Source organism: Prunus avium, chromosome 7 (genome assembly GCF_965620075.1).
Source record: "Prunus avium chromosome 7, drPruAviu1.hap1.1, whole genome shotgun sequence".
In the NCBI taxonomy this organism is placed as follows: domain Eukaryota; kingdom Viridiplantae; phylum Streptophyta; class Magnoliopsida; order Rosales; family Rosaceae; genus Prunus; species Prunus avium.
In genome coordinates, this window is record NC_142290.1 from 29,405,180 (window position 1) to 29,466,127 (window position 60,948).

A 60,948-nucleotide genomic window follows, 5' to 3' on the forward strand; every position below is an offset into this window, starting at 1 on the left:
TGAAAAGAAGACTTCTGAATTGAGGGCGATGATATCTGAGTTAAAGAGTTCTCTTGCTGAGAAAGATAGTAAACTTAGCTCTTCTGCTGCTGACTTGGTTAGTCGAAAAGATGCTTACTTTTGTCTTGAGTGCAAGAATGCTAACATCTCCCATAGTTATGACAAGCTTCTGGTAGATTTGGTGCTTATCACAAGACTGTTGAAAAATCCAAACTTGAAGCTATCACAGATGCGTACAAGCTGGGGTACTTGGATTACATAAATGGGACTGCTCCCTTTTACGTCATTGGATATGAAGACATCGAGGTGCTCTGCCCTGACTTGCTCCCTTTTCAAAGTGAGTAGATTAATGCTGTGGATGTGGAGGGAGCTGAAGAGTAGGTGGTCGAAGAGACCGTAGCTGAAGAGGATGGGGCAGAGGTGGACTAGCATGTTGTCCCTATCTTCTTCTCCTCCCTTTGCCTTTTTTTTTTTCTTGTATTTCCTTAGCTTTATATTGTTTTTCTATTTAATAAACAAACACCTTGTAATTTTCTGTTATTGTTATGAACATGATGATTTTAAGTTTTTGAAGTTTGATTGGTTTCCAAGTATCAATTTTTGTTTTTGTTCTTATTCATTATGCTTATCAGTTCATATGCTTGTTTGAATGTTTGATCACCATTTAAACTTGTATGTTAGCTATCATGGTTGGAATTAAGAGTAGACACCATATGCTTTAATTCAAATTCAACTATGAATAAGAAGAGTATGTATGGACATTCGACAACAGGGATTAGATACATGCTTGGTTGTTTAAAATGTTCTCCTATGCTTAATGGATTTCTAATGCTTAATTTAGGTTCGACAACAAGGATCTAATTAGGGAATTATAAATACAAGGTTTAGACCAGACACCATGGCTAAATTATACATTAGAGAGAATCAATCTTTTAACTTGAATTGAACTTGTTAACTTGATTGATTGAGACTTAGAATTGGATTGTTCCCTAGTGTCCTATAACTGTTTTTAAACCCAAAACCAGTTTTAGTGTTCTTTTTTATTTGTTTGTAACTTTCTCTTTTCATTTCATGTACTCTTGTCAATCGCTTTTAAATCTTGTTTCTATTTCTGTTTTGTGCAGGGAATCAAATTGAATTAATCTGTCATCAATCCTTGTGGGATTAACCTCTCACTTACACATGCTATACTACCCAACAACTCATGCACTTACGAGTATCACAAGTTGAAGATGCAGCTGAATAAATTTTGGTGCAGCCAAATCCGACACCAACATTGGCCGGTGTTGAAACCTCGATGTCCATAGTCATTGAAACTCTTTCTCTCATCTCTCCCTCTCTTTCTCTCTCTTCACACCGAAAATAATGGTGGTCGGTGACCCTGGGACATCCAGATCTGAGGAGGTTGAGGGAAGATGAGTGATGGATGTTCCTACGCCGACGAATATGTCGGTGTTGGAGTATGTGATGGTAGAGGCCTTTGGTGTTTTTTGGGTTTTGAGGGAGAATGAGATGGGTTTGAAGGTGATCGGAGGATGGGAAGGGAGGAGGATGAGGTGTGTGTTAAAGTTAGCTTACCATGGATGAGGAAGGAGGATGAAGAAACAGCATAAAAAGAGGCTGCATATGAGTTTTTTCTAGGCTCTGGCGCTCGAGCTGAAGTGCAGGCATTTGAGTGGCAGAGCGGGGATTTTTTGCTCCGTCCCAGGCGCTCAAGCAGATGTTGCAAATCCAGCGCGGATCCTTGGCATTTTAGGATAGTTTTTCATATTATTTTGGGGTTTTCTAGCCTAATTTAATAGGGTCGTAGTTTCCTATTCCTAGTCAACTTGTAGCAAAAGTCCTATGCATTATAAATAGGACTTTCATGGCTAGGTTAAAAATAGAGAGGAAAATTCAAGCGAGAATTTTCAAGAAAGAGACACATGAGAATTCAAAGGGGAATTCTAGGGTGTTTTTCAAGTGCATCAAGGTTTGAGCAAGCGTGAGAGAAAAAGAGAGCTAGATTCTTGTGAGAGCTAATGGCGTTCTTGATTGTAACCAAAGTTGTTCTTACATACTAGTGAATTTCTTAAGTGGATCACTAAGAGGCCGAACCTCTATAAATCTTTGTGTTCTTCTGTGTGTTTGCTTTCTCTCTTTGGTGTGTGTGTTTTATTCTTAAGGGGTTTGTGTGTGTGCCGTCGCATAGTCCATCAACTACAAGGTCCTGGAGTGTTTTTGCACAACAGTGCGGCGTTGGTTCCTGGTTGTTTGATTTTAAGAGTTTTTTGTTTTTCTTATTTTAATATGGTGAACGAAAATATTAGTTGTCTTCTTTTTATTGGCTAGGATTGGGTGAAAGACTATTTATTAATAGGTGCAAAAATATGAACAAAATTTGCAGTGTAGTTTTCATTTATGTAGAATTGTTTATGCATGTGTTATCATTTGGGTTTTAGTATTAATTCTTAAAATTTTCCTTTTAATTGGTACATCTCTGTAAATTTGTTGGTTCTGCATTGCACTTTTTGGTTTTTTTTTTTTTTTTTTGGGTGGGGTTATAACATTCATGTTGCACAAGAACTAGACATAGTCCGAGTACTTTGCATTGCGGACTCATATGTGCTCTTTACATTGCTTGCTAGCTTTTTATGTAACTTTCATTTGTGTTGGCTTTTGAATTTTTTATTTTATTTTATTTTTTGTTACTGACATTTCTTTGGGGTCATTTTTATCTCAAGAGGGAAAGAAAACAAGGTTATCACTAATGCACTGTGTCGATGTAGAAACAATATATGCAATGCAGTGTATAATGTGCATGTCAGATAGACTGGCAAGATTATAAATGACAATGTTGTGTGTATGTTGGATTATTGTTAATTTATAGTTTGTGCAATGTAGTGTGTATCGCGAAATATGATTTGGCAAAATCATTAACCTGCAATGCAGTTTCTAGTGTGTAATTGACATATAGTGTGATTCAGTGAATGTGAAATCCATGTATTTTTGTTGAAAGGCACAAAACCAAAAAGAATAAATGTTAGTCGATCCTTTTTTCTTTTTTTTTTTCTTTTTTTTTGCATTTTATGTTTTTGTTGTGTTTTTCTTATAGTTATAAATTATTGAAGTTTTTGTTTTACTTCATTGATATCTACATTGTTTTGTTTTAGAGTAGTAGTTAATTGTTGGTTATGTATAACTCTAGAGTATAATGGATTCAGTACAAATTCTGCGCAAATAGATGTTGAAATGAAATTTTTTAAATAAAAAAAAAACCTTTGATTGTTACTATAAACATTGTGTTACATAATAAATATTGCAAAAACAAGGTTTGTGTAGTGGTTTATGATTGAGGTTTCTTCTTTTTTGGGTCAAGATTCGAGTCCCTTCAAGTGCACAATTTTTTTTCCAGAGTGTATAAAGGGCAGAGGAGGTGGTTCACTTCAAATAAATTTGTTAAAATATAAAGGGAGTGACATTGTATGTAATCTTGAAGTTTTTTAATTACATTATTGTAAAATTACACCATACTTTTTGGTCATTGTCCTCATCCAGATTAGATGAAATTGGTTTACTATCTATCACAATATTAAATTCTATAATGACTATAAACCAAAGCTCTTTAATTTTTATGTAAAAATTAAAAAAGAAAATTAGAAAAAGGCCCACAACCTATCCTTTATTTTATTTTATCGAACCATAGTCTATCTTCCTCCTTTCCTCCTTACCCCCTTTCTTTTTCTTTTTCTTTTTCTTTTTTCTTTTTTCTTTTTCTTTTTCTTTTTCTTTTTCTTTTTCTTTTTCTTTTTCTTTTTTCTTTTTCTTTTCTCCTTTTCTTTTCTTTTTTTTGGTGAAAACCAAGGTATCCCCCGTGCGATTGCGGGGACTAACCCTCGAGGTACTGTCGGGCGCAAAGCGGGGACCTCTCCCAACAAAGTCTGCTCTATTCGCAAGCGCCTGGGATCGAACCCAGAACCTCTTGTTTAAAGGATCCAAACCCCTTCCACTTGGACCAACTCCTGTTGGTAAAAGAATTGAAATGAAAAAAGGAAACCGGGTATAAAAAAGAAGCCATGAAATGTCCCAAAACAATCACTCTTCCTCCTAAAACCTAACAATTTGGAATTCAAAATGTCCCAAAACATAATTGGCTTAAAGTAGAAGTTTAATTGCTTGGGGTGTGTCTTTCCCTTTTTTTCTCTCTTTGGGGTATGATTTCCTTGAATAATGTTTTTGGTTAGATGCTCTGGATTAAGTAATACAAAAAATTGGGTTTCCTTTTTTTTTTTTTTTTTTTTGAGATAATTATTTGACTATAGCTGTTGTTCTTTTGTTTTTCATCTCTTAGTTGTTGCTACAAAGAGTGTGAGAGGGGGAGAGATACGGATCCTGAGTCTCTACATTTAGTGTCGGTGTATTTTTTAGCATTTAAGACAATTTTAACCCTTATTCATGAAATTTTGGCAAAAAAAAACTACCCTTATTAATCTAATGAGTTTTAATTGTATTAGACTAAAGATTGTGGGGAAGAGCGCGAGATTGCGGGGAAGGGGGACAGGCCATAAGAGAGAGAAGAAGAGATGGGTAAGTGAAACGGTGAAAAGTAGAGTTTTAATCTAATAAAATTATGACGAGGTTGAATAATTAATTTTCATTAGATCAATAAAATGGTTAAGATTGTCTTAATGTGTGTAAATGCGTTGATGTTAAATATAGAGACTCCAGATATATGCATTGTTCAATTTTTTTTTAAAAAAAAAAATTCTCACATAAAAGTTAATTAAGATTAACAATACAACAGGTGTATTGATGTGGTATATTGGTGAGCAAAAATGCTCCCAGCTTTTTAAGGAGGAGTATTTTTGTTCACCACATTAACTAAAGATGTATGCTCATCACCACTATTTTTAGAGAGTGACATATGTCCCATAACTAATCTTAGTTAAATTTTACATGAGAATTAAAAAATATATATTAACAAATGGCTCACAACCGAGCACTTCTCTGTCCTCAACATAGTGACCCACAACAGTAAAAGCTACAAGTTAATAATATATTAAAATAAAAATAAAAATAATATATTAAACCTGTTGTACCGGTGGATGCATCAACATGGTCTATTTATATGAAGCGCATTTTGATAATATCATTTGACCTCAATTTATTCCTGATTAACATTTCTTCCCGATTTATTTTTAATTTTTTTTTTTGCCACTTTCCGATTTTATTTTTAATCGAAAGTTTGTTATAGGGGTTCTATTTGGTATATTTCCCAATTATTTATATAAAATTTAGGTACGTATCTAAACTGTAGTGAGATAACAGTGCATATACTTTCAACTCGTTAAGGTTCTCCACACTTTTTTTTTTTTGAAGTAAAAGCGATTTGGGGGAGGGGAGTTTATACAAATATTTATTGGGTGTCGGGGGTTTCGAACCTCAACTCACATAGATGGAAGTGGAAGAGCTCAACTAGCTGAGCTATACCCCACTAACACGAGTGATCTACATTTTAAATCAAAATACTGTATAATTATATTAGTATATATTGACTTGGCATAGGTTAATTTTTTCTGAGTGCTGCTAAACGAATTCTAAAATTAACTAAGTACACCCTATGACTTTTTTTTTGGGTGAGAAATTCTATGATTGCATTCATAATTCAGCCAAAAAAGCCACTAGCCACTAAAGGTGGGCGCGGTCCGATTTGGTCCGATTTCCACCACAAATTGGAAATTGAATTGGTACTATTTAACTGGTTCGATTCAGTATGATTTTAGTAAAAAAAATTATGAAACTCGCCGGTCTGGTTTGAATCGATTTCGGTCTGATTTTTGGTTTTTTCAGTTTTGGACCGAATTATTATTATTATTTTCAAATTATTTTTTTATACAAATTCCAACTAAAATTTTATTTTTTGGGCTTGAAAATTAACAAATGATCCAATTTCATACAAAGAGAGATATTGGGCCTAGAAAATAAAGATGTTTTGAAGTTGGGCTTGGGGAAATATTAGTTATAAGATTAAAAATGTAGCATTGGATTTAAATAATTTTGTAAAATAAAATGAAATACCGGAATCAGAACCGGTTGGAACTGGTCCTATATGATTCAGTGCTGGTTTGTTGACTTCTTTAGTCAACCAATTTTTTTTCTAGTTTTTTCCATCTGGTCCGACTCGGTGTTTCGATTTTCCAATCCCGATGCCCATCCGTACTAGGCACAAATGGCCAATACAAACTAGCCATAAAATAACCATTACAATAACGGAGCGATCTAACATCAAAATTAAGACAATTTAGTGCAATAAAAAGGACGCCAAATTCACAGTTTGAGGACCGACAATCTTTTCAACACAAATACACGACCCTAAACCTTTTCTCAATGTATTCAAGTTTTGCAAAGGACTCAAGTGCTCGCTGTGTTGAGTCAGGTCAAGAGCCCTATTGAGATGCCTTTCCTTGCACCTCCGTCAGTGCTCGCTGTGTTGTTCGTCTTGGGCACCTGGCAATACGAAAACTTCTCTACGCTTGATTAGGGTTGAATATGTTGAGCTAGTAGCGTGTACTTATTAAAATTATATTTGTTTCACAATTTCATATGTCCTTTTTAGTAATTTTATATTAAAGTAAATTAGTAATTCAATAAATACTTTGATAATAAGGTGTACTCAATTAATTTTAGGGTTCGTTTAACAGCACTCTTTTTTCCACATAACACACACATATATGCTTAAAAAACAAACAAAACAAACAAAACAAAAAAACACACACATATATGTGTATATATTTGAAATTAAGATAATCAACTGATATACTTCACCTCTCCACTCCAAACTTGCCCTTCTGCCAATCTCCCTTCCAGTGCTTCCATGGCCGTAGAGAACATGGCAACAATACTGATTCCAATCAAGCTCACAAGTGATATATATAACTATCGAGAGTGGAAGTTTTTCTCTCTTTCATTTTTTCACCACCACCATCTTTCTGGAATCATTGACGGAACAGAGCCTCCTCCTGATCTGCAATACCAATATCCTGACTTTATTAAATGGAGGAGAAGAGATCAAGAGGCTTTAAACTGGCTGAAAGCCACTCTATCTGACGGTCTCCAACAACGTGTCATGGCCAGAACAGACTCTGCACGAAAGGTCTGGCTCAATCTCGAGGCACACTTTGCTGGTCTCGTTCACACTGACATCTATACGCTCAAATATCATCTGCACAAAGCGAGGAAACATGCCACTATGTCAATGGCTGACTATCTCAAACAAATCAAAGAGCTGGCGGAGAAGCTTGCGGATGCTGGTGCTCCTGTGGAAGATCGCGACCTTCTTCATCTACACATCCTGCCGGGATTGCCAGAGGAGTATAATCCCTTTCGTGCATGGATAAACAACAATCCTCTTATAAGTTCTTGGGATGAGTTTCAAGACTTACTGTTGAAGGAGGAAGTACATCTGGATGAACAGCGCAGAAGTGCTGCCATAAATCATTATCAGGATGGCCGAGAAGAAGACCACGCCATCGGGATCGATCTGGGAACAACGTATTCCCGAGTAGCAGTGTGGCAGAAGGATCATGTGGAAATCATTCTGAATGATCACGGGAACAGGAAGACTGCATCTTATGTTGCCTCCGCAGAAACTGATGAGACTATTTTGGTAGGCGATGCAGCATTTAACCAAGTCGTCAGAAACACCGCCAACTCAATTTTTGGTATGTAGGATTAAAACGATCAATTACTATTATAATTGTTGTCTAGTGTTTTCTTTTTATTCTCTTCTCTTGACTTGTCAATCTAAATAATCAACATGGAATTTGTCAATTTACAGATACAAAGAGGTTAATCGGTAGGAGATTCAATGACACCTCTGTTCAAAGTGATGTGAAGCTCTGGCCATTCAAGGTCATTGAAGGCCCAGGTGACAAGCCCATGATTTTGGTTACCCACAATGGCCAAGAGAAACAATGTTATGCTGAAGATATCACAGCCATGGTTCTTGAAAAGATGCGGAAGATTGCCGAGAACTACCTGGGCTCAACCGTGAAAAATGCAGTTATCACCGTCCCTGCTTACTTCAGTGACTCACAGCGTCAGGAAACAAAAGCTGCTGGTCTTTCTGCAGGCCTAAATGTGATGCGTATTATGAACGAACCGAGCGCTGCCGCCATTGCTTATGGCCTTTACAAGAAGGCCGGGTGGAGTAGCCCGCGAAACGTGATGATATTTGATTTGGGTGGTGGCACTTTAGATGTGTCCTTGCTTACCGTGAGCACTTCTGGTGACTTTCAAGTCAAGGCAACGGCTGGAGACACTCACCTTGGCGGCCAAGACTTCGATAACAGATTGGTGAACTACTGTGCTGAGAAATTCAAGAGGGAGCATAAATTGGACGTTAACAAGAGAGCTCTTAGGAGGTTAAAAAATGAATGTGAGAAGGCAAAGAAGAGACTCTCATTTGAGTCTGACATTGACGTTGAAATTGACTGTTTGTGTGAGAATACTGATTTCACCATCACTTTTACTCGTGCCATATTTGAACAAGTAAACATGGATTTATTCATCAAGTGTATGGATCCTGTGGAAAAGTGTTTGACTAATGCAAAAATGGACATAAATGGTGTCGATGATGTTGTTCTTGCTGGCGGCTCTTCTAGAATTCCAATGGTGCAACAGCTATTACAGAAGTTTTTCAAGGGGAAGGAGCTGTGCAAGGGCGTTAATCCGGATGAGGCAGTGGTGTATGGTGCTGCTATTCAAGCTGCAGCCTTGAGTGGGAATGGAAAGGGGAAGTTTATTCAAGACTTCACTCTCAAGGATGTCACTCCTCTGCCGCTTGTTATGGAGGGTACAGATGTTAATGGTTTGAAAAAATTTGTGAATTTGATTCCAAGAAACTCTATAATTCCCGTGAGGAAGGACATAGAATTTTGTACTGTTAAGGACAACCAAGTTTTGATCGACTTCCACATATATGAAGGTGAGAGTAGCATACCAGCAAATCTCAACTTTTTGGCTGAATGCAGCCTCCATGACATTCCTCCAGGTCCCAAACATGTTCATAAATTCGATGTTTTCTTTGAAATTGATGCCGACGGTATCTTGAGTGTCTCTGCTGTCAATAAGTCCACTGGCCAGAAGAATGAGATGATAATCAACCGGGACAGACCGAAGAAACGTTGAGGGAGATGAGACTTAAGAAATGATAATCGATGCCATGATAACGCTGAAATAGCATATATTGTAAAATCAATTTGATGTATCTTTACTGGTTTACTTGTACCAGGTTATATTGTTTTAGGGTGAAATCATGTATTTGTATATGCTTCATCCACCACCGGATACTTAAGAAATTTTAATCGATGCCATGCGCCTAACGCTGAAATGGCAGCATATATTATAAATAACAGCATGACAGTTGCCATGTGCACTGTGGATCTCGATTGAGCCCCTATATTTTGCTTTGCCATCTTTTCCCTTTTCGCTATGTGCATAGTTTTATCAAGCACTTATACTACACATTTCCGAGTTCTTATTTTGGTCAGGCGGGTGGCGTGGTCCAGCAATGAAATCATGCATTTTCCCTTATTTTGAGCTATTGACCAATCTAGTTATAAGAGTCAGTTTTCCAACAACATTTCATGAATTGAAGGCAACTTTCATACTGGATATCCTAATTCCAGTATAAAAGTTGGAATGTAAAAAACAACAACATAAACACCTAAACATCTTTAACCTTCAACCTTATAATATCACGAATCCAAAATCACCAGAACCCTGTTAAGACTCTTTCTAACAAAAGACAGCACATTAAGTTCATTAAGTTCAAGAGTTCTTCCATACCTGGCTTTCAGGTACTAGTCTGCATACCTTAAGATGAGAGAGGCGAGGGAGAGAAGAGAAACAATAAAACAATTTTGATTACCAAAATGCATAATGCATAATGCAAAATGTCTTGCTTTTGCCAAAAGAGAATATTTGTCTGCAGGGTTGTGCATTATTACCTTAGTGGCATCTTCACTTAGAGAAAGAACTTTGCCCTACATATACTGCAAAGAAACTCAATTGCATTGTCAATGTCATCGGCATCTACCTTGCGCTCCAAAAAAATCTCCGCCTTTTCCGAGCCCATTAGTTTCCCAAGATTTTGGTGCTTCAATAATTCCCAACCCATTTCAAATATTTGAGATTTGGAGCAAAAATATTCAGTGATGTGCAGCCACATTCAAAAAAACCCATCTCTATATGTATATCTTCAAGTTTCTCACCTGAGATGGTAAGATGGCAAAGGTGTCTGTAATGAGACACAAACCGAAATGATTCCAAAAATGAGCCTTCAATGGTGATATTTTCTATTCAAACATCATTAAGCTGTAATTGTTTAATGCATTTGCAAGAGCTTGAGATCCATTTGGAGAACCCATCATCTATTCTGACACTACTCAATCTTAAGTGTTGGAGATTAGTGGAACCAGGAAAGGAGGGCACTTTAAGTCTTGTATATACTTTCACCAATAGTGACCTCAAAGATCCACAAAGAAAGATGCAAGATGGCAATTCCATCTGTAAGATCCCACATTGACCAACGGAGAAGGGGTGATGTGCCTCATATGTACATGCCCGCCTCCATCTAGCACGAGGCCTTTTGGGAGCTCACTGGCTTCGGATTCATAGGAACTCCGAAGTTAAGCGAGTTGGGGCTAGATCAATCCCAGGATGGGTGACCCACTGGGAAGTTGCTCGTGAGTTCCCAGAAACAAAACCGTAAGCGTAGAGAGGGGGGCCAAAGCGGACAATATCGAGCTACGACGGAGCGATTCGAGATGTGACACCATCATATCCATACATGTTTTAAGTATACGTAACTGAAGATCAAGCACTTCAACATTACACCTTGCTGCAATGTGGATCCATGTGATTGCCCGGAACATCTCATCACGGAAGCTTGAACATAGATCCAAACGTATACGAAAGTTTTGTATCTGATTATCCCCGCGATGAACCAAGAACCGATCGAAAGCATTCAACATGTTTAATTGCTCCTGCTTGTCTGAATTAGAATGACCAAAAATCCAATGACGGGGATGAGAGATAAAGCCCTCAGAATCTTTTGGACACGCTGCCTACTTGAATGAGTTTTTTAAAATTGAAAAATGAAATAATTTGATGAGCAACTTCATCTGGAAGAGTACTAAACCTTGAAAAACTTAGAGAAGGATGTGTGATCTCAATTGCATTCCCCAATCAGTAAGGGCTGCATGTATTATACTTCATTCAAGATTACATCAGGGAACTGAAATCCCTATTTACAAGGCTATTTGAAATTCAAACAATACAACAGAAACAGCACACTTAGATTTACACGGAATGAAATATTTAAAAGAGTCTTAACCAAAACTAACTCTTGGTGGATAACAAGTTGACTTGATCACAAACTCTTGAAACCGTAGGCAGAGTAGGACTTGGTCTAACATCCCCCCGCAAGCTGACAGGGGGAGAAGCCACTGAAAGCTTGGAAACTAGAAATTTGAAACGCAAAGAAGACAGGCCTTTAGTGAACAAATCAGCAATCTGATCTTGAGAACAAATATAATTCACCATTAACTGACCACGAACCACCTTTTCACGAACATAATGGTAATCAACTTCCAAATGCTTCGTGCGCGAATGAAAAACTGGATTCGAAGCTAGGGCAATGGATGAGATATTGTCGCACCAAATGGTCGGACAAACAAGATGTAACTTTAAGTCACGGAAAAGAGACTTTAGCCATGACAGTTCCGCAGCTGTGTAAGCCAGCTGCCGATACTCAGCTTCGGAACTCGAGCGAGACACCGTTTTGTGTTTCTTAGAACTCCATGACACAAGATTGGAGCCGAAGTAAATGCAGAAACCACCAGTGGAATGTCGAGTGTCAGGATTCCCAGCGTAGTCAGCATCGGAAAAGGCCGTGAGATGTGAATGACCAGGTTTGTACAGAAGACCATGATTGTACGTGGCTTTAACATAATGAAGTATCCTCTTGACTGCCGTCCAATGCGTAGTTGTTGGAGAGTGCATGAACTGACAGACCTGGTTCACAGCATAGGAAAGATCGGGTCTGGTGATGGTTAGATACTGGAGCGCGCCAACTACACTCCGATACAAGTCTGGACTGTCATGTGGCTCACCATCATAAGCACTCAATTTCTGGCCGCAAGGAACTGGAGTTGAAATTGGTTTGGCATCCAAGAAGTTGGTACGCTTCAACAAGTCCAAGGCATACTTAGCTTGACTCAAATGCATCTGATCATTCATATATTGTACTTCAACTCCTAGAAAATAATGTAGTGGACCCAAATCCTTCATGGAAAATAAAGTTCCCAGTTTTTTGATTAAGCAACCCATTTGTCGTGAGCTATTTCCTGTTAACAAAATATCGTCCACATATATCAACAGAATTAAGTAAATACCTCTGTGATTGTAAACAAACAAACTATAATCACAAGTGGACGCTTCAAATCCCAATTGAAGCAAAAATTCTGAGAACCGATGAAACCAAGCACGAGGAGCTTGTTTCAAGCCATAGATACTTCGTTGCAGTTTGCAAACATAATTAGGATATTGCTGATCAACAAAACCAGCAGGTTGTCTCATATACACATCCTCGTTCAAAAATCCATGCAAAAACGCATTCTGTACATCCAATTGTCTAATAGGCCACCGTTTGGAAACCACAAGACTAAGAACAAGTCGTATGGTGCTGTGCTTCACCACAGGACTAAAGGTTTCTGTATAATCAATGCCAGGCTTCTGATGAAATCCGTTGGCAACAAGCCTCACCTTATACCTTTCTATTGAGCCATCCGCACGCTGTTTAAGCTTGAAAACCCACTTGTTAGGCAACAAATTCATTTGTGGATGATACGGAACAAGTTTCCAGGTACCACAACGCTGTAGGGCGTTGAACTCTTGAACCATGGCATTCCTCCACTCATGTTGCTTGAAGGCCTGACTATAACAGGTTGGTTCAACGAGAGAATGATCAGTATTAACATGCAATGCATATTTAGGATTACGTTTGTGAATGCCAGATTGTGAACGAGTAGTCATTCTTTGAGGTTGGATTGACTGTTGATTGGAAGACGGAGCACCGTGATTATCAGTTGGCACGGATTGGTTCAGTTCAGGAACTGGTACTGCCTCTTGCTCATGTGAAGATGAAATGGTAGGCCTAGAGATTTGTAAAGGCATTGGGTTTGCCGTGGCTAGAGGATCAAGTAAGGCAGGAGTAGAGAGCAGGTTAGTAGGATTAGGAATATCAGATGCTATGGTGTTTGGTTGATGAAGAGACTGTAAAGGCGGGCTAGGAGATAACGGGTTGGCCTGGGGTGATGGAGATAAAAGAGGAAAAGTAAATAACAAGTCAGGGGAAGTATTACTACCTGAGGTTCCAACGCTGTCCAGGGAAGATGTGAGTTCCTTGAATGGAAAAGTGTCCTCATCGAATAGGACATGGCGAGACAAATAGATTCGTCTCGTGGACAAGTCTAAGCATTTATACCCTTGATGATTCAGTGAGTAACCTAAAAACACACATGATTTTGACTTTGGTTGGAGTTTATGTTGTGTATAAGGGACTAACCAAGGAAAACAAAGACAGCCAAACACTTTAAGAGTTTCATATTTGGGAACTTTGGCAAACAATTTTTCATACGGCGATTTATGGGACAAGGCACGACTTGGCAATCTATTAATTAAATAAGTAGCTGTTAAACAAGCATCCACCCAATATTTATTTGGAATATGGGCATGAGAAAGCATGACAATACTATACTCAACAATGTGACGATGTTTTCGTTCGGCAATACCATTTTGTTCAGGATGTTTTGGACACGAAAATCGTTGTGAAATGCCGTGAGATGCAAGATAATTTTGAAAAACATGACTTTTATATTCCCCACCTTCATCACATTGAAGGGTTTTGATGGAAGTATTGAACATATTTTCGACCTGTGCTTTAAATCTCACAAAAATTTCAAAAACTTCAGATTTTCTTTTTATTGGAAAAACCCAAGAATATCTAGAATAATCATCCACGAATAACACATAATAACGAAAACCATAAACTGAATTTACTGGAGAACACCAAACATCAGAATGCAACAATTGTAAAGGGAATTGAGAGACAGACTTGGAAATACTGAAAGGTAATTTAGTACTCTTTCCTAAGGGACATGACTGACAAAACGTTACATTGGAAGCACCAAGAACTGGTACTTTCTTATTGGAAATTAAAAACTTGACAGTAGACGAGGTAGGATGACCAAGACGTGAATGCCATTTTTGAGCCGAGACTCGAATGCCTACACACACTGAAATAGGGTAGTTAAACTGTCCACCGCCACCTGAAAATGGATATAAGCCATTCTCACATCTCCCGTGGAAAAGCGTCTTCCAGGTCTTGAGGTCCTTTACAAGGAAAAAATGAGGGAAAATAAGTATATAGCACTGATTGTCTAAGGTAAATCTATGGGCAGAAATAATATGTGTGGAGGCAGTGGGACATCTTAAGATATCTCTTAATTCAAATGAGCAAGATTTAGTACGTAATGTATTTGAACCAAGATGAGAAATAGAAATTCCAGAGTCATTACCTACTCCACCAACATTCTCATTACCGTTATACTCTTTTGGATTAACCAAATTCTGAAGATCTGGAGTGACATGTGCATTGGCACCAGTATCAAGTAACCACTGCCCATTGGTTTATCGATTAAGAATAATAGGAGAGGTGGCCATGGCAGTGAGTTTCTTGGCTGGAACCCTTCCTTCATACGCAGTATTCATTCGCTGGTAGCAATCTAGGGCAGGATGCCCTGGTTTCCCACAAATCTGGCATGTAATCCTTTCACCTGCACCATTAAACCTTTCACCATTGTTTGCATAATTAGGTCTCACATTGTTGTTATAAGGATTGGGGCGAGGATTGACACCACCACGTCCAGCAGCACCACCACGTCCAGCTGGAACTATTCCTCGTCCGTTGCCCCGAAATTGTCCACCACGACCTCTGGCAGTGACAAAAGCATTAACAGAAGCAGCCTCCACAAGGGGAGCAGCTTGCTCAGTCATCCTCCGTTCTGTAGTCAGTAAGAGCGCCTCAAGCGTAGGGTACGTGATGGGAGTATCACGTGCCTGAGCAGCGTTCACTGTCATCTCATAAGCAGGTCCAAGATTGTTCAAGATAATCTGGACAAGTTCATCATCACCCACAGGTTTGCCAGCTAGGGCAAGGTTATCAGAAATAGCATTCATTTTATCAAGATAATCAGCAATCGACAAATCACCTTTTTTGGTTTGTATAAGTTCATTCCACAGAAACAAGATGCGATTCTGGGACGTAGAAGCATAACGTTGCTCGAGAGCCTCCCAGGTAGCACGAGAGGTCCTCTTGCTGGCCACGACCGAGAGCACAGACGGTGTGAGAGAGCCATTAATCCAGCTGAGTATCATTTGATCGTACTGCACCCAGGTTGTGTAAGCAGGATTGGTAGTTGTACTGCCAGAAAGCTGCTGGGAAGGACAAACAATGGTTCCATCAACATAACCCATCAGGTCCCGACTCCTGAGGACAGGTAAGATCTGAGCCAACCACAAAGGATAATTGGTACGATCCAGCTTAATGTTTACAACTGAGGTCAAGGAAGAGAAGGGGTTCATGGTGGAATTTGGGAGAGTGGTGTTGATAGTTTGGGTGGAGTCACTGTTGCTAGAGTCGGCCATGGAAGCAAAGAGAAAAAAAAAAAAAATTGGATCTATGTCGTTAGACTGCTAGGGCTTTGATACCATGAAAAACTTAGAGAAGGATGTGTGATCTCAATTGCATTCCCCAATCAGTAAGGGCTGCATGTATTTATACTTCATTCAAGATTACATCAGGGAACTGAAATCCCTATTTACAAGGCTATTTGAAATTCAAACAATACAACAGAAACAGCACACTTAGATTTACACGGAATGAAATATTTAAAAGAGTCTTAACCAAAACTAACTCTTGGTGGATAACAAGTTGACTTGATCACAAACTCTTGAAACCGTAGGCAGAGTAGGACTTGGTCTAACAAACCTGTCTATTATACTCTCGGGACAAGGTACTTGAGCTTGAGAACTTGCAGTAGCCAATAACTTATGCTTGTGTTCCATAACACTAAGATTTCTTTTTGTTTTGGTAAGAGCGCCTTACACCTGCAAAGATGAAGGACATGAAAACAAAATTATGTAAATAATATGCGTATGACATTAACATAACCAACCAACACTATGAGTCTACTACCATTTCACCACTTTAAATCTCTAATCTGGATATAATTTTGTTTATGTTTAAGTGGATTTTTGGGTTTCTTTGATGGATTCTAAGGAGACAAACGTGCCAAATTATTTTTGGGTTTCAATATTAAAGACATAAGAACTTTGTAAGAATCATAAACATAAAGAAAAGGCTCTATTTCTGCCACTTACCCTTGGTTAACAGAACCAGAATATATATGGAGACTGCAGAAAAGAAAAGTCTGAAAGTTTGCAGCTTTCTCATCAGTCAATGAAATTCAAAATCCTCCCTTATTGCCAATTAATTACAGAAAACAAAACCAAAGCTAAGAAGCAGAGATAATGGGCTTACCCAAAACAGATTCACCGTGAAATTCCACTGTTTGAAACCAGAGGTGGCAGCAGCACGCTGAAGAAAAACCCATTGACAATTTCTCCAAAACCCTAGTAACAGTGGTAAGAAAGAACAAAGCTAGAAAGGGAAATGAAAAGAAGCGGAGGGTTTTTCTTGTGTTTTTCGATAATCCCGCGAAATTAAAGAGTTTTAATAAAAAATAGCCAAAATTTACCCTATACTCACTAGTAAAAAAAAACCCCTTGCGCGACCAACTTTTGCATGACGAAACAAAATTCGTCGCACAAAGACATTCGTCGCCCAAAGTCACTTTGCGCGACGAAAGTCAAAACTTTTTCGCTAGAAGTCTTACGTGACTAAATTTTGCGCAACGAAACACACAACGTCGCACAAAGTCACTTTATGCGACAAATCTTTGCATGACGACAAAACATCGTCGCTCAAAGTTACCTTGCGCGACGAAAATAATCTTTGTTGCACAAAGTCTTGTGCGACGACTTATATTTCGTGCGCAAAGTCTTTACAAAAATAAATAAAATAAAAAAATTATTTTTAAAATCTTTGCATGACTTTGCGCGACGAATTACTAAAATTCGTTGCACACAGTATTGCGCTACGAAGAGTGGTTCGTCGCGCAAAGTCTTTACAAAAGTAAATATAAAAAAAAAATATTTTTAAAATCTCTGCATGACTTTGCGCGACGAATTAGTAAACTTCGTTGCACATAGTATTGCGCTACGAAGGATGATTCGTTGCACAAAGTCTTTACAAAAATAAATAAAATAAAAAAAGTATTTTTAAAATCTTTGCATGACTTTGCGTGACGAATTACTCAGATTCGTTGCACACAGTATTGCGCTACGAAGAGTGGTTCGTCGCGCAAAGTCTTTACAAAAATAAATAAATAAAAATTTTATTTTTAAAATATCTGCATGACTTTGCGCGACGAATTAGTAAGGTTCGTTGCACAAAGTAATGCGTTACGAAGTGTTGTTCGTCACGCAAAGTCTTTACAAGAATAAACAAAATTTAAAAATTTAAAAAAAAATTTAAATCTTTGCATGACGTAATCCAAACATTTCGTCGCCTAAACCAATTTATTTTTGTTTTTTTTATTTTGTATGCATAACACTTAAGAAATTAAACGGTATATATATTTATTAAGTAGCTTTAAATTTATTATTTTAGTTCGGATCGGATTTTTGTTAGAAAAATATATTATTGTAGTTCGGATTGGGTTTTTGTTAGAAAATATATATTTTAAATTGACGATCGAATATGTTCATTGTATTCATATAAAATCATCAAAATCAGAGTTGAAATAACCGTTAAATCGTGATTTTTCGTTTATAATCGTCGAAATGTTTTGTCCCTTTACTTGATCTCTGAGGGCTCGTTTGGTACATCGGACTGTACTGACTAATTTATGTCGGATAGTATTAGTTTGTACGGGAGAGTACTGACTGTTTATCCATAATATTGTAAGGTGTTTGGTGTTGTTCCGGATAAATAGTCTAACTAAGTTATACTATGTTTGGTGCTGTTCCGGATAACATCAGATTGGACTATTTTTTTAAAAAAAAATTCTTTGATAATTTAAGTGGAAATTGAAATTCAAAAAATAATTCAATATCAAGCCTTGTAGAACAAATCAAACACAATTATTTCTCCATATCTATATTGAAAATGGTTAAATTCTAATGCTAATTGTGGGAGCAAATTTCCTCCCACGAGAATATTCCGTTGAAAGATTCCCCTTTCTTCTTCACCGCCTCTTTCTCCCTGCAAAATAAATTGGATAAGAGGACCACACCCGGGGGGTGTTGGCCAAAGGCCCTCCGATGCCTAAGTTAGTTCAATCGATTTAGGGAAAAATCAATAGCTAAATAGGGTACGGAGATATATATGTGTGGTGAAAACCGGGCGGCCGGAGCCTTATGTAAAAGAGAGAGAGAGAGAGAGAGAGAAGAGGTGGCTAGGATTTGTGAAGGGAAGAGCTCTCTAGAGTTTGAGTAGAAATTCTGACGTACATCATCCTTGTGCGTGGCCAGGTATTTATAGGAGGCCTTGACGAGGTTGGTGAGGTTGGTGTGGTTGGTGAGGTAGGTGAGGTTGGTATATTTAGGGATTTGATTAATTAGGGAATTGATCAAATCCCTAATTGTGGTTGGTGGGTGTATTGGGGTTGGTGTATTTAGGGATTTGATTAATTAGGGAATTTAATCAAATCCCTAATGGTGGTAGGTAGGTTAATCTCCAACCTGATTAAGTAATTCCTCATTTAATTGGGAAACCCCCAATTAAATTGAGTAACTCCCAATTAGGTTTAGAAATTCCCAAATAGAAGGAATTAGGGTTCTGATTTAATTTGGCTCCCACACTAATGGTAATCCATCCAAAATATAAAATCCATATTTCGGAAATTGCAAAGAACTTCCAAGATCATGAAACCTCTGTTCGAACAGAAACAACAATGCAATTCATTTCAGCAACAAGACACAACGAACAATGTGAAACAACTCCAGAATGCTACTACTCCATAACAACTCCTCCTCCAGCAACCTTTATTTTCTCAATTACGTCATTTGCTTCCTCTTCGGTAACCCATTGTTTAAGGACATAGAGTACCTTTTCAACGAGATCTTTAGCCTCCTTCAATCCCAGACTGGTAAAGATCCTGACTTCCTTGATTAACTTGATCTTTGCAGCTGTATCAAACTTCTCCAATTTCACATCAAACACTATTTTTTCCACCTTCTTCTCCTCAGCCTTTGACGCAGCAGCTGGCCCTCCCTGTGAACTTGTCCAAGCCTTCTGTTCATATGGGCTGCAACTTGGGAAGCCTTAGCCTCTCACCAAGAGCAGGACCAAGTTGGCAACGTTCTTCGGAGGCCAGTGCTGCAATTTGCTTAGCAAGATGAATGATTTTATCTGAGGGTGGAGGTCTAGGGCAAAACATAAATAAATAAATAATTTCATGATGTAATTACATTCCTAACTTAATTTCCATACCAAAAAAAAAAAAAAAATTCCAAACTTATGTGAACGTGTGTGCTCTTTTTACCTAGCTGTATAATTAAGCGTGTATTATCTAAACCGGGGTGTGTGAGTTGTATTAGTTAGTCAGGTAAGGATAGTATTAAAAGCCCAACCCGTATAAAATAGTCAGGTAATTAAATAATACAAGTTGACACCAAACACCTGACATGGACTATTTACTCATATCCATAGTCTAATACGGTGTACCAAACGAGCCCTGAATGTTTATTTTTTCCGATTTTTGGCGTATATGATCTCAAAGTATAAACAAACAAGTTTGACGGTTGGATCGTTGAAACTAGTTTCGTAGAATGCGTATGCCATCAAAATAATATATTCACTAACAATTAAGAGTTTATTTATACTTTTGTTAAATATAACATAAGATTTTGTGGTATCCACTAGTGTAAATATTTTAAATTGAAGATCAAATTAAGTCATTGTATTCATATAGGGTCAAGGAGTGTAGCTGTAAAAAAATCATCAAAATTAGAGTTGAAATAACTGTTAAATTGTGATTTTTTGTTTATAATCGTCGAAATGTTTTGTCCCATTACTTGATCTCTGAATGTTTATTTTTTCCGATTTTTGGCGTATATGATCTCATAGTATAAACAAACAAGTTTGACGATTGGATGTTGAAACTAGTTTCATAAAATGCGTATGCCATCAAAACAATATATTCACTAACAATTAAGAGTTTATTTATACTTTTGTTAAATATAACAAAAGATTTTGTGGTATCCACTAGTGTAAATATTTTAAATTGAAGATCAAATTAAGTCATTGTATTCATATAGGGTCAAGGAGTGTAGCTGTAAAAAAACCATCAAAATCAGAGTTAAAATAACCGTTAAATCGTGATTTTCCATTTATAACAGTCGAAAAGTTTTGTCTCGTTACTACATCTCTAAATGTTTGTTTTTTGCAATTTTTAGGGTATACGATCTCGAAGTATATACAAACAAGTTCGACGGTTGGATCTTTGAATGGTGAGTGTGTATATATAAATATATATATTTATTTATTTATTAAGTAGCTTTAAATTTATTTATTTTGTACGTATAACACTTAAGAAATTAAATAGTATATATATTTATTAGTAGCTTTAAATTTATTATTGTAGTTAGGATTGAGTTTTTTTAGAAAAATATATTATTGTGGGTTTTATGTAAAAAAAATATATATTGAATTTGAAGGGAGTAAAGTCACATTTTCAGTAAACTTTGCTCAACGAATATCAATATTTCGTCGCCTAACCCTTATTTACTTATTTTTATATTTTATATTGTTAAACTAAATTATTTCTTTATTTTTAATATTTTCAAGCGTAAAATAAAATTATTTTTATAAATATTGCGCTACGAACCAATTTTTCATCTCTCAAAACTTTGCGCGACCAACAATTCATCGCGCAAAACTCTAAAAATTTGGGAGGCACCAATTAAAAAAAAATTAAGACTTTTCGCGACCAATAATTCGTCGCGCAAAACTCTAAAAATTTGGCGGGCACCAAAAATGGGAATTTAAAAAAAAAATTTAGACTTTGCACGACCAATATAATATTTCGTCGCGCAAAGTATACTCTAAAAATTTGGGTGGGGGGGTACCAAAAAATGGGAATATTATTATTAATTTTTTTTTTTCAGACTTTGCGCGACCAATATATAGTCTTTCGTCGCGCAAAGTATACTCTAAAAATTTGGGCGGGTACCAAAAATGGGACGTGGGAATATTTTGGTCGCGCAAAGTTGTGCGCGACCAATAATTCGTCGCGCAATAACCCTAAAAATTTGGCGGGCACCAAAAATGGGAATTTTTTTTGGAAATTTTTTTAAAGTGTTTGTGCCTGATAAATCACGGCCATGAGCTGGCCGAAGGAGCCCTTTCTCTCGGCCCTGGCACTTGTTCGCAGAGGCTGAAACGCAGCGTTTCGCTAGGGCATTTCGCCTTCTTTAAAGAGTAAAAGAAGAAATGCTAAGGCATGATCATCTCGGCCTCAAATGTAGGCCGAGGCCGAGGCCGAACAAAATTGCGGCCACGGCATTAAAGGCAAATCATCACGTGACAGCAGGGTCCCAGGCTTCATTTAATGAAGTAGTGCCTGTTTAATGCAGCGAACCCATTGGCCACAAAGTAGCATTTAATGCATGAGGAAAGGTGGGAAGTGACTGAAGTCAGGATTTGGTGATGAAGATCAGAGTGATTAGACGTGGACATTCTCACAAGGATTCTGACAGCTTGAGATGTTGGTTCACCAGCTATCCAGGCAATAAATGCGTCTCCACGGCCAGAGGTTCAGAACCCACGATCGAGCGCAGCGGCCGAGATTCACCGGGATTTCTGGGGTCACACCACCATACTTCACGATCCCAAATGTCGATTGGACTGCCCACTTGCGCTAAATCAGACTCCACTATGCGTAAATTCAGCCTCGATTACTCATCCAGGGACTCTCCCTATAAATACAAGACTCGAGCTACATTCAAAGGGTTCAAACACCAAAACAAGCCTCCCATGGAGCAACTTATTTTTTCCTGTAATGCACTTTCAATATCTTTACTTGCTTTCCTAGGAGTAGTGTTAGGTTGTAAGCAGAATCCATTCATCAATATATCATACGACCCTTAATTTTCAAGGCGCCGGAGCACCATCCTTGTTGTTCGTTCATTCACCCCATATATCACACGACCGTCGCTCCCTGAGCAGCGCGCCGGAGCACCGCCCAAAATCCACCACCAACACCATCACTCGACGGCCTTGTAGTTCAGGCCGTGAACCTAACAGCCGAGACCAGTTCCTCTCTCGGCTACAATCGTTTGACTAGGAAGACAGATCAAACAAGCGCACCATTCATCCATCCAACACTCATCGAAACATCAACGCACGGTAAACCGTGCTGGCACGCCCGCGCACAACCGCACCGCACCCAAAAGCAGGAAACCCCGTGTTAACGCACATCCCCTCGGCCCGGAACTCCAGGCCGTGAGATTTGCGCCGCAAACATAAAGACTTTGCGCGACCAATATAATATTTTGTCGCACAAAGTGATATGGTTTTTAAAACCAAAATAACTCCTCCACCATTTTCTCAATGTCTTCTACAACTCTTACCTCTCCCCAAATCTGACCCTTTCTCTCACACTCACTCCTCTCACTTAATCTCTCATCTCTCTCTTCACTATCCCTCACTCTCACTCACTCTTTCATCTCTCTTTTCATCATCTCTCACTCACTCTCTCATCTCTCTCTCTCTCTCTCTCTCTCTAATAGACTCAAATGCCCTCCAATGAAATGAACTCAAAATCTGAAGAGGATATTCCAAAAAAAAAATTTATTTTTTATTTTTGTAAAATGAAATCATTTAAGAAAACCAAAGCTACATGGAGCAAAATCAACGGCTGATCTGAAGGAGCCAACAAAAGGGGGGACCCCCCAAACAATCACAAACAAAGAAAGCCCTGCAATAACGCAAGGGCACCCATGGTACAACAAACCGAAGGCAAAGGGCCTATAAGACCAACGAAGAAAGTATAGCTACAAAGTGAAGAACTATGCAACTACAAAATAATAATAATAATAATCCTTTAAAATTTTCAGCTTGTTGATTCTCTTTTTTTATTATTTTTTATATCACTAGTAAAATTTAATTTCCTTTACTTGAATGTTTGTTTACGGAATCCATAAATAAAATCAACAACTATAACTTTAATTATTATTTGGCAACCAAGAGTATGCAATAGGGATCTGGATCCTCTGCTTATATATTTCTCTAGGATTTTCTCTACCATGATCTGCTTGTCTCCTTGCGAATCTACTGCACACACAATGGGGAGTCCTACCGCAAGTAACTTGGTGTGCTTGTGTCCTTGCGAATCTGTTGCACACACAAAGGGTAGAGGTCTGCCAAACAATTGTTAATAGGGTTTTGCTTTTTAGGTTTATGTGGGTTTGAGTTTTGAGGGCATTTGAGTCTATTTACGTGATTTTTCTGGCTATTTTGGAAAGTTTTTATCAAAATTGACATTTATGAAAGTATGGGGTAAATTTTGGCTATTTTTGATAAAAACTTGAAATTAAAAGGGAAGAGGGAAAACCGTATGAGTGATTTTTCTTTTTTCTTTTCTTTCTATCGAGAACCACATCAGTGATTAATTTAATTAGAGAAACAAAACTGTAATCTGGAGTATAATTATTAGAAAATGGGGATTTTTGTAGAAATGTCACGGAACTTATATATCAGTTTCAATTTGTCACCTTAAAGAAAAAATTTAAGCGACATGTAAGGTAATTAGAAAATAATACAAAAACTGTAAGGTAATAAGTTCCTTGCCTACATGAAAAGTTAATTTTAACTGATCAATACAACAAGAAAATAATAAGAAACTGTAAGGTAATAAGTTTCTCACACATTATTCACATGAAAAATACTCATAGCTATTTGGAGATGATGCGACCATGAAACATCCCCTATTCAATATATTTCTATTTGATTAAAACATACCAGTTTATTAAAAGAAAAAGAAAAAGAAAAAACCAACATACCAATAACACTTGTAGAACCATCTCCCTCTAGACCATCCCCCAAGTCAGCGTTGGGCCCTTCTTGTGAACTATCTCGAGAACTGGTCATCCAAAAAATTTGATATACATAACAGTGAAGGGGTAACAAATTAATCAGACATCATTGGTAAAAGAAACTATGACTTCAACATTTCAATACAAAACAATCTACTAAAGAAATTCTTGTACAATATTCTCAAAATTACATAGTCCATTTAAGCACACAGCTCATCAAAATACATGAAAAATTCAAAACTCCATGTCATCATAAAGCTCATCCTCATTTTCAGTGGAGAGATCATCTGAAGACTGTACATCTTCTTCATCCTCATTTCTGGGCTCATCCTCATCTACCATCTCATCCATATCAACCCTAATATGCAATTCCTCATTGTCTAGCAACTGATCATCAAGATTCGGAATGGCATAATTATCAGTAGCACTTAAAGGGTTATCTATAGTTGGAGCTAGATCACTATCTTCTAGCACATCAAAAAAATCTCTTGGTTGAGTTTGGGTTGGCACATGCCAATGGCAATGACTGTCTTTGGGATCTACAACATAAAACACTTGTGTATAGCTTGAGAAGCCAATATGAAAGTGTCTTTCGTTTGTTGCAACCGATTGAAATTAACCTAAGGGAAACCATACCCATCAAACTTCATCCCCCTATCACTAGCAGTATCAACCCAATCACAGTTAAATAATGTAATTTTCCGACCATTATCATCCCGTTCTGTTTGACCCCCATAATTAAGTTCATAAATGTCTTTAAGAACACTATAATAATCAACATTGCCAATTACTGGATTGCGATCTCATGTGCTTGAGTAACTAGATGTCTCCGCACATTGAAATACACCACTATTCTGATTCTTCTTTTTATCGTCTACTGATTTAATCCGGAACTTGCACCCATGAATTATGTGATTCTTATACTTGTTCACAAATCTACTAGGACCAATTGATAGCCAACGCAAGTCCTAGATATTGACAGATCATGGGCTGTGTACAATTTACACTAGTAAAAAAAACCCCTTGCGCGACCAAACTTTGCGCGACCAAACACAATTCGTCGCACAAAGTGACTTTGCGCGACGAAAATTAAACTTTGTCACGCAAAGTCTTACGCGACTAAATTTTGCGCAACGAAATACAAATCGTCGCACAAAGTCACTTTGCGCGACAAAACTTTGCGCGACGACAAAGCATCGTCGCGAAAAGTAACTTTGCGCGAAGAAACACTTAAATTCGTCGCGCAACGTCTTGCGCGACGAAGTGTGGTTCGTCTCGTAAAGTCTTTACAAAAATAAACAAAATAAAAAATTATTTTTAAAAATCTTTGGATGACTTTGCATGACGAAACAATAAAATTCGGTGCACAAAGTCTTGCGCGATGAAGTGTGGTTCGTCTCGTAAAGTCTTTACAAAAATAAAGAAAATAAAAAATTATTTGTAAAAATCTTTCATGACTTTGCGCGACGAAAAAATAAAATTCGGTGCACAAAATCTTGCGCGACGAAGTGTGTTTCGTCTCGCAAAGTCTTTACAAAAATAAATAAAATTTTTTTTTTATAAAAATCTTTGCGCGACGAATTTCTAAACTTCGTCTCGCAAAGTCTTTACAAAAATAAAAATAAAAATAATAAAAAAATTATTTTGTTAGAAAAATATAATATTTTAAATGTATTATATTTTAAATTGACGATCAAATTGGTTCATTGTATTCATATAGGGTCAAGGAGTGTAGCTGTAAAAAATCATCAAAATCGAAATTGAAATAACCGTTAAATCGTGATTTTTCGTTTATAACCGTCGAAAAGTTTTGTCCTATTACTTGATCTCTGAATGTTTATTTTTTCCGATTTTTGGCGTATATGATCTCGAAGTATAAACAAACAAGTTTGATGGTTGGATCTTTGAAACTAGTTTCGTAGAATGCGTATGCCATCAAAACAATATATTCACTAACAATTAAGAGTTTATTTATACTTTCATTAAATACAACATAAGATTTTGTGGTATCCACTAGTGTAAATATTTTAAATTGACGATCAAATGGAGTCATTGTATTCATATAGGGTCAAGGAGTGTAGCTGTAAAAAATCATCAAAATCAGAGTTGAAATAATCGTTAAATCGTGATTTTTCATTTATAACCGTCGAAAATTTTGTCATATTACTTAATCTCTGAATGTTTATTTTTTCCGATTTTTGGCATATATGATCTCGAAGTGTAAACAAACAAGTTTGACCGTTGGATCATTGAAACTAGTTTCGTAGAATGCATATGCCATCAAAACAATATATTCACTAACAATTAAGAGTTTATTTATACTTTTATTAAATATAACATAAGATTTTGTGGTATCCACTAGTGTAAATATTTTAAATTGACGATCGAATGCAGTCATTGTATTCATATAGGCTCAAGGAGTGTAGCTGTAAAAAAATCATCAAAATCAGAGTTGAATAACCGTTAAATCTTGATTTTTCGTTTATAACCGTCAAAATGTTTTGTCCCATTACTTGATCTCTAAAAAAAAAAAATTCCTGATTTTTGGCGTATATGATCTCGATGTGTGAACAAACAAGTTTGATGGTTGGATCGTTGAAACTAGTTTCATAGAATGTGTATGCCATCAAAACAATATATTCACTAACAATTAAGAGTTTATTTATACTTTCATTAAATATAACATAAGATTTTGTGGTATCCACTAGTGTAAATATTTTCAATTGATGATCGAATGCAGTCATTGTATTCATATAGGGTCAAGGAGTGTAGCTGTAAAAAATCATCAAAATCAGAGTTGAAATAACCGTTAAATCTTGATTTTTCTTTTATAACCGTCGAAATGTTTTGTCCCATTACTTGATCTCTTAATGTTTATTTTTTCTGAATTTTGGCGTATATTATCTCGAATTATAAACAAACAGGTGTGACGGTTGGATCGTTGAGTAGCTTTAAAATTGTTTATTTTGTACGTATAACACTTAAGAAATTGAATAGTATATATATTTATTAGTAGCTTTAAATTTTTTTAAGACTTTGCGCGACCAATATAATAATTCGTCGCGCAAAGTATACTCTAAAAATTTCGGCGGGTACCAAAAATGGGAATTTTTTTTAAAAAAATTACGACTTTGCGGGACGAATATATAGTTCGTCGCGCAAAGTTTTGTGGGACAAATATATAGTCGTTCGTCGCGCAAAGTTTTGCGGGACCAATATAAAGTTCGTCGCGCAAAGTATACCCGAAAAATTTGGGCGGGTACCAAAAATGCGAATTTTTAAATTTTTTTTTTTTTTTTTTAACTTTGCGCGACCAATATATAGTAGTTCTTCGCGCAAAGTATACTCTAAAAATTTGGAGGGTACCAAAAATGGGAATTTTAAAAAAAAAATTACGACTTTGCGGGACCAATATATAGTTCGTCACGCAAAGTATACCCGAAAAATTTGGGCAGCTACCAAAAATGGGAAGCGGGAATATTGTGGTCGCGCAAAACTTTGAGCAACCAAAACTTTGAGCGACCAAAATTTCGTCGCACAAAACCCTAAAAATTTGGGCGCGCACCAAAAATTGGAATTTTTTTTTTAAAAAAATTTTGAGACTTTGCGCGACCAATATATTGTTTCGTCGCGCAAAGTGATACGGTTTTTAAAACCAAAATAACACCTCCACCATTTTCTGAATGTCTTCTACTCTTACCTCTCCTCTCTCTTTCCTTCTCCCCAAATCCTACCCTTTCTCTCACACTCACTCCTCTCACTTAATCTCTCATCTCTCTCTTCACTATCTATCACTCTCTTATCTCTCTTTTCATCATCTCTCACTCTCACTCACTCTTTCATCTCTCTCTCACTATCTTCTCTATTCTCTCACACTCACTTCTCCCTCTCATTCTCACTCACTCAAAATCTTGCCAAAAGGTATATTCTCTCCAAACTTTAATTTTTTTTCCATTAATATGTGTTTTTGGAGTTAGTTTTGAGTTCATTCTAATTTTTTGTTATTTTGTTGTTATTTGACAATATATATTTTTTTTTTTGTAGGGAATCGTCGAGACTTTGACGGCTAAAGTTGAGGATTTGGACACTATCGAAACATATCCTCCGCCACTATCACCACAATAGGCTTGTAGATTTTATTATTGTACTTTGTTAATTTATGTGTACATTTTGAATATTATATATATTGGATAATTTGACCACTATTTTTCATATGTAATTTTATTTTGAATATTTCAATTTAAATTAAAGTAATTAAAAAAAATAAAATCATAAAATTAAATTAAATTTAAAAAGTAAAAATTTGAAAATTTAATATAATGAAATTGATATAAGAGAAATAATATAAAAAAAAATGTCAAAAACCTTGGGTGACAAAATATTTCGTCGAGCAAACTATTAAACTAGTTTATTTTAATTAAAAATTTACAAAAAACAAAAATTTTAAAAAACAAAAATTTTAAAAAATTGAATATTTCGTCGCGCAAAGATTTGCGCGACATTAACTTTCGTCACGCAAAATAATATTATTTGTCGCGCAAAGTAATTAATATTCGTCGCGCAAAGTTGATAGTATTCGTCGCGCAAAGTAGTTATAATTCGTCGCGCAAAGTATCTTTGAGCGACGTTAGTATTCGTCGCGCAAAGTTGTTATCGTTCGTCGCGCAAAGTATCTTTGCGAGACAAAAAAAAAATTTCGTCGCGCAAAACCTTTCTTTACGATCTTTGCGCGACAAAACTTGCTTTCGTCGCGCAAACTTTGCGCGACGAAATTGTACTTTGCGCAACAAAATTATTTCGTCGCGCAAAGTGTTTTTTGTAGTAGTTAGTAACCTATAATTTAAAACAACAACTAAAGTAAATAACTTTAATTAAAAATATGGTGCAGCAACATAAAATGAATCAGATTACAACTAAACATACTTGCATGATCCTTGAACCAAGTTGGAAATATCTTATTTCTCATCCCCTCAATTTCCCGTATGGTCTTTCGTCGATTACTTTGTCTCAATTCTTGGAAGCATTTTCTGGTTTACAATATAATGTAATGACTTGTTAGTTATTAGTTTATAATTAGGGATTGGAAAAAAAAAAAAAAGTATAACATGCTTGTTTTTATCATATATATCTTACTCTAAAAAGGGGGAAACTTCATTGCAATTGAACAAGACAACTGTGCGACATTGGTCCCAAACATCTTTGTCAAGATATATTTGTTCAGCTAAACCCTTAGAATGACCTGAAGAGTCAAAAAGTTTTAGCTCCCCAATGACACCACGACCAATACCATCAGCATTTCGACCCTTTTGATTCCTTCGAGTCTCAATGTTGCTAAGATACATGGTGCACATAGCTAATCCCTCGTCGATCCTTGATCCATATTTCCTTCAAGATAACTCTTATTCCGAACATATTTCTTTAACGTTTGTAGGTATCTGAAGATATGGTAAAATTGAACATGTTAATTTACAATTAAAATGGAAAACTAGAAAGAATAAATAAGAGTTGAACTAATTACCTTTCAATGGGATACATCCACCGATATGGGGCAGGCCCTGCGATTGTAGCCTCATCTGCCAAATGCATGATTAAGTGTACCATCACAACAAAGAAGGAAGGAGGGAATATCTTTTCCATCTGGCATAATGTCACTGCAATCCTAGGTTTTAAAGCCATGTATGACGCTTCAGATTCCTTCTTACTACATAACCGTCTAAAAATTGCACTTAGCTCAAGCAAAACAATGGTAACAGCTTTTGGTAATACTCGTCGTATTGCAAGGGGCATCAGCTGTTGCATTATAATATGATAGTCATGACTTTTCAATGCGTGCATTTTTCTCTCATTCACATTAACACATCTAGACAGATTTGCAGAATACCCATCAGGAACTCTCACATTCGCCAAGACTTCGCAAAACATTGTTTTTTCCCTTTTCCTCATGTCAAAAAGTGTTGGATCAAAAACTATTCCTTACCTTTCTCATTTATATAAGGGTGCTGTTTTCTCCTTATATTCACAATTTGAAGGTCTTTACAAGCTTTTATTCCATCCTTTGTCTTCCCAGGAATATTTAACAATGTACTTAAAATGTTTTCAGAAACATTCTTTTCAATATGCATTAGATCATGGTTATGTCGTATCAAAAGATATTGCCAATACGGTAACTCAAAGAATATGCTTTTCTTCTTCCACCAAACTTGGTTACTATTTATATTTGTTGTGGGACAGGGATTTGTATTCCTAATGGGACAAGAACGTTTTTTGGGTTTTCCCTGCCCAACAAGAACAGCTGACTTCTTTTTGGGTTTTCGAAATGTGAATGTCAAACTTGACAATTTTTCTAAACACTGGGAACCTGTTGTTCGGTTCATTTTTACACATGATTTTTCATGTTATTCACCCACTATTTTGAGTTAGTTCTTGACATTTTATAGCTTTTTACTTCCTTTTTGTGTTTTCTTAGATTTTACCTTGGTTGGAATGAAAATGAGCTAAAAGTGCATTATTGGTTATAAATTCTGTTTTTGTTCATTTTCGTAGGTCAACTTCTTGGCCTGGGATCAACATGCTCTGGTGCTCGGATGAGGTCATAATCTTCATGAGACTTGTTCCAATGGATGTTAACTACAACATATCCAAATTTGAGCTCCATTGGACAAGTATTGCCTATCCATCCAATCCAACATGTTACCACAGCTCTGGAAATCCGGAATTGTCCAGCTTTTACCTCCATTGTGTCACTTGATTCTTCTTGTTACCATAACACTTGGTAACAAGAATTCACCTTAGTAAAAGAGATATTTTCTGAAGCAATTGGCATCTTATTGAGGACAAAGCTTCATCATGGCAAGGGGACAATGGGCTAAGGCTTTATCAAAGGTGGTAGTTTTATATTAAAAGGTAAAAGCTGGAAAGGAGGAGAGAGGGAGGAGAAGTCAAAAGGGCAATCTGATTTGGGGGAGCCTTTTGAACGTGGGGAAGGATCCATTCTATCATTCTACACAATTGAGAGCAGATTTTGGAGAGTTTGGAGCTAGGAGAAAGCCAAGGTGCAGCCAAGAAAAGTGGAGAAGAAGACTTCCACCATTGATGACCTTGAAGCTTTCATCATTTTCTGAAAATCTGTAAACTCTTTCTAATTTCATTTTGAGTTTGTATTTGAAATAAGTATGAGCAACTAAACTCCATAGCTAGGGCTTAGGTTGAAGCCCTAAACATGATTACCTTATTGTTTTGATACTTGAGTTTATGAATTTCTAGATATTGTTGATGAATTCCAATTCACCAAATTAATCTATCCTTGATGTGTGTTTTTCCTTGATTGGCCATCTTTGAAAGCATGCTTCTTGAGATTGTTGGGATTATGTGTATCTTCATGTTATCCTAAGCAATAAATGGATGAAGTAAGAATCATCCATGTGAATTGGTTTCTTGAATACCTAATGTAAACACCATGCTATTAGGATTTTTGTGATGTTCATATTCTCTTTGAACTTAATGGGTTCTCCTTGTAATTGAATCGAAGTACGAACCATACCTAGGTTCGGTTATGGGGAGGGCACAAGTATTGTAGCACGAACCATGCACTTTACGTATATTAGAGAGAATCAATGCGTCTTGAGCCACGACCCATGGTCTTGATTGCGAACATCTTCATCAACACGTTTAGAGTTCATCACTTGAGTATTTATGAACATAGGTAGAATTGTTTAGGGTGGATTCCGAAACCCTAGTGTTTGTTACATTTTGATTTCACATTACATGCAATAGAAATAGATCACTTGAACCAAATCAAACCCCCCCCCCCCCCCCAAATGTGTGTGTGAGTTGCGTGTTCGACACGTTATGTGTCTTTGTTACTGAATTTTATTTGTTTCCGTAATTGTTTTGGACTTTTGGTCCGCGCTGTGTTCTTGCATTTTCTGTGCTGAATCCAACCGTATAAAGAACGTGAATTTTGGACATACGGTTGGAAAGTTATAGGCAAAACATTGGACAGAGGTCGAAACTGAAAAACAGAGAAATCGACTCTGCCCAAAAACGACCGGTCGCTTCTACCTAACGACCGGTCGCTTTACAACCAACGACCGGTCGCTTTTCACTGTTCACAGCACATTTCTTTTTTTTTGTTTTGTTTGTTTCTTTTACGTTTCTTTTACATTTCTTTTAGTTTCAAATTTGCATTTGTGTATTGTGGTGTGTTAGTTAAGTGTTCTCTTTGTACTCTAATTAGAACTTATAGGCAACCGACAAGTTCTTCGTGGGATCGACCCCGTACTTGTATAATCTATACTTCAATAGACTCGTGCACTTGCGGGTATTTTTAATTGGTTGTTTGCACATTAATTTGTGTCCTCTTATGTCAAGGGAATAGGTGGAAGAGCATGTTCTTCCTTACCGTTAAAGGTTGCTTTATCTCTTCAAAACCGATGTTGTATAGGTAGAAATCTTCGATGACCCATATAACACATCTTAGTACTATTTGCCAAATGCATTGAGACTCTATCATCCATGCAATGCGGATAGGCTTTCCAACCAAACTTTTACAATGAAGGCTGCATTGTTATGGACGATTAATGACTTTCCCACCTATGTGATTCTTTCAAGATGGAGCACGAAATTTAAAATTTGCTGAAAGAATAAATAAATAGGAAGAAGGAAACCGGCGGAGGAAAATAAGAAAAAAATAAAGAAAAAGGAGAGAGACTGGAAAAACACAGGAAAAAAAAGAAAGAAATAGAGCGAGAGAGGAGAGAATGAAAAAGAAAGAAGAAGAAAAAAAGGAAAAAGGAGAGCGAGAGAAGTGAGAAGGAAAATAAAGAAAAATGAGAGAGAGAAGGGATAAACGCATGAAGAAAAAAAATGGAAATAGAGAGATAAGAGAGAAGGAACATAAAGAAAAAGGAAGAATGAAAAAAGGAGGAGAAAGAGAGAAGAGTGAATTATAAATAAAGCGCAAAAAATAGTAAAAAATAGTAGTCTTTGAAACTTATTGATCTGGCGTTCAACCCCAACCGAGTTCCCATGTTTGTGGATAATCTAGAAAATGTCGTGCATAATTCCAAACTGGGTGGCAAGGGGGATAATGGTCCCTTGCGTCAGTCCAACCAGCTCTAGGTTACAGGTTTGCCCCAGCCTTGGGTGTAGGAGTAGCCTCTCCCTCTCCTAAACTTTTGTTGACCCAAAAAAAAAAAAACCTTAGTTAGTCCATTGATTTAGGGGTTTTAACAAAAATGGACAAATAGGAAGGCAAAATGTTAAAATAGTTCAACCGCTCTAAAATTGAACAATTTGATCCAATTATTGTCTGGCAGTGACATGAAATTACTCTTATGTACTGTTCAATATTAACATTGAAATTACTGTTCGATAGTGACATAAGAGTAACGTCATGTCACTGTCGAACAGTGACTAGACCGGTTTGTCCAATTTTAGAGCAGCTAGACTATTTTAACAATTTGTCTTGTGAGAAGGATTTTTTTTTTAACATTTGATGTTCCATTTATTTGTACTAGTCACTGTAACTTTTGCTTCTTTTTTTTTTTAAAAAAAAAATTTATAATATATCGGGAGTGACTTTTGCTTTTGGTAACCCCCTTCATCCTCACCTTTTTTGCTTTCTATTACGACCAAGACTTCAAGCTTCTTTCGTTATAATTATTGATTTTTTAAGGGTTATAATTATTGTTATATGATGACAATCGTGTTAATTATTCAAAATGGATCTCCAAGGAAGTTGCTCACACTAAATGATACCGCCAAGACAACAGAGAAAAACAACCCAAGCTTTGCATAACTTTATTACATATTCATGTCTGATCTCAATTTTCCAATTAAGGCCTGTCCTCAACCGGGGATTTTTAAAATTTGAGGATCCCCATATCCGTCCCTGATTTTCTCTCGAAATCTTCCCCCATTAGGGTCGGGTAACCGATGGTGACCCAACGCTGAGGAAATAAGGAAATAATGAAAGAAGAAGAAAATTAGCAGAGGAAAAGAATAAGAAAAGGATAAAAAAAAAGTAGATATTTATAAAAATACCCAATCCTAGACATGTATTTATAAAAATGCCCAAGTACTATTTAAACATAGAAACATACCCAAAATGGGTTTTGGGTATGTGTATAATGATGGGTTTTGGGTATGTTTATAAATGGGTTTTGAGTATGTGTAATGATGAGTTTTGGGTATGTTTATAAAGTGTTTTGGGTATGTTTATAAAGAAACTGAGAGAGGAGAGAAGGAAAAGAATGAAAAAAGAAGAATAAAAAAATGAGAGCGAAGGGATGAACGCAGAAAATATTATATAGAGAGAGGAGATAAGGAAATAAAGCGGAAGAAGAGAACTGGCATAAGAAAAGAAAAAAAAAGGAAAAAGGAGATAGACAGAAGTGAGAAGGAAAAGAAAGAAAAAATGAGAGAGAGAGAACGCACGAAAAAAAGGAAATAGAGAGATAAGAGAGAAGGAACAGAAAATTAGGAAGAATAAAGGAAAAAGAGACGAGTGAACTATACATAAAGGGGCAAAAGAGTCAATAAAAATAGTCTTTGAAACAAACTTAATTAAAAAATACATAACAAAAGTGTATATATATATAAAGAGCCATTAAACTTGAAAGAGAATAAACTCATCAACTTCTCCTTCCAGCCAGTCTCCTGCAGGTGCTTCCATGGCCGTAGAGAACATGCCACCATTTTCAGTTCCAATCAAACTTACGAGTGATATATATAGCTATCAACAATGGAAATATTTTTCTCTTTCATATTTTGACTACCACAATCTTTCTGGAATCATTCATGGAACAGAGCCTCGTCCTCGGCTACTTTGGTCTACCTTTAGTAATTGGTCCGGCAGACATCAAAAGGGATTGAGATGGTTCAAGAGAGAGCAAAAGGCTTTGAATTGGCTGAAAGCCACTCTATCTGAAAGTCTCCAACAAATTGTCATGGCCGGAGCTGACTCTTCACGAAAGGTCTGGCTAAATCTCGAGGAACACTTCGCCCATCTCTCTCATGCTCGCATCTATCAGCTTAAATCTGATCTACACAAAGTCAAGAAAGATCCAACTCTTCCGATGGCTGAGTATCTGGAAAAAATCAAACAGCTGGCGACCGATCTCGCAGCCGCCGGTGCTCCTGTGGAAAGTCAAGACCTACTCCATGTACACGTCCTGGCAGGATTACCAGAGCAGTACAATCCCTTCGGTACATGGATAAAACACAATCCAGTAAGTGGTTGGGATGACTTGTGCGAGTTATTGTTGAAAGAGGAAATGCGTCTGGATCCACGGCGCACATTACGACTTAGACATACTTCTCCTCCCTCTCCTCCTCAAGAAGAAGAGTACGCAATCGGGATTGATCTGGGAACGACCTATTCCCGCGTAGCCATGTGGCAGAAGGATCATGTAGAAATCATCCTCAATGATCACGGGAACAGGAAGACTGCATCTTATGTTGCCTTCACTGAAACTGATGAGACTCATTTGGTAGGTGATGCAGCATTTAACCAAGTCGTCAGAAACACAGCCAACTCCATCTTTGGTACGTATCATATGTAGGATTAAAGTGCTTTGCTTGAACAAATCCAAAGATTGATTTTGATTTTTCATGCCAGCTAATATATGTGTTTGCATGAATTTGTAGTTTAAAGGGTCATTATATAATAGGCCCTTGCAACTCTAATAGTCTATACAAAAATTTATCTACATATTTACTTCCAACCAAAACCCAATTTTGAAAACTGATGCCATGAAGGATAAAAGTTGCCCATTTCTTATTTACAAAACCCTGCCATTTTTGTTATCTAGCGATTTTTCCTAAACAATCCCTAATATCTAGCCTGTCCATTATTATGGTGTTGCTGGACTCAACAAATCAAAACATTCTCATAATCTATATATATAAAGCAAAGACAGAGAATAGTGAAACATTCAAAATACCAAAAAATGCCCTTGGTTAATGCAAACATTAAGAATTGAAATTATTAATTAAATGAGGATAATATGGTAAATTCACACTTTTTCATATTTAAAAAATTTAAAATTAAAAGAAAAATCATATAATGGATCTTCTTTTTATGGAACACAACTACCCATTATCTTTTTTAATTCTAAAATAAATTTATTTTTATTTTTTTTTAAAAAAGGCCTCTCACAGGCGCAGAAGCGCATGCGGAGAGGCTAGTACATATAATATATGTTCGTTCATAAATAATACTAGCCTCTTCGCACGCGCTTCCGGGCTTGCGAGAGGCTTTTTTTTAAAAAAAATTTAAATTTATTTTAGAATTAAAAAAGATAATGGGTAGTTGTGTTCCATAAAAATAGGATTCATTATCTGATTTTTCTTTTAATTTTAATTTTTTTTAATATGAAAAGGTGTAAATTTACCATATTATCCTCATTTAATTAATAATTTTAATTCTTAATATTTGGATTAACCAATGACATTTTATGGTATTTTGAATGTTTCACCATTCTCTTCCTTTTGCTATATATAGATGTATATATAGCTATACATATAAACCATAATTACATATAATGTCGGTATATTAAAATTAATGTAGGTATATTGGATGTCGTATAATGTAGGTAATTTACCTATACATATTTTCGTAGTAGGTATATTATTCAAATGGTAAGTGTATTGGATGACATATAATACCTAAATCCTAATCGTAAGTACATTAAAATTAATGTAAGTATATTGGATGTCGTATAATGTAGGTATATTGAAAATAGATAATTATGTACACTTTTTATAAATTAAAAACAGGTACACTATTCATACTAGGTAAATTATATTTCTCATAAAACAAACAAGAAAAAGATTATTAGTTATTTTTCATAGAACAAGTAATAGATACATTAGTTTTTTCAACATAATTAGTATGTACAGTATTATTCATAAACAATTATAAAGTAGATTATTAGTCATGTATAATTCATAAAAAGAAAATAACATAAACATTTTCATTAAACAAACCGATTACCTAAATCTGTATTTATTGTTAAATTTTAAAAAAAAATGTTTCCAAATTAATTTCTACATCCATTACAACCATTTGGAGATCTTTCCAAATTCAACATATGTCATTATATACAATCCAATTAAAAACTATTTCCATATTGATTCCTTCATTAATATACAAAATGCAATAATAGCTTAGTTGGGGGTATTTTTGGAATCTGAAAAGTACAATAAATCAGATTTTATGATTAATTAGGTAACTTGCTGAGTTGGATCCTAGTCATGGGTTTTTATTTATACGAATTGGATATTATTTATAGGAACAAAAAGTGAAGGGTTGTTGGTACGGTAAATTGAATTTGAAGGATGTAAGCCAAATTTACTATAGTTTAAAAGAGTGCTGCTATTTCCACCCACCTATCCTATTTTCCCACCCACTTTATCTTCAAAATTTTAAAGACAAATTTATCCCTTTATAAAATGACTTCTAAGGACTTAGGAAAAAAAACATTAAAACCAATTTTTAAAATGAGAAAAAGATAATAAAAAAAACTAAAAAGATTAACCCCACCTCACCCCATCATCTGTCTCTTCGCCTACACCAGCGCACCCCTCCTCTATTTTCCCTCTTTGTTTCTTTAATAGTCACCACCCCACAATCAAAAGATCCCAAGCAAATCCACCCCCAAATTTTCAGTATTAATAACATGAAGGGACTTTTAACTGAGATTTGAATCAGCCCAGCAACTCTCAACTGTGAGAGAGAGAGAGAGAGAGAGAGAGAGAGCAGCATCTGGGTTGAGTTCTGTGGCTAGGGTGCTGGGCTGTAGGGGGTGAGTTTGATGGGTGGGGTGTGTTGAAATTGGGTGGGGGGTGATCGGGTAAAACAGAGAGAAATAGTTTTTTTTTTTGGAGTATTTTATATTGTTTATTAATTAATTAATAATATATTATTATTTACTTGGTGGGTGGAAAGATAATGGGTATTTTAGGAATAATGGCGGGTGGAAAGATGAAATTGTGTTTTTTCAAATTTATATGGTGGGTGGGGAAATAGGATATGGGGGTGGAAATAGCAGCACTCATTGTAAAATTGTCTAAACCCACAGTAAGATCCTTCCGAGGTGTAAAATAAAGTTATGTATTGGTTAAGAAACTATTATACTTATATTAAATACCTACTTAACTCATGCCATCTGATAGAACTTGGCATCCATTTGCAGATACAAAGAGGTTAATCGGTCGGAGATTCAGTGACGCCTCTGTTCAAAGTGATGTGAAGCTCTGGCCATTCAAGGTCATTGAAGGTCCAGGTGACAAGCCCATGATTGTGGTTACCCACAATGGCCAGGAGAAACAATGTTCTGCTGAAGATATCTCATCCATGGTTCTGAAAAAGATGAGGAAGATTTCCGAGACCTACTTGGGCTCAACTGTGAAAAATGCGGTTATCACTGTCCCTGCTTACTTCAATTACTCACAACGCCGAGCTACAAAAGAAGCAGGCATCTCTGCTGGCTTAAATGTGTTGCGTATTATGAACGAACCAAGTGCTGCTGCCATTGCTTATGGCCTTAACAAAAAGGCCGGTTGGAGGAGCCCACGAAATGTGATGATATTTGATTTGGGTGGTGGCACTTTAGATGTGTCATTGCTTACCATGAGCACTTCTGGTGACTTTCAAGTAAAGGCAACGGCTGGAGACACTCACCTTGGTGGCCAAGACTTCGATAGCAGATTGGTGAAATACTGTGTTGAGGAATTCAAGAGGAAGCACAAATTGGATGTAAGTGGAAATAAAAGAGCTTTTAGGAGGTTAAAAAATGAATGTGAGAAGGCAAAGAAGAGACTCTCATTTGAGTCTGACTTCGAGGTTGAAATTGACTGTTTGTGGGAGAATACTGATTTCACCATAACTTTTACTCGTGCCATATTTGAACAACTAAACAGGGATTTATTTATCAAGTGTATGGAGCCTGTGAAGAAGTGCTTAACGGATGCTAACATGGACATAAGCAGTGTCGACGACGTTGTTCTTGTTGGTGGCTCTACTAGAATTCCCATGGTTCAACAGCTATTACAGGAGTTTTTCAAGGGGAAGGAGCTGTGCAAGGGCGTTAATCCGGATGAGGCAGTGGCATATGGTGCAGCGGTTCAAGCCGCAACCTTGACTAGGAATGGAAAAGGGGAGTTTATTCAGGACTACACTCTCAAGGACGTCACTCCTCTTGCAATTGGTTTGGAGTTTGCAGATAATAAGAAGTTCGTAAAGTTGATTCCAAGAAACTCACTAATTCCCGTCAAGAAGAAAATAAAATGTCCTATCAAGGATAACCAAGTTTCGGTCGACTTCCGCATGTACGAGGGTGAGAGTAGCTCGCCAGCCAATCTCAACTTTTTGGGTGAATGCAGCCTCCGTTACATTCCTCCAGCTCCCAAACTTGTTCATAATTTCGATGTTTTCTTCGAAATTGATCCCGATGGCATCTTGAGTGTCTTCACTGAAGATAAGTCCTCAGGCCAGAAGAATGAGATCATAATCAACCGTGACGGACCGAAGAACTTTGAGGGAATTGAGAGAGAGGTTAGAAATTATAATCAAACTCTGAAATAGCATGTATTATATAAAATCAAACTCTTTGATATATCTTTACTTGTACCAGGTTATGTTGTTTTAAGGTGAAATCATGTGTTTTTGATCTACTTCATCCACGGGATACTTGCAGCCCCAATATTCCTTACCAACTATGGCCGTCTTGTTAGAATTCACAGACTATTATCTGAGTAATTTGGATTGTTGGTTATGAAGCTCAATAGCTAAGAGAAAATGAACACACCAGAAAATGCTCAGAGAGCTTGGAGAAGATGAAAACGAAGAATGGGTCTGTTAACTCATTACCAATTCACGCACAAGTTGTGCAGTACAAATAATACCTTTAGGAGAGAATATTCCTCTCTTACATCAGCTCAATCTAGCCATCCAAACTTCTATCCTATGAGATAGAGACACATGGCAACAACAAACACTCACATTACAAACTAATGTCTTAGCCGTCCATTGGACTATAATCCAATGGCTCACAATTAAGTACACAGCTTAAACAAGCTTAATGGATCTAAACGAATATTTCAGCTAAATATACTTATATTTCAACACTCCCTTCTAAGTGTTTAGCTGAAATAACCCCAAGCTTTCTTCTCAAATACTCAAAACGATCTCTAGCCAATGCCTTGGTAAAAATATCAGCAGTTTGCTCTTCTGTTTTGCAGTACAATAGATCGATTTCTCCATTTTGCAAGGCATCTCGGATAAAATGAAATCTCCTGTTGATATGCCTTGTCTTATGATGATGCACAGGGTTCTTGGTTATGGCAATAGCAGAGGTATTATCACATAGGATTGTAGTAGCACTTACTTGTTCTTCACCAAAATCTGAGAGAACAAAACGCAACCAGATTGCTTGTGCAGTAGCTTCTGCTGCACTAACGTATTCTGCCTCAGCAGTAGACAGAGCTACACTACTTTGCTTGACTGAAGCCCAAGAAAACACACCTGATCCAAGATTAAATGCATATCCAGAGGTGCTTCTCATGTCATCCTCACTTCCTGACCAGTCACTGTCACAGTAGCCAATGAGTCTAGCTTCTTTTCCTTTCTCATATGTAATGCCATAGTCAAATGTGCCCTGAATGTACCTCAGTACCCTTTTTGCAGTTCCCATGTGTTTTCTAGTAGGTCCATGCATAAATCTGGCCAAGAGACTTGCTGCAAACATAATGTCAGGCCTTGTTGCAGTCAAGTACAACAGGCTGCCAACAATCTGCCTATAGACTCCTTCATCAGCTTGTTCACTTCCATCTTCCTTGGATAGCTTTTCACTTCCATCTTCCTTGGATAGCTTTTCATTTAACTCTTGCATCTGTATTGTCAACTCAATGGTCTTCACCATGTGGTGCCTCACAGTTTTCTTATTAATGCTTGATTATTACTCTCTTCGTTTAAACTGTGTTAAAGTTGAATATTTTGTTATACAAACTGGTTAAACTACAAATTGGCTCATTCATCTGTATTGCGCTTGATTTCTTTGATGGGCTCATTCGAGCTTGGTTAACTTGTAGAATAAACAATTCAAGCTGATTGGGAATGGGTTGAAGAAAATGGACCTTCAACAATCCAACTACGACACTAGCAAGAAACTGTTCTGCAATAATGTTGAAAAAATAAACATAAACATCTTTTCCCTTTGTTGAGGCCCAAAAAATCCACGGTTCGGCCCAAATAAATTCTCGGCCCAATGCAATACCTTACCGAGGGGAAGCCCGATTAGGGCACGCGAAAGTTCGTCATACGCGCTTGCACACATGCCACGCCAAGCAAATAAGCAACACGTCACGCTACAAGCTTAAGTGGGCCCAAGCCACTCAAATGCCCGGGGCTTGCTTGAGTGGGTTGTGGTATGGATGGTAACAAGTTATCATGGGGCCCATCGATGGGTCGAAAAATGGAAGTCTCGGGTCGCTTGGGGACCTCAAGACTCAAGCCCATTTTCTTAGGCCCAAACATGGGTAAGCACAAGGGAGGAGATGGGTCATTGCCTCAACCAAAGTAAGCCCATTAGAATAAACTAGCCAAATAAGTCTATTGACCCAATTAGCATAGCCCCAACCAAGATAAGCCCATTGCCCCAATTAAAATAAGCCAACACTTGATCAAAATATCTCATCCGTTGGATGAATCATGTGGTGGACTTAAAAGACTTATGAAATTAGAATAAGAGGGCAGCATCAGACCTAGCACTCAGTTTGAAAAGCAAAACCAACGTTGGAAATCTACACATAGGTAGCTGCTGGGAACTAGTTCCAAGTATAGGAATTCAAGAAACCAAGGGATTTTGGCATGCAAGGGAGGATGCTACCCCTTAAACCAACGGGTACAATCACTTTCTTTCCTTCATCAGACTGGGCCATGGAAAGAGGAAGAAAGAGGAGAAAGAAGATGGGTGAAAAGGGGAAGCTCCCTTCTGAGGTCGCCGCTGGAAGAGGCTTAGAGCACCCAAAACATCTGATTTTGTGGGATTGGGCAGAACTGACCTTGCCACTATGAGGTAAGTCAAGAAGGAAGAGGAGAAAGGAAGAAGAAAGCCTAGCTAAGTTAGGAAGAAACCATTAGGGTTTCTTGAAGAAGAGCAAACCCCAGCAACTATAAATAGGGCCTCTTCCACCCAGCCAAACAACAACAATACACAGCCTTTAGAGAGCAAGCTTTCTCTCTTGAAAACCCACCACCTTCAGAGAGCAAGCTTTCTCTCTTGCAAACCCAGCAAATTTTCGTGCTTTGCTAGCCCATTTCCCCCATCTCCCCTGCTTTGGCAAAATTGCTACAGCTCTGACAGAGTCACTGTCGAGCTGCCGGAAGCTACGAAAACCACCTAAAACTCTCTTCCTTAGAACCTCTCCTCTCTTCCATTAGAACCTCTGACCTCCATAGGAACCCACAAGCTTTCTCTTTCCAAAAGTGCTAAACCCATGATAACTTTGCTCTCATGCCACATGCCCCTCATGCTAAGCCCAAAATTTCATCTGTGAATGTGAAGAAATTATCTGCAACTTTCTGTTGTTTTTGTTGGAGAAGATAACCAAAATACTTCCTAAGGCTTTGCTGCCCTTTCGAAGCATTTTGGGGCTTAATTTTCGAACTCAAACAAAGGGGACAACTTCATCAGTCCAGCCCACTCGCTGCCGGAAGGAAAAAGCCCCTACATAAATTGGCGACTCTGCTGGGGATTAGGCCGATATCTTCACCAATACCTCCAAAGTCAAAGACCAGAAGCAATAAACTAGAGAAAATAAGGAGATAAGAACATTCCCTTTTTCTTGTTTGTTTTTTCCTCTTGTTGACTATCTACTTTGCATAACAAACATAAATATAGATTACTCACATGCTCCATTTGTTTGTTAGATCCCCATTCTCAAGCAAAACAAGATCTTGTAAGAGGACTGGGGGCTTCAGCCAACGTGCAAGCTGTTGTGTAGATACAGCTGCACCAAAATGGATTCAGTTGCATCCTCAACTTGTGATACTCGCAAGTGCACGAGCCGTTCGGTAGTATAGCGTATGTAAGTGCGAGGTCGATCCCACGAGGATTGGTGATTGAATGATCCAATTCATTTTCCCTACACAAAACAGAAATGAAAAAGAAAGGAAATAAATAAAACAAGGAAGAAAGAAAATAACTAACTCAAGTAGATAAGTTCCCAAGTTCAATTAGATTAATGGATTGGTTCTAGCTAAAGTATGATTAAGCCATGGTGTGTGGTCATAACCTTGTGTTCCTAATTCCCTAATTTGATCATTTGTTGTCTAACCTAAAATTAAGCATTAGGAACCCATTAAGCAAAGAAGAACAATTTAAACAACCAAGCATGTATCTAATCCCTGTTGTCGAATGTCCATACATACTCTTCCTATTCATAGTTCAATTCGAATTAAAGCATGGTGTCTACTCTTAATTCAAACCAAGATAGCTAACATGCAAGCCTAAATGGTGATCAATCATTCAAACTAGCATATTAACTTATAAGCATAATGAATAAGAACAAAAACCATAATTGAAACTTGGAAACTAATCAAACTTGAAACTAAAGAAAAGAATTTACATAACAATGAAAATTAAGTAGAACTTGGAAAACTTAAGGAGAATTTCAGCACAAATATTTCATTACTACAATTGAAAACTAGAAAATGAAACTAAGAGAATTTGAGGGAGAGAAGGGAAGGGAGCTCTAGAGAAGTGTTTGAGAGCTCCCCCCCTTGGGGTGTGTTTACAAGCTTAGAGAACTTCCCTATTTATAGGCCTAGGGGAAGTGAAAATCTGAATTCAATATGGCTAATGCATACAACACTTGTTTTATAAAATCTGAAATGGGTGATGCACTTGTATTAGAAAATCTTGAATTGGTTGATGCACTTCACCAATAGATCCCACCAGCAGCCCTAGCTCATCTTCATGTCACCATGACCAAGCTTCCAACCAGAAATGATAGCTCATACCTAGCTCACCATGACCAAGCATCCAACCAGCACATGCTGAGGTCAGCATGACCAGCAACTTCAAGGGCTTACAACTTGGGCTTCTCTTAATCAAATTAGGACTTTAAGCACTTGAAATTGAAGTTCAGAATGTCTTCTTTCCAGCCATATGTTATTTGGGCCAATCCAAGGTCGGAGGAGGACGTTAAGGCCAAAACAAATTGCTAACTCATTTTCCGCGCTGATAAGATCCATCCTGAGCATGGCTCTGTGTTTGCTAGGTAACAGACTCCATATGTTTCCAATGGGGCTGAATTTTGGATATGTTATAGTACACACCAATTGGAACAACTTGCATGAAGAATGCGGCCTCATCCGAGCTGTGTAGGTTGCTGAAACAAATATTGCAATGTGACCTACGGAACTGGACTGGCAGGGGGCTGTAGCCAAAATGAGTTTATCTTTAAGCTCTTCTTCCCTTCATCCAAATCAGGCCCTAACATCTTGAATTGCATGAATTATTATCCAAAGCCATCATTATTACCTAAAGCTCAATGAACTGAAAGATAAACACAAAAAGGATTAAAAGCACAAGTTTAACTCAAAAACATAACCAAATCATAAGCTAGAAGGGTACAAAATGATATACAATTATGAACCGATCAAATACCCAAAAACTTGTTGTGTAGATACAGCTGCACCAAAATGGATTCAGTTGCATCCTCAACTTGTGATACTCGCAAGTGCACGAGCCGTTCGGTAGTATAGCGTATGTAAGTGCGAGGTCGATCCCACGAGGATTGGTGATTGAATGATCCAATTCATTTTCCCTACACAAAACAGAAATGAAAAAGAAAGGAAATAAATAAAACAAGGAAGAAAGAAAATAACTAACTCAAGTAGATAAGTTCCCAAGTTCAATTAGATTAATGGATTGGTTCTAGCTAAAGTATGATTAAGCCATGGTGTGTGGTCATAACCTTATGTTCCTAATTCCCTAATTTGATCATTTGTTGTCTAACCTAAAATTAAGCATTAGGAACCCATTAAGCATAGAAGAACAATTAATTTAAACAACCAAGCATGTATCTAATCCCTGTTGTCGAATGTCCATACATACTCTTCCTATTCATAGTTCAATTCGAATTAAAGCATGGTGTCTACTCTTAATTCAAACCAAGATAGCTAACATGCAAGCCTAAATGGTGATCAATCATTCAAACTAGCATATTAACTTATAAGCATAATGAATAAGAACAAAAACCATAATTGAAACTTGGAAACTAATCAAACTTGAAACTAAAGAAAAGAATTTACATAACAATGAAAATTAAGTAGAACTTGGAAAACTTAAGGAGAATTTCAGCACAAATATTTCATTACTACAATTGAAAACTAGAAAATGAAACTAAGAGAATTTGAGGGAGAGAAGGGAAGGGAGCTCTAGAGAAGTGTTTGAGAGCTCCCTCCCTTGGGGTGTGTTTACAAGCTTAGAGAACTTCCCTATTTATAGGCCTAGGGGAAGTGAAAATCTGAATTCAATATGGCTAATGCATACAACACTTGTTTTATAAAATCTGAAATGGGTGATGCACTTGTATTAGAAAATCTTGAATTGGTTGATGCACTTCACCAATAGATCCCACCAGCAGCCTAGCTCATCTTCATGTCACCATGACCAAGCTTCCAACCAGAAATGATAGCTCATACCTAGCTCACCATGACCAAGCATCCAACCAGCACATGCTGAGGTCAGCATGACCAGCAACTTCAAGGGCTTACAACTTGGGCTTCTCTTAATCAAATTAGGACTTTAAGCACTTGAAATTGAAGTTCAGAATGTCTTCTTTCCAGCCATATGTTATTTGGGCCAATCCAAGGTCGGAGGAGGAAGGTAAGGCCAAAACAAATTGCTAACTCATTTTCCGCGCTGATAAGATCCATCCTGAGCATGGCTCTGTGTTTGTTAGGTAACAGACTCCATATTTTTCCAATGGGGCTGAATTTTGGATATGTTATAGTACACACCAATTGGAACAACTTTCATGAAGAATGCGGCCTCATCCGAGCTGTGTGGGTTGCTGAAACAAATATTGTAATGTGACCTACGGAACTGGACTGGCAGGGGGCTGTAGCCAAAATGAGTTTATCTTTAAGCTCTTCTTCCCTTCATCCAAATCAGGCCCTAACATGCTTGAATTGCATGAATTATTATCCAAAGCCATCATTATTACCTAAAGCTCAATGAACTGAAAGATAAACACAAAAAGGATTAAAAGCACAAGTTTAACTCAAAAACATAACCAAATCATAAGCTAGAAGGGTACAAAATGATATACAATTATGAACCGATCAAATACCCCCAAACCTAGATTTTGCTAGTCCTCGAGCAAAACAACACAAAACAAATTTAAAAACAAAACAAGAAGTTAACTAGACCACTTTCGTAGGTAACTCGATTGCATTGAGCGAATGCAACAAGCCTTTAAACCTCTAGGCATCCCTAGTAGGAGGAGTTGTGTCTCCTAAGGGTTTAACAGTTACGATACCCACAAACGTTTTTCTAACTCTACAAAACAAAATGGTTAGAAAACTTATTAGATTTGTTAGTTCTTAAGCAAAACCAAAACCAAAAACAAACATAAAAATAAAAACAAAACACAAAACACAAAAAACAAAAAAAACAAAATCAAAATAAAAACTCAAAACAATCTTTCCGAACATTTTGTGAAGAGAAATGACTCATGCACATGACTTAAACGTTTTGACAATAAAAGCTCAATTTTAGACATTATTCACAAAGCGGCAAAGTTCAAAACATAATATGCTCAAAGTGTGGTAGTGTGATAGCCAAATGCAACAAATTCCCCAATCTTAGTTTTCACATAATTTCAAAAATCATACAAAGCACAAATTCAACTTCAAATCTCACCAAAATTGTCCTCTCACAAATGAATCACTCGGAAGAGGGCTACAATGCAACACTCAGTTATAAACATGAGATTAGAGTTCAACCATAAGGGACTTAACTCGCAATAGAAAGATGAAGAACTTGCATTAATATGATCTCAAGAAGGATGCCAAACACTTAAAAGTAGAAAAATAAATGCAATTCAACCACATGACATCTAAGATCAATTTAGGTCTTTGGCATAGGTTGTAATGGGGCCAAGGGTGTAAGGTGAGTAAGAAATGAAGGGTATGGATAAAACAAAGTCCAAGAAACTCAAAATATAAGAGCATAAAACAATTGTTTACAAGACTTCGAATCATCACGATTAGATTTTTTCTTTTACACGATCAAAACTCCTTATACCTTCATTTACAATTATTCATACTCCTTTCCTTGAATTGAACAAACACCAATTTATTTAGAAGGCCCAAAAATGAAACCCAAAAATGAAATTTCATTCAACCACCACTTAATCACAATTTTTCTCTTTTCTTTTCTTTTCTTTCACCAATTGAGTGAATTTTTTTTTTCTTTATGTAATATCCCTTCCCAAACTTAGCATGAAAAACACATCCGAATTAGAGCTCATGAGTTCCTTAGAAAGGTAAATTCTTGTTTTTCGGGCTAAGGCGAGGAAATATAATTGGTAAAATGAAAGAAAATGTTTACATGTAGGCTCAAAATGGTTAACAATGGAAAATCATGCTTAAGCATGCATAAGGTTAGCTTGAAAGGCACAAACGATCCAAAGAGGGCCTTAATATCACTTCTTAAATGTCATGAAATCAAATTGCATAAGAATGAATGACTTTTAAGTGTTCAACCAAATCAATGAATAATGAGATCAAACAACAACTTTGATGACAAGAAAATAAGAGTATGTGTATAACACTCATGAAATGAAGCACAAGGCTCAAAAGCTCACATTATATGGTTATATAAGTCTAATTTATGCTTGATACAATTCTTTGGGTCATGCAAATCCTTTAATTGGAAAATTATGAAACAAATGGCAAGTGCAAAGAAGGTTTCGAACATATCATGCTAGAACGATGCCAAATTAATTAATTAATGAACTATTTTATTTTACAATAAAAATTTACAAGGAAAAAAATAAATAATAAATAAAATTCAATTTTTTATTTAAGTCATGCAACATTTATCACAATCTCATCAAATGTGTTCGGAAAGTGACTAAACAAGATTCAAAACAAGAAAGAAATTTAAAATTTTTTTTTTTTAAAAAATTTTAAGAAAAACCAAGTTTACTTGCTAAACTCCAATACCCCCAAACCTAGAAATGAGCATTGTCCTCAATGTTTAAAAATTAGCCACAAACAATGTCATAACAACAAATGAAAGGTATTAAAGCAAATAAAAAATAAAATAAAAATCACAAAAGAAAACAAAAGAAAACAAAAACAAAATAATTATAAAATAAAAATTACAACACAAACAAACAAACAAACAAACAAACAAACAAACAAAAAAATGAAATAGTAAACCCTAATCACACAATTCTGAAACCCAAAAAAATTTTGAAGCCCAAAGCCCACAATTTCGAAACACAAACCACGGTGAATTTAACCCACTTTGAAACCCAAACTAAAGTGAAACCCGACCCACAATGTTTATTTCTAAGTTTGGGAAGGGATAGCAAGTCTTATTTTCGTTTCACTTAATTTCGTGCTTTCTTTTAGTTTGTTTTCTTTTCAGTTTTGAGTCATTTTGTTTTCAAGTCACTTTCCGGACACATAAGATGAGATTGTGATGAATGTTTACATGACTTGATTGAAAATGTCTATATAAAAAAAAAAAAATTATTATTCACGTATTCACTGAATGGCATCGTTCTAGCATGATATGTTTGAACCACTCTATCCACTTGCCATTTGTTTCATAATTCTCCAGTTAAGGGACTTGCATGATCCAAAGAATTGTATCAAGCATGAATTAGACTTGTATAACCATATAATGTGAGCTTTGAGCCTTGTGCTTCATTTCATGAGTGTTATACACATATTCTTATTTTCTTGTCATCCAAGTTGTTGTTTGATCTCATTATTCATTGACTTGGTTGAGCACTTAAAAAACATTCATTCTTGTACAATTTGATTACGTGACATTTGAGAAATGATATTAAGGCTCTCTTTGAACCGTTTGTGCCTTTCAAACTAACCGTATGCATGCTTAAGCATGATTTTCCATTGTAACCACTTTGAGCCTACATGTAAGCCTTTTCTTTCATTTAACCAATTATTAGTCTTAGCCTTAGCCTGAAAAACAAGAATTTACCTTTCTAAGGAACTCATGAGCTTTAGTTTGGATGTGTTTTTTATGCTAAGTTTGGGAAGAGATATTGCATTTAAAAAATAAAAAAATAAAAATAAAAATAAAAAAATAAAAAAAAAAGAACTTCACTCAAAGAGTGAAAGAAAATAGAAAAGTTGTGGTTAAGTGACATTGGATTCAGATTTCGAGTCCAAGTTTCTTTATTGGCTTCAAAAAATAAATTGATGGTTGTTCAAATAAAAGAAAGGAGTGTGAATCAAAATAAATGGAGGTATAAAGCTTTGTGGTCTAAATGATCACGTAAAAAAATAAAATCTAAAGCGTAAGGATTCAAAGTCTTGTAATCAACTGTTATATGCTCTTACATTGTGAGTTCCTTGAACTTTGTTGTATCCATATCCTTCATTTCTTACTCACCTTACACCCTTAGCCCCATTACAACCCATGGTAAAGACCTAAATTGATCCTAAATGTCATGTGGTTCAATTGCACACATTTTTAACTTTTAAGTGTTTGGCATCCTTCTTGAGATCATAGTCATGCATATTTTCCATCCTTCTATTATGAGTTAAGTCCCTTATGGTTTAACTCTATTATCATATTTATTATTGAGTGATGCATTGTAACCCTCTTCTGAGTGATTCATTTGTGAGAGGACAACTTTGGTGAGATTTGAAGTTACATTTGTGCTTGGTATGATTTTTGAAGTTTTGTAAAAACTGAAATTGGAGAATGAGTTGAATTTGGCCATCACACTACTACACTTTAAGCATATTACGTTTTGAACTTTGCCACGTTGTAAATAATGTCTAAAACTGAGCTTTCATTGTTAAAACGTTTAAGTCATGTGCATGAGTCATTTCTCTTCAGAAAATGTGCGGAAAGATTGTTTTGAGTTTTTATTTTTGTTTTTATTTTGAATTTGTTTTTGTTTTTGTTTTTATTTTTATTTTTGTTGTTTTGCTAAACACAATCTTTTAAGTTTTCTAATTACTTTGTTTTACAGAGTCAGTAAAACGTTTGTGGGTATCGTATCTGTTAAACCCTCAGGAGACACAACTCCTCCTACTAGGGATACCTAGAGGTTTAAAGGCTTGTTGCATATGCTAAATGCAATCGAGATCCCTGCGAAAGTGGCTTAGTTTTCTTTTCTACTTAGTTTTTATTTTCTTTTGCTCGAGGACTAGCAAAATATAGGTTTGGGGGTATTTGATGAGCACAAAATTAATACAAGTTTTACCCTTACATTTATATTTGTTAGTATTTTCTTTTGTATTATGTAATTCTATTAGAGTATTTGTATTGGTTATTTCCAATCTTTGTTTTTGTATTTAATGAGTGGTTGTTTGTAGATATTAAGTGTGTTCCACCAATGGCATGAGGAGGAGGAGGAATAAGCAATGTGTTGCAAAAAGAGAGGAAGAACTCAAGTTGGATTTGATGACTTTGCCTTTTACAGCTCATGCTGTACAGTCCATTTGCAGGCCTGAAAAACGAATTCTCCCATGCTCAAATGAATAAATATCCTTCATGAAATTTGTTCCAATGGATGTTGACTAGAACATATCCAAATTTGAGCTCCATTGAACAAATGTAGCCTATCCAACTGATCTGCATGTTACAACAGCTCACCAATGATGCAATGTGAAGTGAGAAAAATAGTTGCAGCAAAGGAGTTGCTGGAACAACTGTCAAGATATCTTCAGGTTGTGAGATATTTGTAGATACTTTGCCACCCCAATCTTTCATAAAGATAGAACTCATTAAAGAATTAAAAGTTGGCTGCCAAACTTAGTTGGACTCACGTGATGGAGTTGGAAGGTGGAAACCAATTCAAGTTGGAATTGAGTTACCACTTTGGAAACAAATGGAGGTGGCAGCCAGCACTTGTTGGCACTTGTAGGCTATATATATTTTCAGATTGTTCTCAAGGAGAGGGTGTGAAGGAATTGAGGAGAAACACACGGCAAGAGAAAGAGAGAAAGAGTGAGGAAGAAAGAGAACAATGATGGAAAGGAAAGAACCAAGAGCTAATAACTCTTTTAAACTTGTTCTTCCTTTCCTAGTTCTCATGTAAATTATGTATTTTAGTTTCTTTGTTTTGTTTTAAATATTAATTATGTCTATTTAAATTACCTAACTAAGGTTGGATGAAACACCATTATTAAATAGAATTCTAGTTTTTATTTTCAATTCTCAAATATTGTGGTGTTCAATGATTATAATTTTCACTTCACATGATTAATAGATTAATCTTCTTTTCACCACTTCTATCATGTATTGTGACATATAACATGTATTTGTGGTAGTTAAGAGTTTGGATTAATCTATTAATTCACCCTTGGTTTTTATTTCTAATTTACAAATTTCTTTGATATTTTGTTATTCAAATGAACTTTTTCACATAGGATGCTTAGGAAACTTTGATCCTTTGTAGTTAAATAATTTTGTTTACATTTTATGCTTAGAATTTGTACTTATGAAGGGAAGGAAAATTTACTTATGATATAAATTACAAGCTTAATTGATAAATCTTGAGAAAGCAGTAGATTGATTTCTAGATTGCTACTCCATGGGAATTGAAAGATAAATAATTAGGATCTTATGGAATGATGGTGTGGATTCTAATACCTTAGTTATTTTTCTCATAAATGTAAATCTTAATTTCAGTTTATTGTCATTTCTATATTTGTTTTATGCTTTATTTTCTTTTCTTTTCTTTTTGAACAAACAAATCACCATTTGAATCAACTAGGTTGGCAATGAAATTAACTTGGGTATAATTGGTTTTCTATCTTTACACGCAATCCCTTGGGTACGATCTCGCTCTTACACGCTTATGCTATATTCGATTCGTGCGCTTGCGAGTTTATAACTTTTAAAACTCCTGGACAACGATGTTGCCATTGGAGTGGCTAGAAATTTAGTGACTCCTAAAGATATACGTGTGCTGGGGACAAGGGATGACAACCGGGTCGTGAGCGATGCCCTGGCACTGAGCGTGCAGAGTACGGCAACAGTCGCAAGTTTGGGTCATCGCCTACTTGCGAAGTCCCATGAGGTAGAGGTGCTGAAAGGTCAGTTGGCGGCGGAGCGAAGTATGGTTGAGGAGTGTCAGACTGCTATAAAAAGCTTGAAAAGGGAGAGGTCAAGGATAGTGGAGGTGAATCGACACCAGCTAGAAGTATTGCGGGACGAGAATAGAAACCTATCAAAGATGGTAGAGTTGTACTCTCGCGACATGCGAAAACAGCTGGAAGACCTAGACAGACAGGGTAAACGCAAACAAGCAGATTGCGAGAGTAGTTACGCTCAAGCTAAGATTGCGATCTTTGGGAGCTCAAGTGATGAGCCCCAAGAAGCTGTGCGTGAAGCCCCGGAAGAGGACAGCCAGAGGGCCAAACTCAAAGCTCCAATGGTCGAGACACCGAGCACTGTGAAGAAATGACTTCTACTGCATTATTGATGTTTTTATTTTATTTTATTTTATTTTTTTGGTTGTTATAGTACACACCAATTGGAACAACTTTCATGAAGAATGCGGCCTCATCCGAGCTGTGTAGGTTGCTGAAACAAATATTGCAATGTGACCTACGGAACTGGACTGGCAGGGGGCTGTAGCCAAAATGAGTTTATCTTTAAGCTCTTCTTCCCTTCATCCAAATCAGGCCCTAACATGCTTGAATTGCATGAATTATTATCCAAAGCCATCATTATTACCTAAAGCTCAATGAACTGAAAGATAAACACAAAAAGGATTAAAAGCACAAGTTTAACTCAAAAACATAACCAAATCATAAGCTAGAAGGGTACAAAATGATATACAATTATGAACCGATCACAAGCCGCTGACCACCGTCGTCAATTGTTGAGGCTAGCACCTCTCCACCATAATACATCATCAGCAAGTCTGGCCATCGCCGTAAATCACCTTCATGGCAGCTCTCACCTCTCTAGAGTTGTGAAAATACGATGAGAGAGGGAGAAGGAACACTTGCTCAATGCTCTCAGCCTCATCTCTACGAATGGCTTCACCAAGATAAGATTTTTATTATCATGCCTTGTTGATCTCAATATAGCATATATATTTGTTTGTTGTTTTAATACATTCATAAAATTTATGTTTCATTGAACAATCTCAAGCATAGACAAAAGCATGTGCATTCATTCTGCTCAAGTAAAAAAAAAAAGATTGATTGATTAGTTGTTATTTATATGGTGCACCAGCTTGCATCAGTTTCTTGTTATGTGTTAAACCACCTTTCAATTTTGCATCTCTAGCAAAATTTCCCATAGCCTTATTCCACGCACTATTCACTTATCTTATACTTCTTATCATTTCGTATCGATCCACCTTTGTGTTAATCAATCCAAGTTACACATTGCAATGTAGATGCCAACTATGCATGCTTAGTACTAAAATCATACCAGCTCAACATGCTTATGTCAATTATGCCATATGCTTTGGTTATGCAGCTTTATATTGGTCATGTGCAAATGACCTAAGCCTCCAAACAACAAAACAAATGCTCTCATGTTTCCTACACAACATCTCAACACACTACCATTATCGTCCATTCCTTAGACAAATCTCTCTCTATACTTCCAGTCATAGAAGTTCAAGTACCACTGGAAAAGCCGCTGGAAGAGTGGCTGGAAGAAGAACAGAGCCAGTCGTTGAAATCCAAACACCACTGCTGGAAGAGCCGCTGCCAGAAGCACATGCTACCACCAAATCATGCCAAATTGTCACCATTGCAACAAAGGGATATCCCAAGTTCATCATGCCATGCAATGACCCAAACAAATACTAAGAAGGCCACGTTGCAAGAGTTTTTGTAGCTTATGCCCATCAAATCCTTTTCTGATGATTATGGTTCACTTGGGGGCTGAGGAAGGAATTCATTGCAATCACCACAGCAGCAATTCCAAAACCCCAAATGAGCTTAAGAATCCTTTATTACCAAAACCACTATCCCCAGACAAAAAATCTCCTTGAAATTCCAATTATGTCACTATGACCTCCAAGTTTGCCATCACTTGCCAAGAACTCAAGCTGTTGTAACCCAACACATTTGCTGCAGTGACCACATGCAAAGCTCAAGCTTCAATAGCCAAGCCCGAGCTTTTGGTTCCTATAACATGTTCACAACAGCTGCAACAAACAATACCAAAGTTGCCATAACTGATATGCTCCAACACCTCAATCACTTTCTAAGCCTTGACCATTCCAATGACCAAGTTTAGGAGTCAAAACCAAAAGGCTATCGGGATGTCTCAATTGCCACGGTTCCATAATCAAGCATCATCAAGCCCCAAGCCTTAGTCAAGAAATCCAAGCACTATGCTTTACTCAAGAAGGAAAACATCTCGATTCATGACAAATGGAAGGAAAATATTGCGAAGGTAGTGCTATGATACTGCTGGAAGAACCTAAATGCTGTCAAGATGAAGTTTCTTTTACCAAGCAATCAGAATTTTTGAAGCAATGTCAAGCTTTCATGCTATTGCAAGTCATGCACACCTCTTGGTCCTTTTCATACTTAGGGGCTTGATTTGATTGGAGTATTCATCAATGCAAAATGGCTCAAAGTCTTATTATTGCTGAATTGCTTTTGCACCTATCATTTTGTTTTTGGCTTTTCAAATTTATTTCAAAAATGAACTTCTTATATATTTTCACCCTATGCTTTCACAACTTTTGTAAGATGCACCACCATTATGGCATGCCAAGGTGTGAGACGATATTTGCAATAAGAATGGAGTATTTTGGAAAAGGGAAAAGCCTTTAGAATTCTTCTTTGCTTTTACCTTCTTCTGTTTTGCAAAACATGTTCTTTGAAACAAAAAAAAAAAAAAATAGACAAGCAAACTTTTCTTTACAAAACTATACCAAGCAAAGCCACTTAGATGGGATCCCGAACTGTCAACAAGCATCATGCCTAAGCAAAATAGCACAAGTCGTGCAAAGCCAAGCTATTACAAAAAGGGCATGCAATTCTTGAGGTGCCGGAACAACGAAACCATTGTACCCTTTCGATGAGCAATTCAAAACTTCACGACATCCAGAAATTCTTACAGGAGCCTTCGTGAAAATCATGCATACAATGGCTTGACCCTTTTAAGGCTCGGCAAGAGGGTGCATTTCAAGCCAAATGAGTAGACAAGCCTTGCAAAAGTTTTAAAAAGCAATGCATCGAAGATTTAGCTTAAAGGTCCTGTCAAAATTTCGGCAGCATATACCTTGTTTTTAAGGTTTGCCAACCTGTCAGAAAAGTTTCAAGAAGTTCACAAGAGCAAATTCTCCCAACCAAGCAATATATATATATGAGATGTACGGATTACAACATGCCTCAAGCATTCAGAAATTAATGCAAGTTCCAGCGATTCAGTAGTATATTACAGTCGTTAGACTATCTAAAAAGTACACGGCCATTGCAAAAACAAAGTTACACATGTTGAAGATTTGTACATCCTATGGTATCAAGAAAGATGGAAGCTGTGCACTGAGCCAACTGACCCCAAGCCAAAGAAAACAACCTGTGAAATAAAAGGAGGCAGCACTGCCGGAAGGTGCAGGGCAGTGCCGGCAGCTATGTCGGATGTTCCGAGAAGAAGAGGAGTAGGAGGCAGCACCGCTGGAAGGTGCAGGGCAGTGCCAACAGCTATGTCGAATGTTCCGAGAAGAAGAGGAGTAGGAGGCAGCACTGCTGGAAGGTGCAAGGCATGCCGGCAGCTATGTCGGATGTTCCGAGAAGAGGAGGAGTAGGAGGCAGCACTGCTAGAAGGAGCAGGGCATTGTGTACACCTGCATCGGATGTCCCAAGAACATGGGGGGCTGCCGGAAACAAACCCTTCTTTATGCAGCACCTCGATATAGACGCAGGATCAATCACTGAAGCAGTTTCCGGCACTGGCTCTTCGCTTACTGCAGCATGTTCACAAGCATTCTTGAGCAATGGAGGGGGTCTTCCCCTCTTCAATTTATCATCCAGTGAATAAAGGTGGTCACTAATAATTGACGACGGGTTGGTGGATGCCATGGCAGGTCTTGACAAGCGATGAATCCCTGCAAGAATTGCCAACAAAGAATATGCTGAAAAATGGCAAAGCATAAAGCTAGTTCTCTGTGTTAAAGCCAAGCAATCTCCACACTAGCATGCAAGCCATATGAACTTTACAAGCCAAGCAAAGCAAGCTATCTCATGCCAAGCGAAATGCATAAACAAAAAACAAATATTTTCGAAGCATCATGCAATCTATTACTCGAGCTCATGACAAGCAAATTTCCCATTCCATGCTCAACCAATCATTTCAGCAGACCCATCATACACATGTTTGTGTCTATCCCTATAAAGCCAAAGAATAAACCTCCATCCATGACCAAGCTCTAAGCTCATAAAAAAGAAACCAATTGTGCTTTCCTCAAGCTTTCAAACAGCCTATGATCTTACATATTAATCATGCGACTACAAGCATACGCTCTTGATGCATATAGTTCAACAACAATCAAGAAGGGGGGCCAAGAACGTAGCACACACAAAATTGTACCTCAAGCATGACAAGTCAAGCTCATGCCAAAGGAAACGCTCAAGAAAATGCCCAAGCAACATGCAATTTACCCATGGCAAGAAAAAATTCTCATTGACAAGCAATTCCCATAGCAAGCAAAATTCTCTCTCAAAAATGCAAAAAATTCAAGCATTGCAAAACATGCATTCTGTCAATTTCTATTTCCCACAACATAAACGAAGGCCCAAGGTTAATCAAGCATGTGTTCACAAGAAAAGTAAGCCTAGGCCAAGCACCAGTCTATGCTTATTCCTGGAATATTCAAATTGGCAGAGTTACTTACCAAAGGATTAAAGCATAAGCTCAAATATCCGAGTTAGAAGGCTGGAGGATTTGGAGGTTCCAGCAGCAAAAACATCAAAGCTTCCGGCACTTGCCTTTCCCCTACCTGTGTCTGAGACGTATACACCTACATAGAAAAAGCGCATTGTGCAAGGTTCAGCCTTTTCACCAGCTAAAAAGGGGCCAACACATGATAAAAAGGGGGAAGAAAAATGGAGAAAAGGAAAGGATGTGGTCCATACCAGGGATTTCTTTTTGCAATCCTTTAGCACTCTTCCAGCAGCTTGCAAAAGAAAGAAATCGAAAAGAAGAAAACCCAAGAAGCTGATGCGAGCCCTTCCTTGCTAGCACCCATGCCGTGAGTACCATTGTTGCGACGATGATAAAATAGGTCGAAGGGGTTTGGTGCTTGGCTGCCAAAACAAAGAGCAAAACCCCACGAGGATGAAGAACTCAACAACTAGCTTGTTCTCTGTCTCATCCAAAGTCTCTCTGGTCAAACAATTCAAATCTTCCATAAGCCTTCATATCGCAAGACAAGGTGTGAGCAACCAAAATCTCACCTTCATACCATCAAGTTCCTAACAAATCAGTAAGAAGATGACATTTCTCATGCTTTGGAACCTCTCAATCAAGTCTGAAAAAGAAACAAGAGAGCACGTTGGCCAGATTAGATGCTGGAAGGGAACTTGTAAACGAAAAGGGGGGCGCCGGAAGCATAATCGCTATTGAAGCATGATTTTTTCCAAAGACAAGTTGCAAGAGGCCAAAATTCTCTTTCATGCAATCAAAATCCTAGAAAATTAGACTTCTCATGCTTTCTCATGATTTGGAGCTTCTAAACAAGAGAATACGTTAGCCAAAATCAGACGCCGGAAAGGTACTCATACACAAAGGGAGGCGCTGGAAGCATATTTTTCTCAAAGTGCAAGCAAACTCATCTATCAAGCATTTGACAAAATCCACAGGGTGTGATACCAATCCACAGGCCAAGAAATTTCATTTCATTCAAGCATTCCAAGCAATTCGGGCATTTCAAGCAAAATTGAAGAACTCATGCTCTTACGACAATACCTTTCAACATCATGCTCTCACGACAATATTGCTCAAGGATATGCTCTAGCAATACTCAGATTAGCACTCAATGCCAACAGAAAAGACATGCCAAATTCTCAAACAAAAGCAACATGCCAAGCAAAACTTATACGTAAGCTTTCCAACCATTCTAGCTAGAACATCCCACCTTTGAAAAATCACTAGAAATCAAGCTTACCACCAACAAGTCCCAAACTTTCCAGATTAGAACTAGACATATCAAGCTTCATTTTCCCAAAATTTCGTTACATTTTGAGCTAGGGAAGCATGTCAAACAGATTCTTAAAACAGCCCATGCCGCAGGAACTGCACAGTTCCAGCCAGCTTAGCCCTTACTTTGAAATTCCACTAAAAATTCATTTTTTCTTCAAGTGATGCAAGACCAATTCCAAAATAGCCATTGAGAAGTCCATTTTTATGTCTCAAAAGCTCCAACTCATATTCGAAAAGAAACATTTCAAAAGTTCAAAAAACAGCCAGCAAACTACTTTGAGACATTTCGACAAACACTTGGCATGCATACCCAAGTGAGCTTGTATGACTCTTGTTTATCACTAAGCTAGAATTCTAAATCAAAAGCTCAACCTCAGAATTCGATTTACAGTTCACAAATGCTGGGAAATACAGAGGAACTCAAGCATTCAAGCATAGAAACACAAGCATGCACCAAAGGCATCAACATCAACTCATGAACATGCTTCAGAAAAATGGAGGCAGAGAGCACTAGAATGGGTGGATGATCCTCAATTTTGGATATGTTATAAAAAACATAATTTCGAGCAAATTTTGTGAAGGAGGCGCAATCATCCAAGCATCATAAGTTAAAGACATATGCAGAAGCAGAATTTGCAGAAACTCACCAGCCATGGATGAATGCAGAAGTTGCAGACCAGTTTTGAGGTATCAAAAAAATTCAAAAAATTCTGAAAATTTTACAGGCTATAGTACTCGAGCAGATGAACGACTTTTATCAAGGAAGTTTTCTGATCCGAGCTTCTGAAATATGACTTACATACTGATGCACAATACCCACGGGTTTGGGTCTTGGAGAAGAAGAAGAAGAAGAAGAAATAAGAGTGAGGGAAAATCAGAAAATAAAGCACGCCATGCCAAGTAAAAGGGAAAAATAGTAGCCACTTGCAAATAAAAAATTCAAGAGGAAGGGGCAACACAATTTTTCCCACGTGAGGGCCAAGCCAAGTCGTGTTCTTCCAACACCTGCCTTATTTCAAACATCATTCCAGCACATACCATATTTCAAGTATTCTTCCAATATCTAGCCATCATGTCGCACGCTATCACCTTCACTAAAGTTTTGTCCGCTAAAATTCAAGGTGTTCGGAGGCCGGTGCCGTAAACCCAAACACAATGGTGAATCCAAACTCATTGCATCTGCAACTCCAAGATTGGATCCCCACCGTCCACTAGCACGTCTGGCTACTGTCAAATGACATCCACCATGCTAAATGTCCCAAAAGCCATATTAAACCATGCTACCTTAGCCAAAGCCAAGCATCCAAGCATACAGGCCAAAATCAAGCCTACACGCCAATGCCAAGCATCCGAGCATACAAGCTAAAATCAAGCGTATACGCCAATGCCAAGCATCCAAGCACACAATCATGCAAAATCAAGCCTCTCTAGTCACTCAAGCAAACAAGTCATGCAAGCTAAGCTAATCCACCAAGCATTCTCTTCTAGGTCATGCCACAAAATAGGTCAACTCTTGGTAATTCTAGTGAGTGACCTCCAAAATTACAGTGTCTAGGAAAGATCTTCAAGGCAACACCCTCGGTGTTTAAGAAGGATTGGATTTTAAGCGGGACCATCGTGACCCCTCCAACCTTCCCGGAAAAAACCTGGCTGTAATTTCAGAGACACTTAACTAGTCATCCTTAAGTTGTTCCTAAACCCATGCCATGCCATGCGACTGCAATTTATTTTGGGCTGGAAATTGATTATTCGGACCATTTCAATACACATTCATGGCCCCAATAATCAAGGGGGCTAATGTTGAGGCCCAAAAAATCCACAGTTCGGCCCAAATAAATTCTCGGCCCAATGCAATACCTTACCGAGGGGAAGCCCGATTAGGGCACGCGAAAGTTCGTCATACGCGCTTGCACACATGCCACGCCAAGCAAATAAGCAACACGTCACGCTACAAGCTTAAGTGGGCCCAAGCCACTCAAATGCCCGGGGCTTGCTTGAGTGGGTTGTGGTATGGATGGTAACAAGTTATCATGGGGCCCATCGATGGGTCGAAAAATGGAAGTCTCGGGTCGCTTGGGGACCTCGGGACTCAAGCCCATTTTCTTAGGCCCAAACATGGGTAAGCACAAGGGAGGAGATGGGTCATTGCCTCAACCAAAGTAAGCCCATTAGAATAAACTAGCCAAATAAGTCTATTGACCCAATTAGCATAGCCCCAACCAAGATAAGCCCATTGCCCCAATTAAAATAAGCCAACACTTGATCAAAATAT

At 37.2% G+C, this 60,948-nt stretch overlaps 2 protein-coding genes, 1 long non-coding RNA gene and 1 pseudogene across 3 annotated transcripts; 2 read left to right on the forward strand and 2 right to left on the reverse strand.

The window, feature by feature from the left end:
- Positions 1 to 6,803: 6,803 nt before the first annotated feature.
- LOC110770720 (heat shock 70 kDa protein 18-like) lies at positions 6,804 to 9,432 on the forward strand. Its single transcript, XM_021974924.2, has 2 exons — positions 6,804 to 7,700; positions 7,817 to 9,432. Exons 1-2 carry the CDS (start codon positions 6,854 to 6,856, stop codon positions 9,166 to 9,168), a joined length of 2,199 nt encoding a protein of 732 aa, XP_021830616.2. The 5' UTR covers positions 6,804 to 6,853; the 3' UTR covers positions 9,169 to 9,432.
- Positions 9,433 to 10,006: 574 nt separating this feature from the next.
- Positions 10,007 to 16,170, reverse strand: LOC110745169 (putative F-box/FBD/LRR-repeat protein At4g03220; annotated as a pseudogene).
- An 18,699-nt stretch (positions 16,171 to 34,869) lies between these two features.
- LOC110770998 (heat shock cognate 70 kDa protein-like) lies at positions 34,870 to 39,996 on the forward strand. The gene is made up of 3 exons (XM_088256004.1): positions 34,870 to 35,811; positions 38,463 to 39,823; positions 39,903 to 39,996. Exons 1-3 carry the CDS (start codon positions 34,938 to 34,940, stop codon positions 39,915 to 39,917), a joined length of 2,250 nt encoding a protein of 749 aa, XP_088112130.1. The 5' UTR covers positions 34,870 to 34,937; the 3' UTR covers positions 39,918 to 39,996.
- Positions 39,997 to 55,815: 15,819 nt separating this feature from the next.
- Positions 55,816 to 59,695, reverse strand: LOC110747178 (uncharacterized). The gene is made up of 4 exons (XR_015837169.1): positions 59,324 to 59,695; positions 57,611 to 58,005; positions 57,370 to 57,495; positions 55,816 to 56,583 (listed from the first exon to the last, which is right to left on the reverse strand). It is a non-coding gene; the product is annotated as an uncharacterized LOC110747178 (long non-coding RNA).
- Between the last annotated feature and the right edge of the window lie 1,253 nt (positions 59,696 to 60,948).

What these genes read in the sequence shown, in the direction of transcription:
- LOC110770720 (XM_021974924.2), top strand. Translation starts at nt 6,854, where the DNA reads ATGGCCGTAGAGAACATGGCAACAATACTGATTCCAATCAAGCTCACA. An exon ending in CACCGCCAACTCAATTTTTG is followed by an intron (nt 7,701 to 7,816) that starts GTATGTAGGATT and finishes GTCAATTTACAG; the next exon opens with ATACAAAGAGGTTAATCGGT.
- LOC110770998 (XM_088256004.1), top strand. Translation starts at nt 34,938, where the DNA reads ATGGCCGTAGAGAACATGCCACCATTTTCAGTTCCAATCAAACTTACG. An exon ending in CACAGCCAACTCCATCTTTG is followed by an intron (nt 35,812 to 38,462) that starts GTACGTATCATA and finishes ATCCATTTGCAG; the next exon opens with ATACAAAGAGGTTAATCGGT.